Below are 64725 nucleotides of genomic sequence, written 5' to 3' on the forward strand. Positions count from 1 at the left end.
TGGGAAAATTTTAGTTGAGCCACCTTGTGAGACCTAATATTTGAATGCCAGTGTCACTCCATTTTAGATTTTTCTCTAGTGACTCATATGAATAATTATAAAGATGTTCCCAAATCTGAATCATCCAGGTGACATCTAGCTCTATTTGGCATATGACCATGACTAATCAAACAATGACCAATATGGACTCATTATTCTAAGTCTGTGACTACAAATCTCAATTACACACAGTGAACACAGACCTGTAAGATGGAAGGAAATGACTTATAAGTTTAGGAAGAAAACATATTTTGTCAGTTCAACAAACAAGCTGTCCAAATATAAACCACAAGATAAACAAATTTTAACCTCTAGTGAAGAAAGAACTACTATACTTTCTCATCCTTCTCCTTTTATTGAAAATTTAATTGCATAGCCCATAATTAGCCATTTTTAATCTGCACGTATGCAGATAAAAATACACATGAATTTTCAGTAAATTATCTATTTCTGGATTGTAACAAATAACTTAATATTCTCAGAGTCTTTTAAATGGAGACATCATTTTCCATTTGGAAATTTCCATCTATTGCATATATGATGCTGCCCCATCATATATGCAATAATTTATTTTTGCAATATTCTCCTTGTTGGGCATTAAGGATGGTCCAGACCAGTGTTTTTCAAACTTGCCTAGTGATATTGAAAATACAGATGTCCCTGGAGATTTTGATCCAGGAAGCTTGAGGTGGGATCCAAGAGTTTACCTCTAATAAGCAAGCCAAGTGATTTTCGTCATCAAACAAACTTTGAAAATACTAGTCAACATTTTCATTGAAGTTGCTCAAGATCTAAGTATATTCAAAGCTCAGACTTATTGGAACTGTAATTCATCTTAAAACTTGTCACTTTTTAATAATCCATATATTTTTAAATGTGAAAGATAATTTGAAATGTTCATAAAATACATTCATGAATTGTAATATAAAGAATATTCATATGAAATGCTATTTAGTGTGTCCTAATTTTGAATAATATGTATTTGTTACCTTCATTGGTTCATAATTCCATTTAAGATTAGGTGTCTGTATTTTTTCGTAAATTTTTTGATGCCTAATATTTCTACATATTTATGGGGTACATATCATATTTTGTTACATGCATAGAATGTGTAATAATCAAGTCACAGTATTTAGGATATCCGTCACCTTCAGCATTTATTATTTTGTTGTGTTGGGAACATCGCAAGCCCTCTCTTCTAGATATTTTGAAATATATGTTGTTATTAACTGTAGTCACCCTAATGTGCTATTGAACATTAGAACTTATTCTTTCTATCTGCATGTATGTTTGTACCCATTAACACACCTCTCTTTATCTCCCCACAATCCCCCCAAAAGACACGCACCCATCCCAGCCACTAGTAACTATCATTCTACTTTCTACCTCCATGAGATCAACTTTTTCTAACTCCCCCATGAGTGAGAACATGTGATATTTTTGTCTTTCTGTGCCTGGCTTATGGGTACCTGTATTTAAGAAGTATAAATGGATTTGCATCAAGGAGATTAACTAGGAAAACTGAAACCATGAGAAGGAAAGAATTTATAAGAGAAGCAGGGAGGAAAAATAGAAGTGAAGATGAAAAGGTATAACATGGTAAGAGACTTAAGGAAAAATAGAAACACAGGAAAAACAACACTGACATAAATATTAGGGCTCAAGTGAATTTTATTTTATGATACAGTTAATAGAAGAGTGTAGAAAATAGAAGGGAAAGATAGAATAGACGAAAGGAAAACATAGATATAAAGAGATTTCTGTAAAAGGTGTTGACCTTTTACTTAGTAGATAATTTTTTGGGTGAAAACTCTGTTTATCTGGCGATAAAGCATAACTCCAAATGGTCAGCAACATCTCTAATTTGAAGGAAACAGGTCCCAAGGAAGCGTTTTCCAAAACAGATATTCTGGCACAGTACAGTGGCAAGAGCTTCATGAAGAAAGGGGTTCCTTGGTGAAATCAGTTTGGAGAATGCTGCATATTACATTCTTCTTCTTAAAAGATTCCCATGCACAGTAGAGGATTAGAAGAAGACCTGTTAAACTCACTCTTACCTCAGTGTTTTCCAGGCCTGTCTGAACATAGGACTCATTTTCACTCTAAATCATACTGACATCCTATAGAGTTATTGATAAGAGGGTAGATTCAATATCAGGAAACCTGGGTTTGAACCTTCCCTCCAAGATTTACTAGCTATGTGACCTGGGGCAGATTACATAATAATAACCTTAAGCCTCAACTTCTCCCTGTGTGAAATGAGTTTAATAATGTAAAGTTTTGGCACAATGTCAGGTACATGGTAAATGCTGGATTAACTACCAGTTATTAGTACCTTTCAGAAGATATTTTGGGAAACCTATGAACATCCTAAGCTTTCTGCCAAATTATCAATAAAAAGTATTGTTATGCCATCATTCTTAGAACATCTAGAAGAAATATATTTTTCCAATCAAAGAAAATTAGGGAGTTTTTCTTTTATTTTTCTTTCCCCTGCCTCCTCCCCAGACTTTTTTTTCCAGTTAGGAAATTTCAAATCAAACTAAGAAAAAACAGAATTTAGTCACATCAGAGCAAGTCAATGATTTGCAACAAAGAGGTGTCATAAGCAACAGTCTATAGTATAGACAAATAGATCTTGGATCAAAGATAACCATTTCTAAGGTGAAGCTGCCTTAGAAAACCACAACTCTCTCACAGGCCAGTAAGACTGTGTTCATGCCAAACACAACAGTGGAATAGACAAAACGTGGTTTCGTGCCCTTGACTATTCAACTCAGAGAAAAAAAGTTTTCCTTACACAACCTGCCAACCCTGATCATGTACTAAGGGCCCTATGAGTCTGCATTGCTCCCTCTACCCATATGACTTTCAGGAAGAATCTAAAACCTCATTCATGCTATGGGGTTACTGCTCTGAATTATGTGATTTGCATTCTAACATCCTTCAACTTCTTCAGTCTGAGTAAAATTCTAAAAGTGAAATGTCAGGAATTTGCTAATAAAGTGTGGAGTGGGGAGGCCTTCCTAGGCAGGGCTCCTGAAAGTAATTCTGTGGAAAGTAGATTCTCCAACCTCAGTGTCTTCTCTGGTTCTAAAGCCTTATTCCTAAGGGTGCGTGCAGCCTTTGGGCCCTGCTTGGCATTTTCAACACCTTACTTAGGCAGCATCTGGATTTTCTCAGATCCATTCTCACTGTATGTTACACTGGGCAGGGAAACCTCCTGTTTGAAGCCTGAATGAGTTATTACACATTGCTAAGTCTGGGCTTCCAGGTGACAGTGCCAGGAAAGATTGATTCAACCCTCTATCAACATCATGGACTTACTATTATCTCCCAAACAAGATGTCATTAACAACCACTGCCCCATCTTTCATAAAGATCACAGATCTATCCCATAGGTACACACTGCCAAGGAGTGCTGAGAGCACTCTCTCCATAACTGAAAGTCTTTCTCACCATCCTATCCTCAGAGTCTAATGCAGTACTTGGAACACTACTTAACAAAGCACCAGCAAGTGCTTCTTAAATGAGTGAATGATGAATGAACAAATAACGTTTTTCCATTCCAACTTCAAACGTGTGACCCACGGAGCTGGGCCAATCCTAAGTCTATTATTCTAAAGACATGGTTCTGAAACCTGTTCCCTGGCCTAAGAAAACAGAAATAAGTAGGAGGAAAATGTCCCACTCAATCCTCAGCATCCCAACCCCAGAAATCAATTGTTGAAGTGTCCAATTCACAGAAATCAATTGTTGAAGTGTCTGATTCATCAAATGACAATTACTAAATAGTTTTGTAAGACATATTTTATCCCACATTTTAATACACTTATTTCCACTGTATCTCCAAAATTATGGCTTAAACTACATTGAAATAAACCTGTAACATAACCATTTATTACATTCATTTATTGCTTACCCAGCAAAGAATAGAGATAGCTGCTTGGTGTTGATAGGCAGTTGTCAATAATACTATAGAAAGTACGATGTTCATGCTGACACCCAGTAGGCAGTTTTTTAAGAGTAAAATTGTCCCATTGCATTTCATTTTGAAATAAGAAAATTAGCTCCTGCTTTATTTTTAAGGACTCTGCCCATGCTGTATTAAGTAAGGCCAATGCACTTCACTGCTTTGGTATTTAAGTGGCATATACTGAATGTCACTTACCTATAGGGGCTCCTGGGCTCATGTTTCAATGACTTCATGTGGTGTGTAACATTAGTTGCTTAAAAAGCTCCACAGCACCTTGCCTTTAATTATAGGCATGAAATTATTCAAAGCAATACTACTAAGAAATCTTCCACTCAACCCAAACGTTATAGAATGCTATTGGCAGCAATTCACCTCATGAAGGATTTGTGGAGTACTTAAAAGGAAATTAGAATGACCTGCAAATTGCATTTACTTAGGAATACAGCAGGTGGAGCACCCAGCTCTGGTCATGGGAGGTGCAAGAATTGATCTTATGAGCCTGTCCTTCTCCCTACACTCATTTTATTATTAATGATCCTAGGATTATAGGCTTAATAAATCTTTGTTAAAGGACTGAGTAATTCACCTGTGGCTGACATAATTGAGTTACACTCTATTTTGTACTTCATTGTACTATTTTTCTACTATTACTTTTCAAAGTTTTTTATGTACAGGTATTTGCTCCATAAATTCATGTATTTAAATCCTTCAACTGATGTATAACATTTTCTCTTTTAATTTTGCTATACTTTTATTTTATTTATTTCTTCCATCGTATCTGCTCTCTATGACACAAAAATCATCAAGGAATGCAACTGGACATGACATAAAACTCCATAAAAACCAGAGCCTTGTCCACCACTATATCCCTGGAAGTGTATATTATGGGTAGCACAGAGGAGGTATTCAATAAGATTATGAATGAATAAATGAACAATCAATAAATAGAAAAACTGATACTGTATGTCATGAAGAAACAAAAAGAACAGGATAGAATCTCATTCTGAAATAAAAGTCAGTCTTGGAACAAGACTGAATAGTGTATTGGATGAACAGGTTCTTTACATATAAAGTTGACACACTTAGATTGCTGTGGTAAGTGAAATAATGTAAGTGAAAGCTCCACAAAAATGGTAAAACACTACTCAGAGAAAGTGTCTTGAACATGATAATGAGCTGTGAATAAAATATAGCTAGCAATTAAGGCTACAATATGGAATTGCAGCAATCCCATGGTCTTCCTCAGAGCAGAGTGCAGTAAGTATTTCTGAATGAATTTATGGTCCTGGTTTGGGCCACAGACATTGATATGGTTTGGTTCTGTATCCCCATCCAAATCTCATCTCAAATTGTAATCTCCATGTGTCGAGGGAGGGACCTGGTGGGAGGTGACTGGATCATGGGGGCAGTTTCCCCCATGCTGTTCTCGTGATAGTGAGTTCTCACAAGATATGATGGTTTAAAAGTGCTTGGCAGTTCCCTCCTTGCCTCTCTCTCCTGCCACCTTGTGAAGAAGGCACTTGTTTCTCCTTTACCTTATGCCATGACTGTAAGTTTCCTGAGGCTTCCCAGCCGTGTGGCATTATGAGTCAATTAAAAAACCTCTTTCTTTATAAATTACTCAGTCTAAGTAGCTCTTTATAGCAGTGTGAAAATGGATGAATACAGAGATTATAGATGGGTAAAGGACATCATTGAACTTGGGACTGTGGAAGGAAAGCATTTTATTGCAAATAACTAATAGTTACAAAAGCACTTTTTAAATGTTATTATTAGATGTTAAGCCGAAAATAGAAACTAACATTTACCCAGGTTACAAAATAAGAGCTTTTCATTTTTTGAAGTCTCTAAGGGTAAGGTACATCCCCAGATAAAATGAGTATAGGTCAGTCAGTCTCCTTTGGCTCTGTGGATTCTTTCCAAAAATTTTCCAGACTATTTAGCTTTCCTTGTGTAGTTACAGCTCAAATTAGAAACTTAAGAAACAGCAAGTGGCCAGGCAGGGTAGAAAGCAAATAAAGTGAGCTACCTGTGCCTTTTTCCAAGTCAGAATATGTGCTTGGCTCCTGAAAAAAAAATCTGGTATGTAGGCATTCTCATTACTTAGTGAGATATTAGTGAGGACCTTTTAACATATAACACACAGTAACTGTTTCATGGTTTTAATATATACTTGAAATTTCCAGAAATGCGACCACTGTGTAAATCAGGGCAAGACTATAAGTTTTTCTTGTTTAAAACGTCAGCAAGAGTTTCCCACCACTTCAGAAAGTCACATCCAATGACAACACCATGATTTTCTGTTGCCAATACACACATTTTTCTTCATTTGTAGCTGGTGGCTCTACACTCAGGTTCAGCCATCTAATGACTTAATTTTTTCTTCCAGAGTGGTTATACACAAGCTTTTTTATTGAAATAAATTTTATTTTATTAAAAATTGCCTTCTTTTTTCTGCTTTATATTATAGTTAGGGTACTATGTTCATTGCTTAAAATTATATGTGCACAAAAATGATTATATTAACTTTGATTTTCATTTCATATTCAGAATAAAACACTTGTTATAAAAGGGAACATTGAGTCTGTAGGGTTAAGAGAGGCACTAATAGTATCCAACCTCCTCACCCTATGATAAAAACAAGACTCAGAGAAGTGAAGTAACTTGTTCAATGCCACAAAGCAAGCTGATGACCAAGTCATGACTAGTAGTTACCTAGGCAGATAGTGCTCCTTCCAGCACACTGCATTGCTTCAAAGTGATGACTATGTAAATATGCAAAGAGGGCAAAAAATTCAACTCATACTTCAGAATGAGGTGGTGACCATTAGACTCAAGGGGCAGGCACTGAAGAGGCCCCACAAACCTCCAGCACTGGGGTAAGGTGCTTTAGATAAGCTGTTTGTTTTGTTTTCACCTGAAAAGCATCAGGTACTGGTTCTGGCACTGAGCTTATGCAAAACTGAGCTGAGGCCAATTCAATGTCTCTCTCAAAGGTATATGGAGAAAGTAGATGTTTGTGAGGCTTGTGTTTAAGGCTGGCTTAAAAGTGAAAAAAGGCAGAAAGAACATTACTTATTGCAAGAAAGCAGCATTCTATTCTCATTTCGAACGTGAAGTTTCAAAAGTATTTGACAGTGAAGAAGTCAAGGGATATATACTCAATTTAATATCAGTAAATGCTGCCCCTAGTTTGGGCCTTGAGTTTAAATAGTTTTCATCAGATAGAGTTCAACAGGTCTGAATTTTCAAATAACTAGGTAGAACAGATGAAGAGCATGTCCCAAGAAACTTTTATATATAACACACGCATTAAAACAGTTTGAAATATTCCCAGGAGATATGCATGAGGTAATCAACATTTATCTCAATGCTGGCTTCTAATCAAATCACTGTTCTACATTTATGGAACGAGGAAATTTTCTCAACTAAGTAGCTTTGACATTCATTGCTCAACTAAACCAAATTGGGCACTCTCAAAATCAGAACAGAAAAACAAGACAACTAATAAATATAATTAGTGGGCTAATATATAAAGAAAATATATCTTAAATTATCTTGTACACTTAGCCTTAAGTCACTGCTACTAACATGAGCTCCCCAACCTGAGATTAGGGCTCTCTTCCAAACCTTAAAAGGAAACTGAAACACTTAATACTGGTTTTGAGCTAAAGCTGATACCAACAATTACACTTAATGATCCATCTACAAACTAAAATGATTCATCTTTTCTTTTAGCCTCAGCATGGTAAACGCTTTCCACTTCAGTTCACATAGTTCCCATAAAAGAGCCTAGTGTTTTGGGATGGAAATCCTGACCCTTTGTAATGGACTTTGCTTCGAATGAATATGATCCTAAATGCCTATACAATCATTTTTATGAAATTAATGGAATTAGTATCTATAAAATAAAATAGAATGCAATATATCTAAAGTTACACATGTGTCAAGCCAAAACATTTAACTCTCTGTGTGGAGCGATACACAGAATTGTCTTTTGACATTATCTTAAGTGAGGTCTGAGGCAGACACAGAAGGCAGATGGAGGCACCGGAGAAGGCAGCTGTTTCCACACACTGGGTTAAAGGAGCAGGTCTGGTGGTTTTAAAATCCTAGGGAGAAAAATAAACAGTTCATTATTATGGTCACTTTCTTCAATTTTCTTTTGGAAGCACCTAAATGAAAGAGGCAGTTAATCTAGGTTTATGGCAATGAAGCCTCTTGGTTGGAAGCTCCTTCTACATGACCCATGGGTCCTGCCAAGGTACTATCAGCCAGAGGCCCAGACATGAAAGGTGTGAGGAGCAAGAAAATGATGCTCCCTAGGAAGCAAAACATTCATTTTGCTGCTCAGTGCTAAGTACTAGAAGGAGTATTAAAAAGCAGAAAATTTGATCCATCTGAACTAATCCCACTTACTTGGCAATCCACATCTTATTGGAGAAGGACTCCGACTTCGAGACATCTGGAAAATGTAAAAGAATAATGTGAATTACACAGTAGATAGAGCTCAAAAGATTAATTCTTTTGGCATATTTTTTTCCCCTAAAACCAACCAAATAGCTTGCTCTGAGGCACTTTAGCACTATGATTTTTCACCCTAAGGTTGACTATTGTAATTCTTTTTAGACTTCTGAAGTATGTGAACACTCAATTTGGTTTAAATTATATTATTAGTTAAAAGCTGGGTTCATTGGCCTAAGAGCAGCCATACTGAAGTCAAATCTCACAAATTAAAGCTAAAATGATGATATAATCTCTGGAAGATCCTTTATAAAAATTATAAGTCATAAACTCTGCTCTATTAAGAAGGGTCACCAGGCAACCAGAAAATCATCATCTTTCAAATCTCATCTTTACTTTCACTAAGTAGAAGGTACTGCACTGGAACCACAAGTCTCTGACATAGCCGATCAGGAGTAAGTGGCTACAAGCATCATCCTTCCTCTGAGCTTTCAAACACTCTAGATAAATAGATGCTGATAAAGATGGAATCCATTCTGAATGAATCAAGACCCCACATAAGCAAAAATAAACCTGACTAACCAAAAATATTTGCATTTTATTTTTCAGGTATACCCAGTTTTGTTGTGGCAAGGGGATGATGGAAACAGATAGAAAGTTGGCTGCAGTCACACCTTTGAAATTAGATTTTATTCTCATCTAAAGTTTAAATTAATGTGTTCTTTCTGAGCACAACATAAGAAAGAGAAGGTATAAGGGATTCTCACAGAGGACATTGCCTATGAATAAGCCTTTCAATGGGATTTCGGAGTTAGAATTTGCCATGGCTATTGCACAATAAGTATCTAATGGTATTTTCTTCTGATATGCCATTTCCCCTTAGAATGGGGAATTGTGGTTCTCTCAGTATCACGCTCCCAAGGTTTCCTTTTTATTTAACAGTCCACTAACTGCACTATTGTTTTGCTTTTACTTACCATAAATACTTACTCATGAAAAAGGATAATGAAGCTATATGAAATCTCCAAGAGCAAAAGGATTGTGTTAGATGCATGACTTTTCCATTTGCCTATCATTTTTTAGGTCATTTTCTTCACCTGAATATTCCTTCCCAATTTCCTAGCCCATTGAAAGCCATCCATTCTAAAACACCAAATTAAATACTACCTCCCCCATGAATGCCTTCTTCATGATCAAATCTGGGAGGAATCTCTATCTCATCTAATGACTCTAGCCCTTTCTGCTTCTTTTATTGACTATCATATTGTATCATAGTATGGATGTATTGATTTGTTGACTGTATCACATTCAGCTAATCTGTTTAAATCATAATAATCTTTCTCTTTCCTATACTTTATTTTTCTTTTTAAGTTTAGGGGTACATCTGCAGGTTTGTTATATTGGTAAAACCTTGCCATGGGGGATTTTTGGAAAGATTTTCATCACCCAAATATTAAGCCTAGTACTGATTAGTTATTTTTCCCGATCCTCTCCCTCCTCCCACCATCCACTCTCTGGTGAGCCCCAGTGTCTGCTGTTCCCTCTTTGTGTACATGTGTTCTCATCATTTAGTGCCAACTTATAAGTGAGAAAGGTATTTTGTTTTCTGTTCCTGTGTTAGTTTGCTAAAGATAATGACCTCCAGCTCCATCCATGTTCCTGCAAAAGACACAATCTCGTGATCTTCCTATATTAAGGTCTATTCAGAGAAGATAACATGTTTTTGCCATTTTTGTGTCCCTCCCAAATCTAGCATCCATCAGATCCAGAAAGGATGTATAATAAGGAGCATGGGGGAGTCACTACAGATGCTCATTAAAGTCAGTAAGGGGGAGGAGATTCAAGATGGCCAAATAGGAATAACACTGGTCTGCAGCACCCAGCGAGATCAACACAGAAGGCAAGTGATTTCTGCATTTCCAACTGAGGTACCCAGTTCATTTCATTGGGACTGGTTGGACCGAGGGTGTAGCCCGCGGAGGGCGAGCCGAAGCATGGTGGGGCGTCGCCTCACCTGGGAAGTGCAAAAGGCCAGGGAATACTCCCCCTACCCAAGGGAAGCCTCAGGGTCTGAGCCTGAGGAACTCGGGCACAGATACTGCGCTTGTCCCACGGTCTTCGCAACCCGCAAACCAGGCGATTTTCTCCAGTGACTACCTCACCAGGGCCCTGGGTTTCAAGCACAAAACCGGGCAGCCAATTGGGCAGACACCAAACTAGCTGCAGGGGCTTTTGTTTGTTTGTTTGTTTTTCATACTCCAGTGGCGTCTGGCACACCAGGGGGACAGAACCATTTACTCCCCTGGAAAGGGGGCGATGAAGCGAGGGAGCCAAGGGGTCTGGCTCAGCGGGTCCCACCCCCACCGAGCCCAGGAAACTAAGATCCACTAGCTTGAAATTCTGGCTGCCAGCACAGCAGCAATCTGAGATCCACCTGGGACAGTCAAGCTTGGTGGCGGGAGGGGTGTCCGCCATTGCTGAGACTAGAGTAGACGGTTTTATGGACACAGTGTAAACAAAGCTGCTGGGACGTTCAAACTGGGTGGAGCACACTGCAGTTCAGCAAGGCTGCTGTGGTCAGACTGGCAGATTGCTCCTCTTTGGACAGGACATCTCTGTAAAAAAGGCAGCAGCCCTAGTCAGGGGCTTATAGCAGACTTAAGCATCCCTGCCTGATGACTCTGAAGAGAGCAAGGAACCTCCCAGCACAGCATTTGAGCTCTGCTAAGGGTCAGTCTGCCTTCTCAAGTGGAGCCCTGACTCCTGTGTATACTGACTGGGAGACACCTCCCAACTGGGGCCAACAGACACCTCATACAGGAGAGCTATGGCTGGCATCTGGCAGATGCCACTCTAGATCGAAGCTTCTAGAGGAAAGAACAGGCAGCAATCTTTGCTGCTCTGCAACCTCTGCTGGTGATACCCAGGCAAAGAGGGTCAGAAGTGGACCTCCAGCAAACTCCAGCAGGCTGACAGCAGAGGGACCTGAGTGTTAAAAGGCAAAGAAACAAACAGAAAGGATTAGTACGTCCACTCAAAGGCTCCATCCAAAGGTCACCAATATCAAAGACCAAAGGTAGATAAATCCACAAAGATGGAGAAAAACCAGTGCAAAAGGCTGAAAATTCCAAAAACCAGAATGCCTTTCTTCCTCCAAAGGATCACAACTCCTCGCCAGCAAGGGAATAAAACTGGATGGAGAATGAATGTGATGAACTGACAGAAGCAGGCTTCAGAATGTGGGTAATAACAAACAACTCCAAGCTAAAGGAGCACGTTCTAACCCAATGCAAGGAAGCTAAGAATCTTGATAAAAGGTTAGACGAATTGCTAACTAGAATAATCAATGTAGAAAAGAACATAAATGACTTGATGGAGCTGAACACAGCACAAGAACTTCGTGAAGACATGAAACAAGTAAGATCAGAGTAGAACTGAAGGACACAGAGACATGAAAAACTCTTCAAAAAATCAATGAATCCAGGAGCTGTTTTTTTTTAATCAACAAAATAGATATACTGCTAGCCAGACTAATAAAGAAGAAAAGAGAGAAGAATCAAATAGATGCAATAAAAAATGATAAAGGGGATATCATCACTGATCCCACAGAAATACAGACTACCATTAGAGAATACTATAAACTCCTCTTCACAAATAAACTAGAAATTCTAGAAGAAATGGATAAATTCTTGGACACATACACCCTCCCAAGTCTAAGCCAGAAAGAAGTTGAATCCCTAAATAGACCAATAACAAGTTCTGAAAGTGAGGCACTAATTAATAGCCTACCAACCAAAAAAAGTCCAGGACCAGATGGATTCACAGCAGAGGTACAAAGAGGAGCTGGTAGCACTCCTTCTGAAACTATTCCAAACAATAGAAAAAGAGGGAATCCTCCCTAACTCGTTTTATGAGGCCAGCATCATCCTGATACCAAAACCTGAAAGAGACACAACAAAAAAAGAAAATTTCAGGCCAATATGATGAACGTCGATGCGAAAATCCACAATAAAATACTGGCAAACCGAATCCAGCAGCACATCAAAACCTTATCCACCATGATCAAGCTGGCCTCATTCCTGGGATGCAAGGCTGGTTCAACATATGCAAATCAACAAACGTAATCCATCACATAAACAGAACCAATGACAAAACCCACATGATTATCTCAATAGATGCAGAAAAGACCTTCGATAAAATTCAACACCCCTTCATGCTAAAAACTCTCAATAAACTAGGTATCTATGGAACATATCACAAAATAATAAGAGCTATTTATGACAAACCCACAGTCAGTATCATGCTGAATGGTAAAAACTGGAAGCACTCCCTTTGAAAACCGGCACAAGACAAGGATGCCTTCTCTCACCACTACTATTCAACATAGTGTTGGAAGTTCTGGCCAGGGCAATCAGGCAAGAGAAAGAAATAAAGGGTATTCAATTAGGAAAAGAGGAAGTCAAATTGTCTCTGTTTGCAGATGACATGATTGTATATTTAGAAAACCCCATCATCTCAGCCCAAAACCTCCTTAACCTGATAAGCAACTTCAGCAAAGTCTCAGGATACAAAATCAATGAGTAAAAATCACAAGCATTCCTATACACCAATAACAGACAAACAGAGAGCCAAATCATGAGTGAACTCACTTTCACAATTGCTACTAAGAGAATAAAATACCTAGAAATACAACTTACAAGGGATGTGAAAGACCTCTTCAAGAAGAACTACCAACCACTGCTTAAGGAAATCAGAGAGGACACAAACAAATGGAAAAACATTCCATGCTCATGGATAGGAAGAGTCAATATCGTGAAAATGGCCATACTGTCCAAAGTAATTTATAGATTCAATGCTATCCCCATCAAGCTACCACTGACTTTCTTCACATAATTGGAAAAAACTACTTTAAATTTCATATGGAACCAAAAAAGAGCCCTCCTAGCCAAGAAAATCCTGGGCAAGAAGAACAAAGCTGGAGGCATCATGCTACTCAACTTCAAACTGTACTACAAGGCTATAGTAACCAAGCATGGTACTTGTACCAAAACAGATATATAGACCAATGGAACAGAACAAAGGCCTCAGAAATAAAACCTCACAGCTACAACCATCTGATCTTTGACAAACATGACAAAAAAAAAGCAATGGGGAAAAGATTCCCTATTTAATAAATGGTGTCGTGAAAACTGGTTAGCCATATGCAGAAAACCGAAACTGGACCCCTTCCTTATACCTTTTACCAAAATCAACTAAAGATGGACCAAACACTTAAATGTAAGACCTAGGACCACAAAAATCCTAGAAGAAAACCTGGACAATACCCTTCAGGACATAGGCATGGGCAAAGCCAAAATTAACAAATGGGATCTAATAAACTAAAGAGCCTTTGCACAGCAAAAGAAACTATCATTAGAGTGAACAGGCAACCTACAGAATGGGAGGAAATGTTTGCAGTCTCTCCATCTGACAAAGAGCTAATATCCAGGATCTACAAAGAACTTAAACAAATTTACAAGAAAAAAAACAACCCCATCAAAAAGTGGGTGAAGGATATGAACAGACACTTCTCCAAAGAAGACATTTATGCAGCCAACAGACATATGAAAAACAAGCTCATCATCACTGATCATTAGAGAAATGCACATCAAAACCACAATGAGATACCATCTCACGCCAGTTAGAATGGCAATCATTAAAAAGTCAGGAAACAACACATCCTGGAGAGGTTGTGGAAAAATAGGAACGCTTTTACACTGTTGGTGGGAGTATAAATTAGTTCAACCATTGTGGAAGAGATTGTGGCAATTCCTCAAGGATCTGGAACTAGAAATACCATTTGACCCAGCAATCCCATTACTGGGCATACACCTAAATGATCATAAATCATTCTACTGTAAAGACACATGAACCCATACATTTATTGCGGCACTACTCACAAAAACAAAGACTTGAAACCAACCCAAAATATCCATCAATGATAGAATGGATTAAGAAAATGTGGGACATATACACCACAGAATACTATGCAGCCATAAAAAGTATGAGTTTATGTCCTTTGCAGGGACATGGATGAAGCTGGAAACCATCATTCTCAGCAAACTATCACAAGATCAGAAAACCAAACACTGCATGTTCTCACTCATAAGTGGGAGTTGAACAATGAGAACACATGGACACAGCGAGGGGAACATCACACACTGGGGCCTGTCGGGGAGTAGGGGTCTAGGGGAGGGATAACATTAGGAGAAATACCTAATGTAGGCGACGGGTTGATGGGTACAGCAAGCCACCAGGGCACGTGTATACCTATGTAACAAAACTGCATGTTCTTCACATATAACCCAGAACTTAAAAGTATAAAAAAAAGAAAAAAGTCAGTAAGGAAGCTGAGTCTCATCAACTGTGGAGTTTTTGGTTTTGTTTTTGTTTTGCTGAGGAAGTTTTGCAACGTTGGGGCTACAGCTGCATGCTAGAAGCAGTTTCAGAAAAGTATGTGGGGTTGCCGAATGTGATTCTCCTTCTCTACTACTCTCTCTAAAACAAGGTTGAACAAATATTTTAATAATTATTATTTGGGGAACAGCACATTGTTAGCCTTCCTGTTGCCCACATGTCTTGTTCTAACCCTGTATTCAAAAGGCACTGACTAAATATGTGTTGAATAAATTATTAGTGGTGCATCATAATTTTTTAAATTGTTTTGGGGGGGTTGTTTTGTTTTGTTTAAGACAGGGTCTCACTCTCTCACCCAGGCTAGAGTGCAATGTGGTACAATCACAGCTCACTGCAGCCTCGACCTCCCTGGGATCAGGTGATCCTCCCAGCTCAGCCTCCGAAGTAGCTGGGACTACAGGTACATGCCACCATACCTGGCTAATTTGCGGGGGAGTTTTTTGTTATGCCCAGCTAATTTTGGGGAGGATTTTTGTTTTGTTTTGTAGGGACGATGTTTCACCATGTTGCCATAGCTGGTCTCAAACTCCTGGGCTCAAACAATCCTCCCACCTCACCCTGTGAAAGTGCTAGAGTTACAGGTGTGGGCGACCCTACTCAGCCCGTAATCATGTTTTTAGGGATGTTATCTTCATAGTTTTCATGATGTTTTTGCTGTTCTTTTGTTCTTTAACAGAAGTATTAGCAATCTTTCCAAAAACTAATACACACAAAAAACCTTATTTTTTCTAATTTGAAGTTGAAGATATATTAATACCTGCAATGCCATTTATAAGGTATTGAAATCCAGACCATCTGAGCAATTTCTCCAAACTCATACACAAATTTCTAGAGGAACCAGGGACTTGTTCCAAGATCAGTTGACCAAGGTATCCCATTCACTCTTTAGTCCACTATCTGATATCTAATAGCCCATTTCATCCAAAGATAAAAATAAAACTATGAAATACATAAAATCTACTATTCCTTGAACTAAGAAAGAAAGATAAAACTACCTCTACTTCTTTCTAGAATAATAAATTCTTTCACCTACAGTAATATAAAAATCAGTTTGGAGCTAGCATTATTGCAACAGGTTCTCTTTCCACCTGTAGACTTATAATCATCTCTTTTGTACTGCTGAAGCAAAAACAAAACAAAAAAAAATGCCAACCATAGACGAATTTTGTGTAAAAATGATTAGATAGATATGTACCGTGCTTAAACCAATTTGGCTACGGGGGCAAATGGGACTTAAACTCCTGCTTCGACATCGACTTAGAGATCGCACCGAATTCCACTTAAAAAAGAGACAGAAAGAGAGAGACATAGTCAGGAGTTTGTGAAAACTGTCATGGCTTAAAACAACATGCATATCCCACAGAGTAAGAATCTTACTGATATGATTACACTTGCCCATTACTGATCATCTGCACAAGCTACACTCCTTTCACTTCTTATTGCTGCCCAATATGTGGCAGTAACTTCAGGGTACTTTTTAAATAGAATCCCATTACAATGAACCTTGGGATACTCTGGTATTTGATTCCAGTAGAATGTTTTTGTGAGTAAGCTATTAGAAATTACATAGGAGTTTGTTAGTGCTGGAGAATGTAAGCTCCATGTGGGTAGAGATTTGTATATGTTTTATTTATTGCTAAATCTCTAACATATAAATACAGTGTTTGGGTCATAAATAACTACTGAATAAATAAATATCATTGGATGAATGAATGAAACACCACTACTGCCTATCTGCTTTCTAACTAAATGAATAAGGAGAAAGCTATATTCACTAAAATGAGATTTTACTGGTAAAATCCTTAAAATTTCCCTTAGTTCAACCCCTTTCTTTTCCAAATTCTTTGTTTTAGGAAGAACTTCCTATTATTTTGTTTTAGGGTTTAAGCTTGGACAAATGTTCATGATAAGCTTGATGGGAGAGAAGAAGGAAGTTAAAAGACAATTGCTATTTGACGTAAAACATAAGAATAGCGGGTATTTCTTTTCCCTCCTTTCCAAACTGCACTGCAGACAAGATCTTCTTAACAGAAAGTGACTGCTGTAGGAGCAAGAAGTATGTTTTATTGTAGAACATGTGTAGCTGTCAGGTCAATAAAACCCAATATATATTTCTATGGGCTCGACCTTTTTTTTTTTTTTTTTTTTTTTGACGGGATCTCAGGCCAGGTGTTGTGGCTCATGCCTTTGATCCCAGCACTTCACGAGGCTAAGGTGGGTGGATCATGAGGTCAGGAGTTTGAGACCAGCCTGACCAACATGGTGAAACCTCGTCTTTACTAAAAATATGAAAATTAGCTGGGTGTGGTGGTATGCGCCTGTAATCCCAGCTACTTAGGAGGCTGAGGCAGGAGAATCGCTTGAACCCAGGAGGCGGAGGTTGCAGTGAGCTGAGATCATGTCACTGCACTCCAGCCTGGGCAACAGAACGAGATTCCATCTCAAAAAAAAAAAAAAAAAAAAAGACAGGATCTTACTCTGTCACCTAAGCTGGAGTGCAGTGGCACAATCATGGCTCACACAGCCTCAACCTCTCCAGCTCAAAAAATCCTCCCTCCTCGGCCTCCCAAGTAGCTGGTAGTACAGGTATGCACCACCATGCCCAGCTAATTTGTTTATTTTTTGTAGAGATGAGGTCTTGCTATGTTGCCCAGGCTTGTCTCAAACTCCTCAAACAATCCTCCTGCCTTGGCTTCCCAAAGTGCTAGGATTACAGGTGTGGGCCACTGCGCCCAGCTAAGGGCTCAACATTTATGGAACAAAACATTTTAAGATAGTATTCACTGTAATGGGATTTTTAAGCTACAAAAACCCTTTTCTTAAGTTCTTTTAAAATAAAATATTCCCCTTCTCCACTGTATGTATGAAAGCTGCTGTAAAGCACTTCCCCTATTTTTCAGTTCAAGGAGAACAGGAACAGAGATCAGCCAGCTGTGCGATGGTACATCATTCTGGACTAAGGGGCTTCACTTAACTCTTTCTAGGAAAGGCAGGAGTAAAACTACATAACATAAACTATGCAGAATATCCAAGCACCACCAGTTCCATCACCCAATCCCCACTACAACACGTACACACCCACAGGCTCACATATGGAACCTAAGACTCCATTTTAAAGGCTGTGCAAGTATTTAATATTCTGTAGGTTCAAAACGTTCTATAGCCAGTGGATATAGGAAGCAACCTTCTCAAACTGATTCATTCCTCTCTCCCACCTCCTCTGCTCTCTTTGTCTCCATCCCCCCGCTCCATACACATCATACCAAGGAGAGAAAAACAGGGCACATTAACAGTTTCTCAAAATAGAGAATTGTCACTAAAAATTTGGCAAATCACTTCCTGAAAGTTAATTGATTTTAAATGCTTAGGATTATGGAAATCCTCCTACAAGATAACTTCAAAGGGCTTTGTTTTTAAAATATCATAGTAATTCTAAGATGGAGGAGGTAAACATGACTGATTCCATCTTCTAAATAAAACAAGAAGTAAAGAAATTACTTCTAGGAAATTATGCAGAATTATGGAAAAATCAAAGAAAAGAATCAGTTCTTTTCGAGATCATCTCCATCCTCTCCTTTGTATGAAATCTTATCAACTTTTTATAAACTTCTTTTATAGAATCTCTGGGTTTATAAATGTTCTCGAACTTGTGAATCAAACACTTGGGATGAACTGTCACTATGCAAGGCCACCGTACAAAAGCCCCTCTCCTGGTGACAGCTTCTCCCTTCATGATGACACAGTCATTCTCCATGAGAGCAGGCCACACGTGATAGAGGACTAAGGGAGCCGTGAAATCCGAGTCGTAGCTGCGGCGGTATCTGTTTTCAATACACAAAACAAGAAAGAGAAGTTAAGCAATTATGGAGCATATCTAGGGGAAAACATCAGTGTGAATTTTCATTTTGTATTATGCTCAGATCCGAGTAAATATAGAACAAATTCTGTTATTAAAGAATGTTTGTGGCCTCTTAGAACAGGAAGTAATGATAACTGGGACCCAGCATGGATGCACTAAGACCAAATCATGTCAAACTAATTGTTTTCCTTCTCTTCTCAGGATTACAAGAGTTGCAATTCAGGGGACTTACTGAAGTCCCATCAGGCTTCCCATAGAATTTTTCATGTTGTCTTTCTGGACAAAATAAAAGAAATATAGGAGGATGATTAACTTAAGTAGGTGGATTGGAAACTAATTAAATGATCATATCCAAAGAGGAGTAACTAATGGATTAACAGAAACCCGAAGGAAGATGCTGAGGGCTCTCTCTCAATATTGTGATAAGTTATCATGTTTATGAATAAGTTGTATGAAATATAGAAAACATGCTCAAAGATGCAGGTGGTTAGCTAAAAAAAAAAAAAAAAAAAAAAGATGACATTAAAAACAGCTCAGCAAGCTGGAACAATAAGCTGAATTTAATAAGATAAAATAAAATGTAAATACATATGAGGTCCTATAATTGAGTCTAAAAAGTATTTGCACAAATAGAGGAGACATATGGTTTAGTCACAGTACAAGTAAAAATACAGCAGATTTCAGTAGTACTCAAAATGAATAAACACTGTCAGAAAGCTAAAAAAAGAAAGAAAGAGAAAACTACTGCAAGTTAGCTGAATTAATGGAGAATAAGAATAAAAAGGGTGTTAGTCCCTCTAGGCTGGTCAGTTCACTTTCTTTAAAAGGTGCACAGACCAAGACAATGAATCTATTTGTCAAGAAGTCCTAAACCTACTTCATATGAAGAAAACCTGAAGTCCTGAGGCCAGAAGGAGGAGGATTTGAGTAATTGCTTTCAAATGCACAAAAGGCTGCCAGGGTGAAAAAGGGTTAGCCTTGTTCTGTGAAGTTCTAGAAGTAGAACCAAATCCAATCATTGTTAGAAAATCCAATTCCAGCTGCACAGATGTCCAGGCACACAGGCCAGAGAATGCCCTAGAAGCTGCACATTCCCTCTGGTTAAAGGCATGTCAGCAAGAGACCCTACAGAAGTCTTTGACATGTGCAGAATCCTTAAACTAAAAAGTTGAATGGTTCTGAGTGGAATTATCAATCCTCTAAAGGAGAAAGGAATAAAGGAGACAAATGAAGATAATGTGCCCTGTAAGGGAACCAAAAAGACCCAACTGCAGTGTAATGTCCTAATATCAACTCTTCCATGAGTTGATCCATGTTGGAGAAACTAGAAGCAGGGCAATGGCAAGAAAATATGACATGCAAAAGGCAATTGGAAAGTTCATTATTGTTGTGATTTGCATAAGTGAAAGAAAGTGAATGATTCTGAGTGGTACTATCCATCCTCCCTCATCAGCAAACTTGCAGGAATGCTGGGCATAACTTTACAACCTGAACAAAAACCCAGAGTGAATATTTCCTGGGCACTCACTTCATGCTTCATGCACAGCATCCTAAGAGCTTTGTCTGAATTATCTCAACTAACCTTCTATGACCCTAGGAAGTAGGCATCATTATTTCCCCCATTGGATAGAGAAGAAAGTAAGAAATAGAAAAATTAGGTGGCATGCCTAACATTATACAGCTAATAGGTGGTGGAGCTGAAATTTGAACCTAAGCAGCTTGAGGCCAGAGCCTGTGTTCTTAACCACTAGCTTGATTTCTTCCCAGATAATCTCCAGCTACATCCTGTGATCTCAAGAAATCACAATACAATGTTTTAAATTAGTTTAATGTCTTTTAATTTATAAGGGAATATTTCTCTTGTAAAAGCTGGTAGCAATCTATTGGTCCTAGACAATGGAGTCAAGAGCATTAATTTTCAAACATTAGTGTGCATACGGAACACCTGGGTGGTTGTTAAATTGCAGATTCCTGAGCCCCATCTTAGACCTACTGCATAAAACATCAGGATATGTAATCCAGGAATGTGTATTTTTAACAAGTACCTTGAGTAATTCTGATGCAGGTGATCCACACATCATACTTTGAGAATCCTGGGCTGAGTAATGCAATAAAAACCAATAGAAAGTAATGCATATTTGTATTTATAGAGCTTCTTTTAAAAAATGTTCTAGATAGGCTCCAAGTCCTCACTAGTTCTCCCCCAAAGACCAATACGTTATGTTCAATGGAAAATAACTCCAGGAGTGGGTCCTGCCCTGGAATACAGAGAAGTATATGGTAGGGCCTGGAAATCAGGTAGTGTCTGTTAATTTCTCCACCCAGAGTTCTTTTCCCTAAATTGTTCTCAGGAAAGAGACAAGACAGTGTACTCATGATGAATCCCTTAGCTTCTGCTCCTCTGTCTCTTACTTGCAATCATTAAAAACTTCTCCATCTGCCCCATATGCAATATCTAGGGGTGGTTCTAAGGCCTGCATTGCAAAGGCAATGCAACATATCTCCTGGATGAAGTCACTGAGAAGGCAAAAGTCGACGACAGGAGGGAATGAAATCTTGGGATTGACATTCATGGCTCGGATCACATCCTGAAAAACAAAAGATGGCATCACTTTGTTATCAGCTCATGACAAAAACACTCTAACATCCTAAGAATATTAGGACTGATGGGAGGTGGGAAAAGAGAATGTGAGCCAAAACAAGTTAAAGCAGAGAAACAGTGCATGTGCTAAAAGGAGAAAGATGTTGCCACCCATTCACAGGGAAGGAGGAAAGAGGACACAGAGTAGAAACGACACAGTAAAAGCCAAGAGAGTCCTAAAAAAGCAAGGAAGAAAACCTTCTGTGGCTTTTATTTATCATTGCCTTATTTTTCTATTCTGGGCAAGGGTATGATGTGCCAACACAGAACTCTGAATTGTTCATAATCCGTAACAATCATTATAATAGTTTGCTTTTACTGAGTGTTAACTATGTGCCAAGTCTTGTGCTAAGCAAATTGCCTACTTTCTTTCATTTAATGTTCTCAGTGACTCTAGGGGTAATGAACATTTTTACTCCCATTGAAAGATTAGAAAACTAAAGCACACAGAGATTAAGTAAATGTGTAAGATCACACAGCTAGTAAGTGTCACAGTCAGGAAGCAAATCCATACTTACTTTTCCCAAAATCCTTGCTCTTAAGTATTATGATATTCCATCTCCTGACCATAACAGCCTATCTAAAGAAACTCAGACAATTTTTCCCCATAATATTTTTAAGGAAGAAACAGTCAATAATGGCAGGTGCTACCAAGTAAATTGAATGTTGTTCCTTTCTTCTTTGTCATTACATAGAATATGTAATATTGGATGGATTTCTGAGTTATTAGTACTCAATATAAATAGCAGCAGCAGAAGTAACCCAGTCCTAATAAGAGACCCAACACTTACATTGACACTGCTTTGAGAATCATACAGATCAAGATGACAAATGACATAATCCGAGACAGCATTCTCAAAGTCATTCGACCCCACGTAAGATGGTGTCAATGATTTTCTCACACGGATCTTGAAATGTCTGAATGCCATTTTTGCTACATGGAATGCCTCCTGCACATAAAAATGCAGCAAATTTTTTGGTGAAAAGAGGTAAATGAAGAGATCCAAAGCAAGGAATTAGAAAGAATCCAAGCTTCAACATCATATTGATCTTCTGATAACTAAACACAGTTGATCAAAAACATTTTTAATCTGGAAGAAAATACATCTCTAATTTTGAAAAGTACATAAACATATAATAATCCATGCTCACTAACATCAAGACAGTTGACCATTGTTCTAGAAATTCTGAGTACAGGAAACAGGACAGTGTGGAAATTGAAGGAAATAAATCCCCTGCTATGAGCCCATGCCAATATCACATTACTGGTCAAGAAATAAGAGAAAATTATCAGTCTAGTGTTCATGTTATAAACACATACCCAGACTCAGACATGTTTCCTGACATATTTTAATTCAACAAATATTTATTAAATGCCTATGGTGTGGTAAGCATTGGGAAAACTCAGTTATGCACAGAAGACGTGGCCTGTACATTGATAGAGCTTTAACTAACTTAGTAAGTGGTTCTTAATTATATAAACCAGGGGATGGCAAACATTTTTCTATAAGGAGCCAGATAGCAAATATTGTATGCATGTTGAACTACATACAGTTTCTGTCTTTTTTTTACAACCATTTAAAAATCTAAAAACATTCTTACATTCTTACAGTAGCATTTCTCTTAGAAATATGAGCCAGGTCCAGATATGGTCCATAGATCATGGTTTGCTAACCCCTGATTTAAATGAATAAACACAGGATAAAATTCAGTATTTCTGATAATTCTGTTCTCATACTAATGTTTTGTTTTGTTTCTTAATATTTAACAATTCTCCTCATGAACTCTCAGTATCTTTGTATGGCATTAACCCATAAAACAAACATTTGTTTTGGAAGAATACATGTATGCACTTTTAAAATTTGCCATACTCAAATAGCTGATATGTTAGCAGTTTTAATAACTACTCTTAATTAAATAAACAGAAGTGTTAACGCAATCACAACCTTCTAATTTTTTTTAAGAACTAAAGGAAACCAAATGACAGCCATTAGCAATAATATATCCACTGTGTCTAATATGCCCATATTAGACAAAAGGTACAGTGCAAATCAACTTTTTATAAACCCATTTGAGATAGTCCGGCATTTATGGATACTTCTTAAACAAATGCCCGGTCAATATAACTAACTAAATAAATATTATATAACTATTCGTATATATATGTATAGTTATCGATTGTGAAAATGATTCACCCCCCAACTATTTGTAATGAAAGGGAAGGAAGGAAGGAAGGAAGGAAGGAAGGAAGGAAGGAAGGAAGGAAGGAAGGAAGGAAGGAAGGAAGGAAGGAAGGAAGGAAGGAGAGGAAGGAAACAATGGAGGAAGAAGGGAGAAAGGAAGGAAAGAAGGAGGAAGAGATGGAGAGAGGGAGGGAAAGAAGGGAGAGAAGGAAGGAGAGAGGGAGAGAGATGGGAAGAGAGAAAGAGGAAGGAAAGAAAGGAGGGAGGGAGGAAGGAAGGAAAGAGGGAGGGAGGAAGGAAAGAGGGAGGGAGGAAGGAAGGAAAGAGGGAGGGAGGGAAGGAAGGAAGGAAGGAAGGAAGGAAGGAAGGAAGGAAGGAAGGAAGGAAAGAAAGAAAGGAAGGAAAGGAGGAAGAAAGGGAAGGAGGATGAAAAAGAAGGAAGGAGACAGATTTGGGGACTGGAATCTCCCCCGCTTCTGTGACCTCAGGATCCACTAGTCTTTGTATGTTGTTCCATTCACGTTACCAAACTTGTCTCCGCGCTGCCCCAAGGAGCCGGGGGTCCCGCAGGCGTCACATACCACTGTGGCGATGTAGATGATCCGCTGAACGGTCTCAGCCTTGTCGATGCAGCGCCGCAGCAGGCACTGCGCGTCCAGGCGGGCCTGGGAATAAGAATCGCTGAAGCGGGACAAGAGGGCAGCCTTGCGCGCCACATTAGACAGCTTGGAGCGGTTTGGGGACGGGCTCCTGACCTTGACAGCCGTGGAGGGGCTGGCAGATCGGCTGCGGCTGCAGCTACGGCTGCGAGGGGCAGGGCTGGGAGACCGGCTCCTGGAGGACCTGTTGGTGAGCCAGAATCAGCCAGGGAAACCCTTTGATTTACTTCTTGAGTAAAGCAAAGATCACCTGGTGGCCAATCAATCCGACCATCGGAAGGCAAAACTCCTTATCTGAGTAATTCAGAAGTGATTAGACTTCCCTATCATCTGACTCCAGCATCTGGTACCAGACTTCTTTCCCCAAAATTTATAAGTAACTAGAATTTCTATACATCTTCAGAATGCATGCATTCTTAAAAATCAGTCCCATTTTGACCTATAAACTCTCAAAAAGAAGCATATAATTTTCTTTTGTAGTCCCTAATAAATCTAATTGACCTATTAATGGAACTTTGCATCACAATATTATTTTACATCTAGACTCATTTTACCAGAACCTCAAAAGGGATTCAGAGGTCCCATATGTTCAGGTCTTTCTGGCTTTATCCAAAACCTCAAAATTACATAAAAATTTTCATGTATCCTTTCAAGGAACTTCCTCCCTCCTTGATTCTGGTGTCTGACCCTTTTGCCTATCACGCTGTCCTCAGCCTGCTCATGCTTCGCCTATACTCTCCCCATCTGCTCCATCCCCTAATCAATCACCCCCATGTCCAGATACTTTATCCCTCTCAGATACTCACACAGGAGTTACATATAACACTGGTACAGAGTCCTCGGAAAATCTCAAAATGTTTTGCCTGTCTGTGAGGTGGCTAATGGAGATTTAGGAGCAATCCAAGTTCATGTCCCTTTTCCAATGTCTGATCTTTCACAAATTTAATCCAAGTTTGGGTTCATTTAGCCAGGATCCCTCTAAGTTCATTCAAGAATTTCAGGTTTTGACTATTGCCTTTGATTGAACCTAGCAAGACATATTTGTGGTATTAACTACTTGCTGTTCCCATGAAGAAAGGTCACGCATATGGTCAAGCTTGGGCAGATGAAGCTCATGTTCATAATCCTAACAATGCTAAAGCTGGGGCAGAAGCTGTCCCCAACACAGAACCCAATTGGCAATACCAGGCCACTGATGCCGGCCCAAACAGAGGCAAGGGCAGATGAGATTATATGATCTCTTTTTTGTTGGAAGAAATGAAAAAGGCAGTAGTAAAACCTGTTAATTTTTCTAAATTACAAGAAATCACCCAGGAGCCATCTGAGAGTCCCATCCTTTTCCAGGCTACACTGGTGGAGGACATGCATAAATATACAAGTTTTGACCCCCCAATCCCTAAGGGCCTATCCATTCTGGCCATATATTTTTTAAGTCAGACCTCCCCAGACATCAGACAAAAACTCTAAAACTTAGAACAAGGCCCACAAACTCCCTTTCTTACTTTATTAAACATAGCCTTTAAGATTTTCAATAATCAGGAGGAAATATCTAAAATAAAAACAGTTCCATTTGAGGAGGAAAAGTGCCAGCACCACACTCATTACATGGTGACAGCATTGGCACATTCTTTTTCATTAGCCAATAATCCCAAGGCTCGTCCCCATAACACTACCAGAACAGGGGTCTGTCATCGCTGCAGAAATCCAGGACACTAGAGTAGAAAATGTCCAAAGCCTCCAGGTTACAAGCCACCTCCAGGTTACAATGAGGACCCTATTCTCCTTGCAAACAAGAGCATCATTAGAAAAGTGAGTGTCCCTCCCTTCCTCGTGACAGAGGGGCACTTCTTTCTCCTAAGCCATAATAGCCACAACCTCACCAACATACCTGACAAGGGGATTCTGCAGAACAAGGACAAGGGGAAGGACATGCACCTCTAACTCTATTCCTGGATTATAATCAAGCCTCTGAAAGTCATCCTCTAGATGACTGGTGGGGCCTTCAGTTCTTCCAGGCCCCTATCTTTTCCATTTCTGTGGATGAGCTTTGGGTAAATCTAATTGTGGCTGAGTAAGATTTTTAACACACCTTCCTACCCTAACCATTTCTCTCTATGCTGGTAAAATGGGAAACATCTCCACCTTTGTGTAATCTTATTACTTCCCCCACCATCCATACTTACAATATCATTGGAACTTCTTTAATTGTAATGCTACTTTGGGATGTACACCCTGGGATACTCCTGTGGGTAACATTAACCCATTTGAGGCCTTAGGCTCTTACAACAAAACTCTGAATCTATCTCATCACTGCCCATTTTTAAGCCTTTCAAACAAACGAATATAGTAAGGCCTCCAGTATACACCATCCCTTGCACTCCTAATACCACTCATGTATGTTACTAGAATGATAAAACCAATGTGGGAAATAACCATCATGTCACTTATATCCTATCCATTGCACATACACTTCCCTGGTTTTGAACACCACCGCTGCGCCCCCCACCCACCCAACCAGTTGGGACATTAACATGACTTTTCCTCTCCTGTGGAGCCTCTCAAAAACTGTCAAGAGGTCCCTTTCCTTTGTTTCCAACATTTTAATGAAACCAACCACACCATATTACCTGGCTGCCCCTCCTGGGCTCTTATGGCTTTGTGGCACTGCTAAAAATTATTTAAACTCTTTTTAATCTTTGGCTTTATTCCATCCTCATGATTCTTTTCATTATGGTGTTTGTACTCTGGGTACAATAGCTCCCACCCAAATCATTGTCTTGAACATAATTTCCAATCTAGAATCCCATTCTAGAAGAAAAAGGGCCCTAGGATTTACTGTGGCCAGAGTTGTGGGAACTATCACAACTCTTGCCCCTTGGGGAAGTTTTACTTACCATGAAATCACATCACGGAAACTTACCACCTCCCTTGAAATACTGGCAAATACTGGCCTTAGCAAATACTGGTGCAAGTCTATCGCTGCTAGAAAGGTCTTTAGGCTCACTAGCAGGAATGGTTTTTGAAATAGACGAGCTCTAGATTATCTCCTAGCTGAGCAAGGTGCTGTCATCAGTAAAACCTGTTGATCTACATTAATGTGTCTAGAAAAGTGGAAACTCATGTCCAAGAAATTTTTGAACAAGCCAAATGGTTAAACACACTCTCCCAAAGTAACCAAAACTGGGCCAAAACCTTTACTGATTGGTTTCCAAAAATCCCTTAGCTCAATCATAGCTCACTGCAGCTTTGAACTCCTGGGCTAAAGAGTTCCTCCTGCCTCAGCCTCCAGAGGATCTAGGACCACAGGCATACCCAGCTAATTTATTTATTTTTTAACTCTTTTTAGAGATGAGTTCTTGCCACATTGCCCAGGCTTGTCTAGAATTCCTGGGCTCAAGCAATCTTCCCCATGACAACCTCCTATGTAGCTGGAATTCCCAGTTTTCAGATACATAACTTTTGCCCTATTTTAGGGTGGAGGTGGGGATTAGAAGGTCAGATGAGCAAATACATGTGGAAGTACTAGGTATATTATAAACTACTGTATCTATAAAAAGTTATATTGCCCTCAAGTATGAAGTAAATTATCAGACTAGCTAGCCCGAAGTAAATGGGTCTCCAAAAAGGGAGGTTTTACAGAAGAAACTATCTGGCAAAAGGTAATGCAAAACTGAGTACAACAGCCAGGGAGGTTGGGTTGGGTAGGGTGAGACTCACTTATGGTGTTTGCCAATTCCCGTGGTGTAAATACTACCACCATGTCAAACAGGCACATAATTCATTCTTGGGAGTCAATACAAGTTGGCACAAACACAACACTGACAGAATGATTCCTCAAAATTAAAGACTGTGGTGACATTTAGAGAATGGGAATAGGGACTTTCACAGCCTGGAGCAGAACACATTAGGTGCTTGAGGGGGGTTGTTAAAAAGAATAAGGAAAATGCAGAGACTCCAGAGGAACATCTCCTTTGTCCTTACTTAACACTATCTTGATGGCCTGTCTTAACATCTGTCCATAAGTAGAAAGGGATTTCACAAGAACACTTCACCTACACATCCCATCAAAGTCAGATACAAAAGGGAAATACCCTGCAGTAAAATGGACAGTATCCCTGGAGGGAGGACTCCCAGGCCTCAGAGAAAATGACCCTCATATTACAGAACAGTTTTTCCATGAGGGTACCACCTCTTGCACCATAGGCCCGCACAATTCTGGTTTCAAGTCAAAGAACTTTCCTTACAACCGGGCATGGTGGTTCACGCCTGTAATCCCAGCACTTTGGGAGGTGGAGGCAGGCAGATCACCTGAGGCCAAGAGTTCGAGACCAACCTGGCCAACATGGTGAACCCCCATCTCTACTAAAAGTAAGAACAAAATTAACCGAGCATGGTGGTGTGTGTCTGTAATCTCAGCTACTCGGGAGGTTGAGGCAGGAGAATCACTTGAACCCAGGAGGCAAAGGTTGCAGTGAGCCGAGATCATGCCACTGCACTCCAGCCTGGTCGACAGAGCAGGACTCTGTCTCAAAAAAAAAAAAAAAAAAAGAATTTTCCTTCTCCATATCTCTCAGCCCAAAGTTAATTAGTGTCCAAATGCTGGCAACTCAGGAGGTATTTTCTCTCTCTGGAAGGGGAGCAGTTAAGAAAACAATCCCTTTACAATTGAAAGCTTGCCAGATTGCTGAGGTTTTGATTCAGGGTATCATTTTATCATTTTACTTATTTTCCCCTCCCCGATCCCTTAACTTAGCAAAAAGAGCCTAAATTAGATATTTGAGAGTTTGTCTGACCTTCCTTGGAGTGCACTTTTCTCAGCAGACAGAACAGCTATTTCCTCCTTCAGGTTTCGGAGCTGTTTCTTATAATCGGATGTGACTTCTGTGTCCCGCTGGTCTGCATTCCGCTTGAGTGAACTCCACTGCTCACACCTCCGCTCCTCAGAGCTCCGAGGCTCTGACCGCCTATTCTCTGAGCTCCTCTGATCTGTGTGTCTGTGGCGGGCATCCTCCTGAGCTTGAAGAGTTTTAAGCCTGAACAGCAAAGAGAGAGGGCAGAGGAAGGGAAGAGAGGAGAGGGGAGGGAGTGAAGGAAGGAAGGAAAGGTAATAAGCAGCAATTGGCATGCTTACCAACAGAGGCTATTCTACTCAGCCTGCCATTATTGCATTGGGAAACTGTTGGAAATACATGTGAATGAACAAATTAGCAAGGAGCAGAACTCCCAGGGTCAGGATGCCACTCTATGTCTGCAGCTTGCATGGGGAAAAATTCCTAAAGAAAGGACACTCATACAGATCCTGTAGCAAAAACACTGGACTTATAGTCATACTGTCCCATGTTGGACAGTATGGGACAGATCTTAACTGCACGCTGAAAACATTTGACCTCCAAAAGCTACGCAGGAAGCAGTTCTACAATATAATCTCCTACCCTCACTAGTTCTCTGATTCTCTGAATAGTCTCAATTATATTTGTAACACATTAATTGGAATATTTAATATTAATTAGAATCTTTGATTCTCTGAATAGTTGGAATATGAGAGAAAACTATAATGGGAACTGAATAACATCCACAAAACTAGCTAGAAGTATGAACCTATGAAAATAATGTAGCAAACAAAAAAAAATCTTTAGAAATAAAATTGGCATCCTCATCAAGCTACAAAGAGGCGTGGCCACCATAAAACAAAAGCAAAAGCCGGAAGAAGAGAACATGCTGTGATGAAAATGACAAGGGTGTATGATGAAAAGGTAAGATTAAGAAGATAAGAAAGTAGGATTAAGAAGGATGCAAAGAAGCTAAAGATGTAATGGAATGAAAAGCTGCAATACAAACAGTAAAGAAAAGAATTGGTGCTATAGGTAATTGATGAGTAATATGATCGATGGATTTGAGAAGGTTTAACAAATAGGAAATTAGAGATTAAAATGATGAGGAAGGGGAAGACAGAAGTAGAAATTAGAACAGTGTTCCTAGCTAAGATTTATGGGTGTTCCTGATGAAATCAGAACCACTGGAACACGTGTGAAGATAATCAAAAGGGGGGTGTGTGTGTGTGTGTAAAATACACCTCCCACTTATTCTTTTGGGAGGGGGGGATCAAAATTAAGATCCAGGAAGATATAACCCTAAAAGATCAATGTTTATTTTCCCCTTCTAGAATTTTATCTATAAGGAATAATCAGATGGCTCAACTGAGATTTTTCCACAAAAATTATCCCAATATTATTTTCAATGTTGAAAATTAGTATACAAGTAAATATTCAATCCCCAAATGATGGAACATAATGAACCTATTTAAAACTAACTTCTGCAGTATTTTTTCTTAGTGACAGAGGAAAACAATGTCAGGTGAAAAGTTAGGATCCAAAATTGTATACTTATATACTTTATTCTGTAGTCTTAACTCTATTATTAATATATTAATAGGAAGGAATGCAAAATGTTAACAGTCACTGGCTCTGGAGTTATGAAAGGGTTTCTGTATTCCTTTATACTATGTTGTACTTTGGAAGTTTTCTATAGTAGATAAGTAATATTTTTGTAGTAAATATATATGTATAATTAATAAAAATATTTCTGCATTTTCTCTCTGGTGGTGAACAGATTCTTTCATGTTGTAATGGAGCACCAAAAAAGCTAAATTCAATGATTTAGGCTGCAATAATCCTGTCATTTTTTTCTTACTGCTTTTTTAGCTGATTTATTTCCTCCTCTGCAGCCAACAGGGATATGGCCGATCTGTTCTTGGTTTCTTCAAGATTCTTTTCAGTTTCAGCCAGACTGTAAGAGAAATCAGTAACTAAAGACAGATTTTTCAAAATTGGCAGACTTTCTAAATCAAGGCAGAGGCTCACTTAGGAACTTCTGGTATATGACATAGTTCAACATAAACAAGATCAAGTTAAAAGATATCTGCATTCAATCAGGTAATATTGCAAAAATTGTGGTGGACTTGTATGCTAAAACATGGTAACATCCTTTGCTCAATGTCAAACACTGGGAAATTACAGAGCTACTACCCCCAAAAGACTATTAGTATTAGAATATAAAGGACAAAGAAACTTGTTCAATTTCTCCTTCTCACCCTCCTAATTCATCTGCTCTAATTACATCAAAGCCCCAGGTTGGCTTTCTCTACAAAACCTCCATTTTTCTACAATATACCAACATCAATTTTTATTGCTTTGCACTGTGGAGCTGCAGACTTCCTCAATATTTAAAAAAATTATGTGCCCACCTATAAAGTCCTCACAATCACCCTTGACAATCAGGTACTTCATGTCTTCCTGCCTCTGACTTCTACTACTTATTGAACACAAATTCTCTGAGTTTTCACTGTATCTCTGTCATTACCAGTTTCAAATCCTCTTCATGGTAGACAAATCATAATAAATCGTATTATTTAGGTCTATCTAATTTAAAAAATAAGTGGGTCTGGGTGCAGTAGCTCATGTCTGTAATTCCAACACTTTGGGAAGCCAAGGCAGGAGAATCTCTTGAACTCAGGAGTTCAAGACCAGCCTGTGCAACACAGTGAGACCCTGTCTCCATAAAAAAATAAATAAATAAATAAAGCCAGGTGTGGTGGTGTGTGCCTGTAGTCCCAGCTACTCAGGAGGCTGAGGTGGGAGAATCTCTTCAGACTAGGAGTTTGAAACTGCAGTGAGCTTTGATTGTGCTACTGCACTCCAGCCTGGGTGGCAAAGTAAGAGCATGTCTCCAAAAAAAAAATGGAAGTGAGATAGATGATGCTGAATAAAGACCAATGGTCCTCAATGAGGTTACCCCAGAACAGTGAGACTTGAGTTGACAAAGTCTTCTTGACTTCTCTGACTCTGCCAGAGAGATCATAGCACTTGTCCTGAGGCTAAGGTAGTGCAGTTGCCTTCCAAACTCACATCAGCCTTTATCCTTCCCTCTAGATGGAAGAACAGTGGAGGGCAAAACACTGGGATTTTCACTTTGAGAGTGGAGCAGCCTGAGAAATAATGTGCTAACAGCATCCCTGTCAATCCCACAGATCTTAACCAGACATCCAAAATTCCATCCCCTACCTGCTTCCTCCTCTAATAAATGCGCATTCAGCAAGAGTCTTCCACATACTATCCCCAACTCTCCCAAGCAAAGTTTGTTTCCCCTTCTCGGCGCTCCACTCACATTTACCTCATTGCATTCACACTATAAACTATTTGAGAGCAATAATTTTATTTTATTCATCTCTACCCCCAGCACCTAAACAGTGCCTGTCACAAGGTATATTTTTTTAATGAGAAAGGAATGAATGAATGAAATATCTAAAGATGAAAAGAAAGCAAAAAATAGCATTAACTTCATAATATGACTATTGGAGATTGAAAGGAAACTAGTATGATCTAATTCAAATATAAAGAGATAACAAGTTTTTAAAAGTAAATATGTGAAAACGAGCATTTTTATCAAGAGAAAAGAAACTGTAGAAAATGGATCAAGAAAAGGAGGAAAATACAAGCAAGAATTAAGAACTTGGGTATTTTTCTCCTAACACACATAAGCGGATGCACATACAAGCAAACATACATGCTAATTTCATGTGTTTGGATATCATACAAAGAGAAGAAAGAAAAGTACATTCATATGCTAAGAATTGTTTTAATCAGGCTGACATTCTATTTAAATATTTTGTTGTGTATCCATTCATTGAGCAGATTATTGAGTACTTACTGTGAGCTAGGCATGATGCTCAGTACTGGAGATACAACAGTGTCAAGAAAGCAATGCAAGACAGTAACCCTTTGGATCTTCCAGGTTAGTTGGGGAGATAGATCATATATATACAAGCAAGTTTATTTTTTTAAGTTCCCAGTTGTGACTTCACTCTCTAACTTTTCTCATAAGTGCTATTATGAGAAAAGCAGATCACCGTGAAAGAGAATTAGAGAGAAGAAAGACCTTTCAATGTATGGTGGTCACAGAAGGACTCTGAGAAAGGCACATTTAAGCTGAGACTTGTAAGATAATAAAGACCAGGCATGCAAAGAGCCAGTGGAAGACTGGAAAGTTCTTTCAGGCAATGGAAGAGCACAGGCAAAGGCCTCAAGGTGAGGAAGTAGACAGTAGACTGGGTCAGGAGAAAGTGACAGATGACACTGGGGCAGAAATACAGCCAGATCAGTAGGGCTGCTATGAGAGCCCTGGTGAGAAATTTAGAATTTTTTCTAAGTATAAAGAGAAGAGACCACTTAAACAAACTTATAAGAGAAAAACAAACAACCCCATCAAAAAGTGGGCAAAGAACATGAACAGACACTTCTCAAGACATTTATGCGACCAACAAACATATAAAAATAAGCTCAACATCACTGATTATTAGAGAAATGCAAATCAAACCACAATGAGATACCATCTCATGCCAGTCAGAATGGCAATTATTAAAAAGTCAAGAAACAACAGATGCTGGCGAGGCTGCAGAGAAATAGGAAATTTTTCACACTGTTAGTGGAAATGTAAATTAGTTCAACCATTGTGGAAGACAGTGTGGTGATTCCTCAAGGATCTAGAACCGAAATACCATTTGACCCAGCAATCCCATTACTGGGTATATACCCAAAGGAATATAAATAATTATATTATAGATACATGCTTATGTATGTTTATTGCAGCACTGTTCACAATAGCAAAGACATGGAATCAGCCCAAATGCCCATCAATGATAGACCAAATAAAGAAAATGTGGTACATACGCACCATGGAATACTATATAGCCAAAAAAAGAATAAGATTATGTCCTTTGCATGGAAATAGATGAAACTAGAAGCCATTATCTTTGGTAAACTAACGCAGAAACAGAAAACCAAACACTACATGTTCTCACTCATAAGTGGGAGCTGAACAATGAGAACACAAGGACACAGGGAGGGGAACTATATATACTGGGGCCTGTTGGGGGCTGGGAGAAGGGAGAGCATCAGTATAAATAGCTAATGCATGTGGGGCTTAATACCTAGGTGATGAGTTAATCTGTGCAGCAAACCACCGTGGTACATATTTACCCATATAAGAAACCTGCACATCCTGCACGTGTATCCGGGAACTTAAAATAAAATATAATATTTGAAAAAGGAGCAGACTAACAGCTTTTAATCAGAAGGATGATTTGATATGACTGGGTGCCGTGGCTCACGCCTGTAATCCCAGCACTTTGGGAAGCCAAGGCGGGCGGATCATGAGGCCAGGAGTTCGAGACCATCCTGGCTAACACGGTGAAATGCCATCTCTACTAAAAATACAAAAAACTAGCCAGGTGTGGTGGCGGGCACCTGTAGTCCCAGCTATTCAGAAGGCTAAGGCAGGAGAATGGCATGAACCTGGAAGGCAGAGCTTGCAGTGAGCCGAGATCGCACCACTGCACCCCAGCCTGGGTGACAGAGCGAGACTCTGTCTCAAAACAAAAACAGAAAAAAAAAAAAGAATGATATATATATATATGTATGTATATATATATTTGCTAAGTGGAAAATGGATGGTGGTTGACCAAGAATGGAAGTGGGGAAGCCAGTTAGAAGGAAGCAATTGGTTCAGGAAAAAGATATCAGAGGATTGAACCATGGCAAAGGTGGTGGAATAGAAAAGGGCAGGTGTGAAAGTATAGGAGATAGATTCAATTGGACATTCTGATACTTTAGATATAGGAGAGTAGGAAAAGCAAGATTCCTAACCAAAATCCAGGCATAAAATCTAGAAGTCTTCCCTTGCCTGAGGGTTCATCAAACCTGTGCAGACGTGTGGCCATTTGTCCATAATTATTGGAATTTGCATTTTGGGACTAAATCAGAACCAATCCAGTCTCCACAGGTTAGACATAGGGAACCACTTTGGGTGGCCCATTCATTCCATAGAGGGGCAGCACCCTGGCTTAAGAGACAAGTAGGCACAGTAAGGGAGGGAAGAGAGAATTGGCTACCACAGAATGTGGAGAACAAATTCTTTTAGTGATACTTTAAATTTAAAAACAGAATAAGAATCACAGGTGGGTTAAAACTAAACAAAGTGGAGAAAAGACACCCTATTCAACAAATGGAGTTTGGAAAACTGGCAAACCACATGTAGAAGAATGAAACTGGATCCTCACCTCTCACCTTATGCAAAAATCAACTCAAGATGGATCAAAGACTTATATCTAAGAGCTGAAACCACAAACGTTCTAGAAGATAACATCAGAAACTCTTTTAGATATTGGTTTAGGCAAAGAATTCATGCCTAAAAACCCAAAAGCAAATGCAACAAAAAACAAAATAAATAAAATGAGACCTAATTAAACTAAGAAACTTCTGCACAGCAGAAGAAACAAAGAAACAAAAACAAATTTCTGCTTAGCAGAGTAAACAGACAACCCACATAATGGGAGAAAATATTCACAAACTATGCATTCGACAAAGGGCTAATATCCAGTATCTACAATGAAGTCAAAAAAAGTCAGCAAGAAAAAAAAAACAATTAATCCCATTAAAAAGTGGGCAAAGGACATGAATAGACAATTCTCAAAAGAAGATATACAAACAGCCAATATACATATGAAAAAAATGCTCAACATCACTAATTACCAGGGAAACGCAAGTTAAAATCATAATGCGATATCATCTTACTCCTGCAAGAATTGTCGTAATTACAAAATCAAAACACAATAGCTGTTGGAGTAAATGTGGAGAAAAGGGAAAACTTTTATGCTGCTGGTGGGAATGTAAACTAGTACAACCACTATTGAAAGCAGTGTGGAGATTTCTTAAAGAACTAAAAGTAGAACTACAATTTGATACAGCCATCCCACTACTGCATACCTACCCAAAGAAAAAGAAGCCATCTTATGAAAAAGACACGTGCACATGTATGTTTATAGCAGTACAATGCACAGTTGCAGAGATATGGAACCAACGTAAGTGCCCATCAACCAATGGGGGGATAAAGAAAATGTGGTATATATATACCATGAAGTACTAGTCAGCCATACAATGAAATGAAATAATGGCCTTTGCAGCAACTTGGATGGAGCTGGAGGCCATTATTCTAAGTGAAGTAACTCAGGAATGGAAAACCAAATGTCATATATTCTCACTTATAAGTGGGAGTTAAGCTATGAGGATGCAAAGGCATAAGAATGATATAATGGACTTTGGGGACTTGGAGGGAAAGAAAGGAGGAGGGTGAGGGATAAAAGACTACACAATGGCTGTACTGTATACCGCTCAGGTGACAGGTGCACCAAAATCTCAGAAATCACCACCAAAGAATTTATCCATGTAACCAAATACCACTTGTTCTCCAAAATCTATTGAAATAACATAAAAATAAAAATAAAGGGTTCCAAGATGGCTGAATAGGAACAGCTCCAGCCTCCAGCTCCCAGCGTGAGCAACACAGAAGATGGGTGATTTCTGCATTTCCAACTGAGGTTTGAAGAGAGTAGTGGTTCTCCCAGCACTGAGTTTGAGATCTGAGAACAGACAGACTGCCTGCTCAAGTGGGTCCCTGACCCCCGAGTAGCCTAACTGGGAGACCCCACAGAAGTACAAACTACCATCAGAGAATACTATAAACACTTCTATGCAAATAAACTAGAAAACCTAGAAGAAATGCATAAATTCCTGGACACATACACTCTCCCAAGACTAAACCAGGAAGTAGTTGAATCCCTGAATAGACCAATAGCAGGCTCTGAAAGTGAGGCAATAATTAATAGCCTACCAACCAAAAAAAGTCCAGGACCAGACGGATTCACAGCCGAATTCTACCAGAGGTACAAGGAGGAGCTGGTACCATTCCTTCTGAAACCATTCCAATCAATAGAAAAAGAGGGAATCCTCCCTAACTCATTTCATGAGGCCAACATCATCCTGATACCAAAGCCTGGCAGAGACACAACAAAAAAAGAGAATTTTAGACCAATATCCCTGATGAACATCGATGCAAAAATCCTCAATAAAGTACTGGCAAACTGAATCCAGCAGCACCTCAAAAAGCTTATCCACCATGATCAAGTGGGCTTCATCCCTGGGATGCAAAGCTGTGTGAATATATGCAAATCAATAAACGTAATCCAGCATATAAGCAGAACCAAAGACAAAAACCACATGATTATCTCAATAGATGCAGAAAAGGCCTTTGACAAAATTCAACAGCCCTTCATGCTAAAAACTCTCAATAAATTTGGTATTGATGGAATGTATCTCAAAATAATAAAAACTATTTATGACAAACCCACAGCCAATATCATACTGAATGGGCAAAAACTGGAAGCATTGCCCTTGAAAACTGGCACAAGACAGGGATGCCCTTCCTCACCACTCCTATTTAACATAATTTGGAAGTTCTGGCCAGGACAATCAGGCAAGAGAAAGAAATAAAGGATATTCAATTAGGAAAAGAGGAAGTCAAATTGTCCCTGTTTGCAGATGACATGATTGTATATTTAGAAAACCCCATCATCTCAGACCCAAATCTCCTTAAGCTGATAAGCAACTTCAACAAGGTCTCAGGATACAAAATCAATGTACAAAAATCACAAGCATTCTTATACACCAATAACAGACAGAGAGCCAAATCATGAATGAACTCCCATTCACAATTACTTCCAAGAGAATAAAACACCTAGGAATCCAACTTACAAGAAAAAAAAAAACCATCAAAAAATGGGCAAAAGATATGAACAGACACTTCTCAAAAGAAGACATTTATGCAGCCAACAGACACATGAAAAAATGCTCATCATCACTAGCGATGCAAATCAAAACCACAATGAGATACCAGAGAAATGCAAATCAAAACCACAATGAGATACCATCTCACAACAGTTAGAATGGCAATCAATAAAAAGTCAGGAAACAACAGGTGCTGGAGAGGATGTGGAGAAATGGGAACACTTTTTACTGTTGGTGGGACTGTAAACTAGTTCATCCATTGTAGAAGACAGTGTGGCGATTCCTCAAGGATCTAGAACTAGAAATACCATTTGACTCAGCCATCCCATTACTGCGTATATATCCAAAGAACTATAAATCATGCTGTTATAAAGACACATGCACACATATGTTTATTGCGGCATTATTCACAATGGCAAAGACTTGGAACTAACCCAAATGTCCATCAACGACAGACTGGATTAAGAAAATGTGGCACATATACACCATGGAATACTATGCAGCCATAAAAAAGGATGAGTTCATGTCCTTTGTAGGGACATGGATGCAGCTGGAAACCATCATTCTCAGCAAACTATCGCAAGAACAGAAAACCAAACACTGCAGTGGGAATTGAACAATGAGAACACTTGGACACAGAATGGGGAACATCACACACCGGGGCCTGTCATGGGGTATGGGGAGTGGGGAGGGATAGCATTAGAAGATATACCTAATGTAAATGATGAGTTAGTGGGTACAGCACACCAACATGGTACATGTATACATATGTAACAAATCTGCACGTTGAAAAAGTATAATAAAAAATTAAAAACAAAAATAAAAACTAAGAAATCCAGGGAAAAGCAGCAAGCATCTTCATGTATGCAACTTTCTAATGGTTGGTAGAGAAAATATATATAGAGAGAGAGAAGGAACACACACGTGATAAAGCAAATAGGGCAAAAGGCATATGAAAGGGCATACGGAAATTTTTAGTGCTATTCTAGCGGATTTGCTGTGTTTGAAATTATTTTCAAATGAAAAGTTTTTTTAAAGCATGCATTAAATTTCTTGATCCATGGTGCCCCTTGTAGGTAACAACAGTGTCACTGAAACAAGAAAGAAAAGTGGGAAACCCTGGCCCCTACTAGTGCTGACAGCCATCAAGAACCAGTAAAGTTTTGATGCCCTGCCTCACAACTAGAGGAAAACGTAGGGTCATCTGCAGCAATTGCTAGCTAATGTCCCAGGAGACCTTCCCAGACAAGACATGCACAACTCAGGACCCATCAGCACGAGACACTAGTGCCTACAAGAAATTAAGGCCAGCAAGAACCCAGAGGGCAGTACAAGACCAAAAACTCTTCTTGTCCGTCACCAGGAGAGTATACAAGCATCCCTTCCCTAGAAAGGATGAGGGGAAGGGAGACCCCATGAGAGGGTACACAGCTCTTAATGCATGTTTGCATTTGGAATGAGCTGAATGTTTACAGAAAATGGACTACGATAAACCAAAAATGACTGTGTGACCTTGAAGTGGCTTATTGAAGGATCCTTCAAAATAAGCTCACATTAGTTGAAATAAATTACAGATTGTATGCTTTTTGCATATTACAATTATAAATGTTGACTGCTTCAGGTATATAACTGCTCATTGATTATGATTCCAGTTGGAAATATGAATCGGTGTGTGTGGAGGTGCAGGCACAAAGAAAAAATGTCTGGAGTAAAATATACCAAAATGTTAATGGGGACAAGAAAACAGGTGATTTTCATCAATTTTTATTTGTTGTATGCATTTTGAAAAAGAAAATTGTATTATTTTTATAATCAGGCAAAACTAAATCAATACAGATATTTTTCCTTAGAAAAATGTAAATGTCATCAGAGAACAAGGCAGAGTACCACACATTATTCCATCCCAAGCCTTAACTAGTTATTAATTAAAGGGAAAAAAAAGACTTCCTTTCTGTCCCATTGATGTCAGCAATGAAGCAATGCTGTAGTAGGAGAAATTCCCATTGATGGATTTTTGTTAGGTATGTCAAACACAGTTTCATACATATTTGTCTACCCGCCTCAAGTACAAACTCAAAGTCTACAATTTGTTTTGTGGTGATTCCCTAAGTTTGCTACCCTGGCTCTGTCCACAGCATGCATCTGACATCTATTGTTGCCTGGAATTGCTTAACTTTTTAAAAATACATTCTTATACCTAATAATTATTGCAAAATCTTGAATTCTTCCTTTCTTAAAAGACTCTGACTCTTTGGGATTCAGAGAGGCACACATACACCCTTAAATGAGTATAATGGACAGATAGATGCAGCCTGCTTCATTTGACTTTTGCTGTCTTTCTCTTAATTTTCCTCTTTGCCTGATTGTTCACTCTATTTTATTCTTTCCCTTTTGCATCTCTTTTAAAATTTTTCTCCCAAAAGGTAGATTTTTGTCTAACAATCTTTACCTGTTTGTCAATATGGGCTGATGATGTGCTTATGAAGAAGGAACTCCAAAGAAGGAACCAGGGGACCAGGTATCATAATATATCCTGTCCCCAAATCCACAGACACTGACTCTAAACTCTCTCTCTCTCTCTCTCTCACTGTCATACACACATGCACACAGACACACACACAATCATATTACTTATTTACAAATGCCCACATTTTACATGAGCTATTATTCTCCTTTCGAATTTAAAACTTAATTGAAAACAATTCTTTTTGGAAAAAGATAACTTGCATTCCTCTTACTCGTCTTGAACCTGGTTGAGTTGACTCCGGGTTGAGTTCAAATTAGAGTCTAACTGTTGCATGTCCCGATCCCGAGGACTGGGATCTTTACGTCTCTCCCTGTCAAACGTGTTCTGGAAAGGCACACCAAAAAAACAAAAAACAGTCTGAATATATAAAATGACATTGATGAATTTAAAAAAAAAAAAAAAACAGTCCATCTCAAAAGAGTGCACATGAAGTTCTAGTGCAGGCAAAATTAATCTAGAGTGATAAAAATCAGAAGATGGTTGCCCTGGGGAAGGTGCAAGAAATGCTCTGGAGTGATGGAGATGTCTGATATTCCAATAGAGATGTGAATTTACACAGGTATACGTATTTGTCAAAACAGCAATCTATGGATTTCACTGAATATAAATTATACCTCAATTTCCAAAAAGACTTTGAAACATCATTCTACATCTTTATACCTAGAATAATGCCCACACAGAGGATAAAAATCTGAGAAGCATCCAAACATTGTCAGGGAAAAAAATTACTTAATGATAACTGAAGTCTATAAAGTACTTAACACATGTCAGACCCTATGCAGCTTGTTTACTGTGCTTATCACATTTAATTCTCACAAATGACCCTATTAGATCAGCAAAACCATTGTCTCCATTCAGCAAATAAGAAAATTGAGACATAAATGTTTAGATACCTACTCCAGGGCCATAAAAGAGGAACTGGTTTTCTGCTCAGTGATCTCCAAGCAGGGATCCTTCAGCCACTGTCTTATAAGGTTCTTGCTCAGAACGGACTAAATGCTTTCTTTTTGTTATTATTACTATTTTTTATTTTTTTACTTTAGGTTCTGGGACACACATGCAGAATGTGCAGGATTTTTACATAGATATATGTGTGCCATGGTGGTTTGCTGCACCTATCAACCTGTCACCTAGGTTTTAAGCCCCACATGCATTAGATGTTTGTCCTAATGCTTTCTCTCCCCTCACCCCTGCAATTCCCCGACAGGCCCTGCTGTGTTGTTCCCCTCCCCGTGTCCATGTATTCTCATTGTTCAACTCTCACTTATGAGTGAGAACATGTGATGTTTGGTTTTCTCAGAACAGACTAAATGTTTTCTAAATGCTTCTGTTTTAGAAAGGGTTATAGGTAAATCCATATAAATGTTTAAAAGTAAAGTAACTAATGTTTTGGTTGCCCAGATGTAATGATGTGGATGCCTTAAGCAAGGTATGTGCTCTCTTTCTAGTCTGATCTCCACCTGTTCAAAAACTAACACCGTCCCCATGAAAACCACCAATAACTCTCACAAATTGTGACACTCTGTCAGTCTACCAGAATTAAGTCCTCTTCTTCTCTTGGAGGTTTCTGATTTGTTTTATCTCACTGTTCAGAAAGTCAAGGGTTATCCTTCAGCATCCCTACCTGCAGAGAGGGGACCTTGCTGTCAACAGGTTTTCCCATGGAAGCAGCAGTAAAGGAAGCCTCCAGCCAAGGCAAAAGGCGTGACTTGATTGTTTCCACACCATCGTTATGTCCTCCTAAAAGAATACACACATCAGGCCAGGGAGAGAAACACAACTGCATCAAGAGTCAATGAACACAAAAAAGCACCAAGAAAGGAGAGAAAGGCAGGCAGAACTGGATGGGAAATTACCAGGCCATTCTCACCTTCTTGGGCTGCTGTTGTGAGGATCCCGAAGAGTTGTCCCTGCACCTTGGCAACTTGCTCAATGAGTTCAAGGCAGTGGTTTAGATTTTGATCACATGTGTTTGTCTGCAAGGACAAAACAGTAGATAACCAGGGTAATTTCTTCACTCTGGGACCCACTGCAGGCAGACCAGGGTCTCACTTGACCCAAGAGCTGTCTGGCTCTGGTATGCTCTGGTAGCAGGACTGCTGTGTGGTCATCGAAACTTATCTCCCGTAGACCACATTTCCCAGTTTCCCTAGCAGTTCGTGTGGCCATGTAACTGAATTCTGGTTAACTGGATGGGAAGTGATATATGCCCGGGGCCTGGCCCAGAAGGGAACCTCTTGAATGATTTTTTTTTCTTTTCCCCTTTGTCAACTGAATGCAGAAGAGCCAAGAGAGGATGCTGAGGGCATAAGGGATGGTGGAGCCACAAGATTTGCAAGGTTGCTGACTGAATGCTTGCATTGAATTATCACATAGTTGAGAAAGTTGGTTTGTGTGTGTTAAGCCACTGAGATTTGGAGGTTGTTTTTTATAGCAATAATCCTACTCAGTAAAACCCTACAAAAATACATTTAAAAGCTAAATGGACCTGTTGTCAGACAATACAAATCACTGCCTAATTTACCTGCTTTATTGGTTCCTGTCCTCTACATAAATTCAATTCGTATATACTGTATGTGCATAGAGAACATGACTTCTTAACAGCAAGAAGGTATTGCTGGGTTTAGGATATAAGGGACTTGGCACTTGCAGACTTGTGGGGCAGACAGATGAATAGCCAGTTACTTTGCAGCAGAATAATAAGTCTAACTACACAGATGAGTGCAAGCTCTACCCAATAGTCCACTGTCTTGGAAAGTCTGGGAAGGCTTCCAAAGGAAGTGAAACCTAGTCCAAGATGAAATTAGCCAGACTTGGAAAAGGAGGTGGTTCCAGTGGTTGTGGAACATTCTAAGCAATGAGAACAGAACACAAGGAGGCAAAGAAGTGAACCTTTTGGCTATTAATCTGCTTTCCTCACTTCTTTGAAAGATTCTACCATTTCCATTTCATCATAAGCCAAACCTCTAACTGACTCCAGCATTAGAAGAAGGAATACAACTACAAGCAACAAACATCACGTGGTTGTAAAAATGCATCGATTTATGTGTCACCTCAGGGCGCAATAAGGCATTGGTCCTTGGTGCCTCCTGGACACAACAAATCCCAGAACAGAAAGCAGGGTATAAGGAGGATAGAAATTAGGAGTAAGAGAAAAGTTGAGATAATCTCTAGGCAAAAGTTTACAAGTCAAATGCACATCTGCATCAACCAAGGAAATGGTTCAGACAGGCAGGAAGCTCCTTGAGGACAGGCCTGTCCTGTTGGTTGTTGTATTCCCAACCCTGGATTCTACAGTGTCCCTGTATTCAGACTCATTATACGTTGGATGGATGCATGTAAATGAGATGATTAACTCACTTTGTATTTATCATATCTCTCCTATATGCCAGGCTCTATTAGCGCTTTACATAAACTCAGCTAATTTTTGCACTAGTACACTAGGAGTTAGAAGAACTATTATCATTCCCATTTCAGATGAGAAAGCTGAGGCACAGAGAGGTTAAGTAACTGGTTCATGGCTACCCAGCTAGTAAATTATCAGAGCTGAGATTGGACCCCAGCAGCCCAGCTTCCACAGCCCATGCTCTTAACTAGTAAACTATCTATACTGACTTTTAGATTATGCTTCATGCTGGGAGTAGAGGGAGGATTGGATGATGAGACCAAGAGTGAATGGGGAGGGCATCCAGGGAAGGCTTCTCTGTGGAGGGGACCCTTGAGTATTCCTGGGTTATAAGATTCAGGGAAGCACAGCACTAGGGAAGGAGCATGCCAGGCAGTGGGAACAGCAAGGACAAAGGTTCTGTGGCAGGAACAAGTTTAGCAACCTTGAATATGTCAATGTGGCAGAGGCACAGAAAGTCAGAGAGTTTGGCAGGGTAGGTTGACCTGGAGAGCCTTTCACCCCTGGCATGGAGTTTGGATGGGATGGACTTGTAACTGAGAGGGCAGCTGGTTTACTTTCCATGCTTGGTAAATGGTACCTGGTAACTAATTCTGTTGTAGCACTGATTTCTCCTGTAGTCATTTTTTCTCCATCTCGTCCATCTAATCTCTCCTCCCAAAAAGATCATGAGTTCTTTTTTTCTTTTTTCTTTTTCTTTTTTTTTTTTTTTTGAGATGGAGTCTCGCTCTGTCGCCCAGGCTGGAGTGCAGTGGCGGGATCTCAGCTCACTGCAAGCTCCGCCTCCCGGGTTTACGCCATTCTCCTGCCTCAGCCTCCCGAGTAGCTGGGACTACAGGCGCCCACCACCTCGCCCGGCTAGTTTTTTGTATTTTTTAGTAGAGACGGGGTTTCACCGTGTTAGCCAGGATGGTCTCGATCTCCTGACCTCGTGATCCACCTGTCTTGGCCTCCCAAAGTGCTGGGATTACAGGCTTGAGCCACCGCGCCCGGCCTGAGTTCTTTTTAAAAACGATCTTGCTTTGCTCATGTTTGTATCTGTTGCCACTAGTATCCTAGCAAATTGAAGGGTCCGAACAGCAGTTGATGAAGGAATGATTTAACAGCGTAATGTTGACATGATAGAGCATTTAAAACCCATAGCCTGAACAGCTATCTCCATTTCTTCCTCATTAATTCAGCACTCCTTGCCGTGGCCATTTTATACCTGCACTTATTACACTGAACTTCAATTACCTACTTACAAGCCTTTTGCCCTCTGGCAAGATCATTCCATGTGTTAAGTGGATGGAGAATGAGCTTGGGAGTCAAGCAAACCTGCGTATCTCAGCTCTGCTGCGCTACAGTTCTGTGTGACCCTGCACAAGTTACTTAACCTCTCTGAGCCCATTCTTCTCCCATGCAATGGGGATAATAATGCCTTGCGGAGCATTAGAATTAAATCAAAATAATATATGTTCAGCATCTCAGACACAGAAGGTGTTTATCAATTGGCATCTATGAGGTGGCATGCAGTACTGAAAGGAGTCAGTGGCTTAGGAATAAGGTAGACCTTTCTTCAAACCTGGTTCTCAACTTATCAGCTGCATTCCCTTAGAAAAGACATTTAAATATGAGGCTCTGTTTCCTCCCGTTTAGGAGGTAGTTGATCACATGAGCAGAGTCCAGTGTAAAAGAGGTACACAATAATTAGAAGTATTATTGTGGTATCATTACTATCTGTTCCTATGCCTTGCCTAGAGCCTGGTACATACTGGGTACCCAGAGGAATGCTGGTCAAATGAGTTTTTAAACACAACTTAAATAACAGGAGAGAATATCCTGTGTCACACAGTTCCGCTTCCGAAGACATGTTACAACATGCTGCAACTTCTAAACACAAAGCATTGCACAAGATAATCAAGTTGCAATAGGGTCACATTATTCAAGTAAACACATACCCACATACTCACACAAGACAAACAGAGCAAAGATATGGACTAATTATACTGTCTCCAAAGCACAGACTCTCCAGATTTATCCATTCATAAATCATTGAGTTCCTATTATATGTAAGGCCCTGGAAACAAAGCTCAGGAAACAAAGCTATATTTAAAAAAAAAAAAAAAAGTTGTCTTCAGTCAGTGAACTAATTAGACAGGGAAGTGAGATGGAGGACAAGAGGCACATAGGGGATAAATAATTACCTTAGAGTTTATGTTAAGTGCTCTGTGTGGATAACAAGCTATAGGAGTAGCAAAATAACCTCTAGTGAGGGGTGAAGGGTAAGAGGGAAGGGCAATTGAAGAGGAGAAACAGAAGGTACCAAGGCATATCAGGGGAAAGTGAGCACAGGGTCCAGAGTTGAAAGACTTGACTGGCCACATTAAGGGTCTTGGGCTTCATTCCATCATCAAAATGTTTAAGGATGCAACAGAGGAAGGCGGGTATGACATGCTCATATTTCCTTTGCATGTTACAAAAATCTCTCTGGCAAAAGCAGACCAGATAGAGTTTGGGTTAGAGAGTGAGTCTGGTGGGGAGGTAGATGGATATAACCATCTAGCTGAGAGATGCTGGAGGCTGTAGACATAAGGGTCTCCCAAAGGTCTTTCCTAGCCCCAAATTACACCTGTGCCAGTAAAGTTCCTGCTGATTTCAGCATTACCTAAGAAGGTCAGGGAGTTTTGAAATGAGTAAGAGGTATGAGAGGGATGATCCTGAGTTTGGGTTTGAACAAGTGAGGGGGACTGCAGGACCTTCAGATGGAATGTCCAGTAGTAGTACCTAATAATTACTGATCTAATTACCTACTCTATGCCAGCCAGACCCTGTGCTAAGAGCTTTATATACGTGGCTCCATTTAATCCTCAGAACAATCCTACAAATGGGATGCCATCATCATCCAAAATTCATCACTAAGGAAAAACAAATTAAGTAATTTGAAGAGACAATAGTGCAGACCCATTCCTGCAGCCTCCAGCACTGCAGCTGAGCTCTCAACAACAATGCTTTCCCCAAAGCAGATGGAAAGTAAGTCTGGAGCTTAGAAGAGAGACAGGACTGGGAGGAGTGGCTTTGGAAGGCTTCAGCAAGTGGGAGGGCGCAGAAGCCACATGCACAGATGAGATTACTAGGGAGAGAAAAGAGTGAGGAGAGGGCTGAGGGCAGAGCGAGGGGCAATTTTGCTGTGTCAGAAGTGCTCTAAGTAAGAAGAGCCACTGGATAAAAAACAAAATAAGAGCAGTCAGAAATAAGAGGACACCCAGGAAGCAAGATGAAGAAGAAAAAGGAGGCCGAAGAAGGAGATGGTTTCAAGAAGCAGAAGGGCATGGCTTATTCATGCATTTATACTCTGAAGAAATTTTATGGAGAGGCCACTATGCACTGGATGCTAGGGACACAATGTCTCCTGCCCTGGAGGAATTTATAGTCTAAGATAAACATGAAAATAAATGCAAAAACACATGCTATTTACTATAAGAAAATTCGTCCAGATTTCAGAGGTAAAACTCAAAAGAGAAATTGGTAAGGGCCATGAAGTTTCAGGAAAGCCTTTGCTTGAGGAGCTTTGTGGGCTCCCACTCCTAGAAATGGATTTAATTGCTCTTGTGTGGGACCTGGTTTTTGGAAATATAAAAGCTTTCTGGATAATTCCCATGTGCAATGAAGATTGATAACCACAGCATTAGTGGGTAACAAAATCAATTTAGTGAGTCTCAAACAGCAAATAATACTAAAAAGAAAATAGAAAAACACACCATAATGAGTAAAGGTAATTATTAGTGGAACTTGAGTTTATATGTATAAGAGTTTATGTGTGCTATATTGTGAAGTAAAATGCATTGAGTCCTATAGGTAAGTTTTAAAAACAATGTTCTAGGGGACAATGCCTTGCCTGTGTTGAGAATCACTAGTATTGGCAATGAGAGCCATAAAAATGATGCCTCAAACAGCTGAATCAAAGTTGGATTGGAAGTGGGCATGAATGAAGGCAGGGAAATGAATAAGAACCTTCCATGTTATAAGTGTAAAACTGAAATAAGTAAACTTCAAACACATTCTAATGGCTTTGCGCAGATAGGAAATCAAGAGTTAACAGAAAAGAATAAAATATTCAGGAATATAACCACCAACATTATTAACATAAAGACATGTTCTTTTAAAGCTACTAACCCCTGTGACACAGATATGGGCTAAGAGCCTCCTTTTGTTACCATGATTGCTGTAATAATACTGCTAGTTCTGTTAGAGGCAACATTTTCTGGACTGCATGAAGCTACTGTTAAAATAGAGATCTTAAGACTAATGTAACAGACTCTTTGTGGCAATAAGATAAAGACCTAAGGCCATGCCAGGCAAGCATTAAGTCACATACCCCTACACATAAAGAATCAACTATGTTCTAACTGTCAAAAGGTTTTTTCTTTTTATCCAGCAGCTAAGCAAGCACTGGCCTTGAGATAAACAATGTTAAAACAATTGCAACTCACTGACTACCAGACTCTGACTAACTGATCCCCTCCCCTGTTCCACAGTCCATAACTGCAACTTCGACTGGATAAGTTACTGATTTCAGTAACTTTCTGCTGATAAGAGACCATGGACAATAGGCTGGTTCTGGTCGATCCGCAGAGGCTGCACACTAAGTTCCTTCATGTCCCTGCCTCCACCTTTGATGTATAGGGCCTAATTGTAATACATTTAAATGTTAAGCCTCTACCCCAAAATGAATATAGGATGAATGTAACATGCGTGTTTGCTTACTGTGCATGTGAGAGTTCCCCCTTCATGAATATTCATAGCTCCTCCTATAACCTGTTGAATATGTATACACATGGCCAACCCATTCAGCATTAATTCCTGTCTACGTCGCATCCTGCAGGTTGTTACCCTTTCTAAGAAATAAAGCTCTCCAAAGAAAATGAGGATGTTCCTATCTCACTCAAATATCAACAGGGGAAAAGTTTTCCAGGCAGAGAAAACAATGAGTGCAAAATGCCCTGAAGCAGAAGCATGTCTGGCATCTCTAGAACTGTGCTTTCTGAGACAGTAGCCATGAGCTACATGTGGCTATCTGAATTTAAATTGGACTTAAGTCAAATTAAAAATTATGTTCTTCAGTGTGCACTTGCCACATTTCAAGTGCCCAATAGTTACCATATTGGACAATGAAGATATAGAACCTGTCCATCATCATAGAAAGTTCTATTGGACAGCACTGCTCTAGGACAAGCAAGAAGGCTGGTACTGCTGGAGCGGGCTGAGCAAGGGAGAAAGTAACAGATAAGGTTAAAGAGCTTAAAGGGGCACAATTGTGTAGGACTTTGAAGGTCATTGTAAGAGCTTTGGCTTCTTCTGACTGAAATAGGAAATTTGGAGTATCTTGCAAAAAGAGTAACTTGATCTGACTTGACATTTAGAAGAGTCTCTTTGGGTTGTTACTTTTGTAATAATCCAGGTGAAAGATGATCAAGGATGGAGAAGGGTGGTAGCAGTGGGGTTGGTGAAAAGTGTTTAGATTCTGTATGAACTTTGAAGTTAGAACCAACAGACTATGATGGTGAAAAGGGAGTGGAGTACATAATGATGAAGACTACTTAGAAAGGAGGCCTGTAGTTGGGGCATGGAAAGGCTAAATTCCATTTTGAACAGATTTGACTTTGAGCATTTTGAGCATTTCAATAGCATTCACTATTGAAAGATGACCAATGGGCAGCTGGAGAAGTGAGAGCTCAGATGGGAACATATCCTATAGAAATAAGATTCATCAGTATACTTGTAAGAGATGAAGCAGGAGTGGAGGGGGAAGAATACAGGTGTCAACATTCCAATGTGATAAAGATGCCTGCAAACTCAAGAGAAATGATGGAACCTGGGGAGTGGCCACAAGGTATAAAAAAAACTCGTGGTTGTGAGTACAGTCTCTACTGTGGAGAGATGAAGGGAACAGCTGGATGGAAATGGTTTTAATGACAGCAGAGAATGGGATGTTATCAAGACAGGAAAATGTAATAAACGAAGGCACTTCTCATTACTTACAGGGAGTTTCTAAAGTAATTGTTTATTAGTTCCAGACAAATACTAGTGCTATTTGTAATAAACATTGTGACAAACAACATGTTTTTTAAAATTCAGAGTTCGGTTAGGCCACTGGGCAAAAAAAAAAAGGGGGTAAATACTGTATACATGTTAGGATTTCTTATTCTCAACCTCCTGAGACTAGGTAGTAGGTACTTTTAAAATTAGTTGGGGGGAACCCAAGTCTTTTATGATAAAGAGGTCATTTTAACTTTCCAGAATTCTTAATGGAGAAGGAATGGTCAGTGCTGGTTCTTTAAAAGGGAGCAAAGAGATTGAACAGGAAACACTAGAAAGGAAGGCTAAGGAGAAAGCTGTAGCTGCCCTTTGAGCTCCCCTCCACTTCAGGAGCACTGGTTAAAGGGTGAATGGGGAAGCCTAAGGACCTCATAACAGGCAGGATCTCAGAAACAAGCTAATCTAGGCTCAAAAAATTAAAATCTGAACAGGAAATTTACATACCATCTAGACCAATCTCTGCTATTCCATAGATGAGGTACTAAGACCCAGAGAAGTAAACTAATTTGACACCGTCATTCAGCTAGTTCTATGCAGAGCCAAATGTAGAAACAAGGGGGGGAGGGGGCTAATTTCCGGTCCACAGTTCTTTTTGCCGACCCCTCCATTTACTATGTAAGAGGGGAAATCCCTATTTATATTAAGACGGACCGACCGAATGTAAAGCAAATTCAACACTGAAGAGTTCTGTTTGGGGGGAAGAGGGAATTATGGGGAGCCAGGGTGCGGGTAGGGATTAATGAGATTTGAAAAGTGCTCATGGGTTTGGTGACAGAATACTGGCTTCTCACAAATGCCTGGAAAAAGGCCTGAATCCGCCCTGGTGTTGGAACTGTGCCTCAATTGCCAGGCCCACCAGCATGCAAGTGAAACCCGCAACGTTAACAAGTGTCCGTTTCGCGTATTTCTGGGTAAATAACTACTGGGTGTGTGTTTATACAAATCCATTCTGATACAAACCCTGGGCAGGAGAGGGTTGTAGTAAAAAGTAATTCGGGGTTGGGGAAGGAGGCGGTGTGGATTGCGCTGGCGAGGGGGATTGGAAAGAGTGGCCGGCGTGACCAGACCAGTCGCAGACCACAGGGCTTCCCTGTTGCTAGGTCGCCGGCGTCCTTAGTTACCACAGATTGGACGCACTCTCCAATCTCTCCGCAGCCTAGTGCCGCGCTCCGCAGGCCGCGCCACCCGCGCGCCGCCTAGCTAAGCTGGGAGACAAGGGCACGTACACACATGTCCTTCCTTCCCCAGCGATCCCGGTCGAAGGCTGAGGTCCTGGTTAGGAATCACAACCGCGGAGGCTTTGCAAAGTGGCCACCAACTCCAGCCCTAAGAAATCCCCGACGAGGGCTGTGCTGGAACCTACGGGAGGGCGAGCCCCGGGGGTTTTTCACCCAGACTCACGTTGTACTCCTTCAGCCAGGAGTCTAGCTTTTCCTGCAACGTTCGTAAAGCTTCGTTTGAGACCAGTCTTTTCAGATTTTCCGCCATCGCTCACTATACTGCACGGCCCCACGCTGCGTGATGGAGACGTGGGGGGACCAGGCGGTGGCCTCCGCAGGACCGTGGGGTGATATGGCGGGAAGGGTGTTCTCTTGTGGGTGGCTCAGAGCGCGGCAGGTGTTTCCATCCTCCCCCTCGGGTCGGACCGGGCCGGGTTCGGGAAGCCGGGGGGGAGGTGCTCTGGGCCGCAGCCACAGCCCCTCATCCGCCGCCCCGCGCAGTCTCCTGGCTCCCCAGCAGCCGCCTGAGCCCGGCCATAAATACCCTGGCGATTATTAAACAAACCTTGACGTGGACGCGTTGGCTGCCAGGGACGCGCGCGGCCCGCATCGTGGCAACGCCCGCGCCGCCCCGCCCTGGGTGACAGCCGCGCGCCCCCCCGCCCGGGCTGGACTGAGACGCGCCGTCGCACGGGCTGGAGGGCAGCAGGGCACCTAGAGCATTCCTCCCCATTCGGGGGTTCTGGGTGCCCACGCGTGTCCAGAAAAGCAGCAGTTAAGTCGTCATAGAAGTTTGGGGCAAGGCTGTCTCAGGAGATCATCTCTTTGGCTCCTTTATTCTTTCTCCTTTCATTCCTTTAATTATTCATTTGTAGCGCCTTGGGTTTACCTGTATGAAACTTGTAACTAAAATTTCAGTACTTCCTACTTCTAGCTTTTGCTTTGTTCCTTGACCCACTGGGTACCCAAGTCAATAGAGTTTAGGTCCAGGATGTTCACAAATTAAAGTTAATCCCTCAGGTTTGGATAATAATACTAAAAGTGTATATTTTCGTATTATTATTATTTTTTTAAAGAGTCATTGAGCACTCTAAAGCTTCATTTCATGCCGAATTCTCTAATTGGGACTTTCTTGACCTAGTTTGGCAGTATTTCAAAAGTGTGTATTCTGCTACAGAAATGGATTCAACTACTTAGGAAACCATTTCGACCATCTTTAAGCGCTTTCGAAGCAAGCTCTTTTATATACCATCAAAAAATGTGCTGATTGTAAACCATTCCTATCCATTCTTTAAAACAGCGGTGGGGAGCAGAGCCTCAGCTGGTTAGCTAGCTAGTTTAACTTAGTTTCATCTCTGTAGGTACTTGAAAATCTGTGAACACTGCATATATTCAAGTATTGTAAAATCAAGAATTTTCACCACCTCTTGTTTTTTATTTCTCTTGATTACAGTGGTTTTACTATCTGCTAATGGAAATGAAAGGCTCAGTTTTGGAGCCTGTGTTCCTACTATTTTCTGTAGACCACAAAATAAGGACTATAACGGTATAGTAAGGGTATATGTTATAAGGGTAACATGTTATTTGATCGGAGTAGAATAATAATTTCTAATGTTAAAAATGCCCCCTCAACAAAACAACTAAATATTCATTAAACAACTTCATATATGTATATAACATACATATACACATATATGTATATAATGAATTGAGAAAAGCCTCAAATTTCTCAATTTGGACCTAATAATTACATATTTCAATAGGCATTTGGAATCTTTGAACAGTCCCATTTACTTATTCATAAAAAAATCATATTGGAACATTTATGTCAGATAAATTAGACGTAAAGTATTTTTTCTTGCTGTGAGCACCTTAATTCGCCTGTAATCCTTGGTTTCATCATCTGTAAAAGGAAAATAATTCTTTCATAGGATTATTATGAAACTTAGTAAGATAATTCATGTAAAGTATTTAGTACAATGCTGGGCCTATGCTGTAGAAATTGCTGTAGTAATTGCTGTTTATTAAATATAAACTAATACTGACCTATGTTCGCTATTATTAGGAATGTAGATTAGTATTAGTTTATATTTAATAAAGAAAACTAGTTGTAAACAATCTAAACCTCCAACAATAGGGCAATGGTTGAGCACATCATTCAATGAAATGTTGCACAATAAAAATCTTGTTATTGTAGAATATATACTATCTAGAAATTTTCACTATAACAAAAAAGGCAGAACACTAAATTGTATATACTGTGTTAAACTGCACAATGTGAACCCAAGGTACAATTGTGGGTTATTTTAATTGCTCTTTTATATTTTTCTGATTTTTTTCAAGTTTCTACCATGAACATGAATTGTTTCTATGATAGCTTATTCAGAAAAAAGTTACACAAAACAGTTACTAATATAGTTTGGCTGAGTCCTTGTCAAAATCTCATCTGGGATTCCTACGTGTTGTAGGAGGGGTCCAGCGAGAGGTTATTGAATCATGGAGTCAGGTCTTTCCTGTACTGTTCTTGTGATAGTGAGTAAGTCTCACAAGATCTGGTGGTTTCGAAAAAGGGAATGTTCCCTGCACAAGCTAGCTGCCACCCATATAAGATGTGACTTGCTCCTCCTTGCCTCCTGCCGTGATTGTGAGGTCTCCCTAGCTGGGTGGAACTGTAAGTCCATTAAACCTCTTTCTTTTGTGAATTGCCCAGTCTCGTGCATGTCTTTATCAGCAGCACGTAAACCAACTAATACAGTAAATTCTTATGGGGACTTGGACTCCACTGAAAAGATACCCAAAAATGTGGAAGTATTTTTGGAACTGAGTAACATTTTGGAACTGAGTAACAGGCAGAGGTTGGAACAGTTAGGAGGACTCCGAAGAAGACAAGAAAATGTGGGAAAGTTTGGAACTCCCTAGAGTCTTGTCAAATGGCTTTGACCAAAATGCTGATAATGATATGGACAATGAAATCCAGGCTGAGGTGGGTGGAGATGAGGAGCTTGTTGGGAACTGGAGCAAAGGTTACTCCTTTTATGTTTTAGCAAAGAGACTGGCAGCATTTTGCCCCTGATCTAGAGATTTGTGGAACTTTGAACTTGAGAGAGATAATTTAGGGTATCTGGCAGAAGAAATTTGTAAGTCAGCAAAGCATTCAAGAGGTAACTTGGGTGCTATTAAAGGCATTCCGTTTTGTCAGGGAAGCAGAGCATAAAAGTTCAGAAAATTTGCAGCCTGACAACGCAATAGAAAAGAAAATCCCATTTTCATAGGAGAAATTCAAGCGGGCCACAGAAATTTGCATAAGTAACAAGGAGCCAAATGTTAACCCCCAAGACAATGGGGAAAATATCTCCAGGGCATGTCTCCAGTGCAGCCTAGGGACTTGATGCCCTGCATCCCAGCCACTCCAGCCATGGCTGAAAGGGGCCAATGTAGAGCTCTGGCCATGGCTTCAGAGAGTATAAGCCTCAAGCCTTCAGAGCTTTCATGTGGTATTGAGCCTGTGAGTGCACAGAAGTCAAGGGTTGAGGTTTGGGAACCTCTGCCTAGATATCAGAAGATGTATGGAAACACCTGGATGCCCAGGCAAAAGTTTGCTGTAGGGGTGGGGCCCTCATGGAGAACCTCTGCTAGGGCAGTGCAGAAGGGTAATGTGGGGGCGAACCCCCACAAAGAGTCCCTACTGTGGCACTGCCTAGTGGAGCTGTGAGAAGCCTCCGTCGTCCAGACCCTAGAATGGTATATCCACTGAAAGCTTGTACTGTGTGCCTGGAAAAGCCACAGACACTCAACACTGGCCTGTAAAGGCAGCCCGGAGGGAGGCTGTACCCTACAAAGCCACAGGGGCAGAGCTGCCCAAGACCATGGGAACCCACCTCTTGCATCAGCATGACCTGGATGTGAGACATGGGGTCAAAGGAGATCATTTTGGAGCTTTAAGATTTGACTGGCAGGATGCAGTGGCTCACACCTGTAATCCAGCACTTTGGGAGGCCGAGGCAGGCAGGTCACCTGAGGTCAGGAGTTTGGAACCACCCTGGCCAACATGGCAAAACCCTGTCTTTACTAAAAATACAAAAATTAGCTGAGTGTGGTGGTGGGTGCCTGTAATCCCAGCTACTTGGGAGGCTGAGGCAGGAGAATCACTTGAACCAGGGAGATGGAGGTTGCAGTGAGCCGAGATCACATCACTGCATTCCAGCCTGGGCAACAGAGCAAGACTCTGTCTCAAAAAGAAAAAAAAATTTGTTTAAATTAAAAAAATTTAAAAAAATTTGACTATCTGACTGGATTTCAGACTTGTATGAGGCCTGTAGCCCCTTTGTTTTGGCCAATTTCTTCCATTTGGAATGCCTGTATTTACCCAATGCCTGTACCCCCTTTGTACTTAGGAAGTAAATAACTTGCTTTTGATTTTATTTTTTAATTTTATTTTTTATTATACTTTAAGTTCTAGGGTACATGTGCACAACGTGTAACTTGCTTTTGATTTTAAAGGCTCATAGGTAGAAGTGACTTGCCTTCTCTAGTCCTTCTTTGGACTGTGGACTTTTGAGTTAATGCTGAAATGAGTTAAGACTTTGGGTGACTGTTGGGAAGACATGATTGCTTTTGAAATGTGAGAACATGAGATTTAGGAGGGGTCAGGGGCGCAATGAAATGGTTTGGCTGTGTCCCTGCCCAAATCTCATCTTGAATTTCCATGTGCTATGGGAGGGACCCGGTGGGAGGTAATTGAACCATGGATGCAGGTCTTTCCCATGCTGTTCTCATGATAGTGAATAAGTCTCCCAAGATCTGGTGGTTTTTAAAAAAGGGGAATTTTCCTGCACAAGCTCTCTCTGCCTGCTGCCATCCATGTAAGATGTGACTTGCTCCTCCTTGCCTTCTGCCAGGATTGCGAGGCCTCCCCAGCCATGTGGAACTGTAAGTCCATTAAACCTCTTTCTTTTTAAAATTGCCTAGTCTTGGATATATCTTTATCAGCAGCATGAAAATGGACTAATACAGTTACCCCAAAATTTTACCACCCTCAGAAAGAAAAATGTCGGCTAAAATATCAATATTTAAGCAGCTGCCTCAAAACAGAACATGCTTTGACTAAATGTCTGTATTGCTCATTTAATAATTAGACTTACAGTGTCTTAAGATAGAACGGATCTTTGAAATCACCTTAGCATATGCTCCCTGATATTTATCTCTACATATGCCCCAGCTTCACAATTAGATTCAAGACCTTTAAGGCTTGCAGTCATTTAATGTACATCCTGGCTTCACTAGAATTCAAGAGATGTGTTGTGTATAGCAGGAACTTGTGTTTATGATAAGAAGCATTGGTCTTTCTCCTGATGATCAAAATACAGGAAATGTTTCACATGTTTATTCATTATTTACTCTCCCTACCCCAGTACTTCCAAAAAAAGTGTCTGAGATGGCTGATAGCAAGACACTTGAAAATACTGTCAGATTAGTAATATTTTTTAGAGGAAAAAGCAAATATGCCCAAAATGTATGCCCATGTACTAAAAGCCACATTTCATATTTCTTTCTGGGCTTAGTGGAAGGCAAAGCAGAAAGGAAAATGAGTTTTATGATAATGATTGATGTTTAAAGTATATATACGAGCTCTTTCAATGAAAACACATTTTCTTGGTACCAATGTAAAATGTATTTGCTCATTTCCAAAGAGTATTGGACAACCTAGATGAAAGATATCTTAATAAACCTTTTTTAAAAATATATAGAAAAAATCTTGATATTATTGTTTTGTGAAACCATCTTTGATCAATGCTGAAGGAGTAATGCTAGAAAGAGCATTACTAGAAATGCTAGAGAGCATTACTAGAGAGAAATGCTAGAAAGCATTACTAGAGTAATGCTAGAAAGAGCATCAAAGAGCAGGCCAAGTAATTGACACCCCATTTTTAGTTCTCAGGTGATGTCATCTGATACAAGCTTAGAATTTGCATACCTGTTGGAATAAGTGGATGTCTTCATAAGTGCCCTTAATGATGGTCCCCTCTGCAGAGCTTTTGATGGGTGGGTGCTAAATAGCAATCAATTTAAGACAGAGCAAAAGCCTGGAGTGCAAATAGCTTATATTTCTGATTAAAGAGTCCATGTGTTTTAAATTATAAGCATGTAGTCAATATGACTGCGATTCTATTTTAAAAGTTGATAAGCCTTGGCCGGGAGTGGTGGCTCATGCCTGTAATCTCAGCACTTTGGGAGGGTAAGGCAGGCAGATTACTTGAGGCCAGCAGCTTGAAACCAGCCTGGCCAACGTGGCAAAACCCTGTCTCTACTAAAAATGTAAAAATTAGGTGGTGCACATCTGTAGTCCCAGCTACTCGGGAGACTGAGGTATGAGAATCACTTGAACCCAGGAGGCAGAGGTTATAGTAAGCCAAGATGGCGCCATTGCACTCTGGCCTGGGTGACAGAGCGAGACTTTGTCTCAAATAAATGAATAAATAAATAAATAAATAAATAAATAAATAAATAAATAAATGTTGATAAGTCTCCTTTTTTTCACATATGACAGAAAATACCAGATAAGTAATGATTCTCTTTGGGGAATATTTTGATGCTCAAATTTTGTCCCAATTTGATTATTTTAGGATATTGCTAATTAAGCAATTTTAGGAGAAGTTGAAAGAACAGCAAACTCAAAACATGAACACTGTTGGTTTATCTCACACTCTGCCAATTAGTGAATTCTTATGACTTTATATAAATCTTTAATCACTAGGAGACATTTTTTTTCATCTATAAAATGAGTAATATGGACTAGATGAGCTGCAAGATCCCCTGCAGTTCTAACAGTCTTTAATACTGTTTTGCCATACTGATTAGGTTCATGATTGAGCAAATCTTGCTCTTTGTTTCAATTTTTGGTTGACAGTTCACTTTAGGTCAAGCCTTGATTTTGAGCGCATTAGACAATCACCAAAAGCTGGGCACCCTTTTTTAGTAAAATTTATTCTGCAAGCTTGCTAGAATAACTACTATTTCTAACCTCCAGTCAATAAACAAGGAATTTCTCTATAGTTGCATTTTTAATAAATTTAAACCCAACTTAAACTGATAAACCTTTCCTAATTACCTCAAACCCTCAGAGCTCATCACTTTCTCCTTTATGCTTTCTCTCTTTAACTTTTGGACATGTTAATATTCTTGTAATTATCATGCTATATTATATTTATTTACTTCCTATCTAAGCTTTTGAGTTTCATGAAGAAAAGGAGAGAAGCTTATTTAGCTTTATATCCTCAGCACAGCAACTGGCACATAAGAAAGAAGAAACAAGTTGGGGGCCAGGAGGAGGAAAGGAGGAAGGAAAAGGAAACGGAATGGAAAGGAAAGGATGCGATTGGCTGCTTTGTATCTGATGTCATAATCCACTGAGATAGAAGGCAATTTTAACAGCCAATTGGTGTTTCTTACGGTGTCATAATTCTACTATTTAGCCAGGAGTGATTTGTTCTAGAAAGGGTAATGTGTTGAGTATCTAGATGGAACAGGGTTTTTGTTTGTTTGTTTGTTTGTTTTTGAGACAGAGTTTCACTCTTGTTGCCCAGGCTGGGGTGCAATGGCATCATCTTGGCTCACTTCAACCTCCACCTCCTGGGTTCATGCGATTCTCCTGCCTCAGCCTCCCGAGTAGCTGGGATTACAGGCATGCACCATCACGCCCGGCTAACTACATTTTTAGTAGAAATGGGGTTTCTTCATGTCGGTCAGGCTGGTCTCAAACTCATGACCTCAAGTGATTGGCCCGCCTCAGCCTCCCAAAGTGCTGGGATTACAGGCGTAAGCCACCATGCCCAGCCTTGGAATAGATTTTAATTTTGTCTACCCTGGATTTTTACCTACATCAGCCAGCTTAAAAGATTTTTAACTGGGTATTTTAAGAAGCCAACAAAAGATAAGCTGAATCCACTGCCTGAACTGAGCTGAAGTGAGAGCTATGTATATTTAGTTCACACTACACCAAACATAAATATATGCAATAAATTACAGGGGATTATATTATGCAGTAGGATTTTCATCTTAATTTCTAGTCTTCCTAAGGACAGTTGCTAACCCTTAGCCAAGGGACTGATAAGAACAACCTATGTTTGGCTTGGATGCTCTTGTAAGCACTCCTCATCCTTTCCTGGCTGAGCCATGGTATTCTTGTCCTTTTGCTGTCTGTGTTTGGATTTTGTGTCTTTGGATCAGGGCCTGTATTACTATTTGAAGAAAATCTTTTAGTCTTTGCTGACCCACTTGCATAAAGTTGCCTTTAAATGCAATGTTTATCCAAGGTAATGCTTAGGCCCTTCGTGCTCAGAGGCACTTCGTTCTTGTAGGTAGCAAAACACTTCTTTGTCCACTAAGTGTTTTCTAACCTGAGTGCTCTGTGTTCTCCTTTCAGGAGTTCTGTTTTGTCCTTTTCTCTGACACATTAAGGGAAAGGAAAATATTTTCTAAAAAACACCCCTTGGAGAACAGATGAATTTATTGGGAACCGAGCGGGAGGCAGGTTACCCCACTGACAGAAGCAAGAATGCTGTTTCCTGTGTCATATCAAGCACTACCCACTCAGAGCAGCAGTTCAGAATTTTTTTGTACAATTATTTCATGTGCACTATTGATTAAACTATAAAAACAAGAGGAAATTTTAAATATATCACAAGTGTATCACCTTAGCACCTAAATAAACTATAAAACATTTGCAACAAATACAGATTAGAAGGAGAAAAAACCCAAGGTAGATGTAGTGTGATTTTAGAGAGCTGAAAACTATTTTTCCTATCGCAACCCAGGTTTACATCACAGGTTTTTCAGAAAAGAAGGCGTCCTCACCCTCCATCTTTTCAGCTCTGCTAGCTAAATGCAATGGCAAGGTCATGGTTCTGTGAAAATCCCCAGAGGAGGAGCTCAGGACACATTAAGCTATTGCAGAGACACAGTGGATATGGTCTACCTTGCAAGATGTCCTTAAGCACATCGGGAGAGGGATATGGGATAGCATGAGACAATCCCTAGGATGAGTAATGTTAAAATAGATCCTTTTCAGCACTTTTAATAAACATTTACTGGATTTCTAGTGTGACACAACCATCTGCCTTAAGCATGGGTAGAATTAAGCTCAGTCTCTGCTCCCTAGGATCTCATAATCTATTCAAGAGAGAGAAAAACAACCATAGTTCAATGTGATCAGTTAGAGTAGATAAATGTTCTGCGGAAACAATGACTCCTCCTTTGCCTCCTTTCCCATCTTCTGAAAAAGGATCAGGGAAAGTCATAGAAAGGTGATGTTTAGATCCTGTTTTGGAAAGATGGAGAGACGTTCACCAAGAAGAGAAGAGCAAATTGAAACAGGAGGAATCATAGCAAAGGGGCATGAAATTGAATGGAGGGGCAGAAAATGACAAATAGTAGTCCAATGTAACTACAGAGTAGTCAGGGAATCAGAGACAAGACTGCAAAGATAGTCCTGGTTTCAACTTATATATCAGGCTAAAGGAATTGATCTTTATTTCATAGGCAGTGGGGAGGCAGCAAAGGGCTGTAAACAGAAAAACTGTATGATTGGGTCTCTTTTATATCACATTGGAGGTCACAGAGGTTAAGTATGGAAGGGGCAGAACTGGACCCAGAAAGAGCACATAGAAGACAAAGAGAGGAGAGTTAGTCTAGTGGCCTTCTCTGGGGTACGGTATGGTGAGTATTAGATACCGACATCAGAAATACTTAGATGCTAGTAATATTTTTTACCCAGTAGAAAAAAATTAATTTAATATTCATCAGAGTTATTAAGTATGTATTATGTACTTGGTTCTTAATGTGTTCAGGACTTAGAGCAATATGGAAAATAATAACACATTGCCTCTGCTTTGTAAGGAACTCAGTCTAATCAGAAGCAAACTGTATATCATGAAAAGTAAAGTAATGAGATACTGCATTAAGTATTAAATGGGGTGTTACAGCAAATTAGTGAAAAGTTAAAAGGAAAGAGCAATAAGGACAGGCTGTGATTGTCAGGAGGAGATAGGACTGAGGTTCGTCCTGAAAAATGGGAAGAATCTGGAGAGGCATGAATTCATAGATAAGTAAAACAGATGGACAAATACATAAATTTCAGTATAGTGTGATGTGACAATAGCAGCATGCTTGGGGATCACAGAGAGGGGCACACAAATCAGAAATGTATGACTGGGAGAAGGTTTAAGAAAGGCTTTTCAGAAGAGATATCCCTTGATCTGAGTTTTAGTGGACAAGTAGAGAACAGCTAGATTAAAAGGAGAAAGAGCCACATAAGAAAAGGAACTGAGCCATTAAGAACTTGATGAGCTCAGGCAACTAGATGGGGGCTGCAAATATTGCACATGGATAAAGGGATAGATTACTTTGTCTCTGATTCTCTGACTCCTCTGTAGTTGGATGTATTTGTGGGACGTGCAGGAAACAAGGCTAACAAGGGGCAGAAGGACCAAAAGGTTCTATACTTTTGGTGAAGGGCCTTATGCACTAATATAAGGAGCTTAAATTTTATTTGGAGTATGATAAGCTTGAGGGTGAGGAGTGACATGATCAGATTTGTATTTTAGAAAGATCATTCTAGAAATAGTGTAGAACTACTTTGAGGTGTCTGACTAGATGGTGATATCATTCACTAAGGGAACATAGGGGGACTAGACTGGGAAGAAAGATTTTGAGTTCTTGGGCTTGAAGTGTGTATTTGTAACACACAAACTTGGTGGCTTTAAACAACAGATATTTGTTGTCTTACAGTTCCGGAGGTTAGAAGGAAGAAATCAGAGCCTTCTGGAGGCTCTAAGGGTATATCTGCTCCATCCCTCTTTCTTAGCTTCTGGTAGCAGTTGGCAATTATTGGTATTCCTTGCCTAGTACAGTGATCACTCCAATCTTTGCTTCTATGTTCATATCACCTTTGTGTATGTTGCCGTCCTGCCCTCTTATAAGGATAAGGATAAGGGCTCATCCTAAATTCACAGTGATCTCAAGATCCTTAATAACATCTGACTTAGTCCATTTGGGCTGCTATAACAGAATATGGACTAGGTGGCTTATAAACAACAGAGATTTATTTCTCACAGCTTTGGAGGTTGGGACCTCCAAGATCAACATGCTTAGAGATTTAGTGTCTGGTGAAGGCCTGTTTCCTGATTCATAGATGTCACTGTGTCCTCACATCGTGGAAGGAACAAACCCATCCTCTTGGATCTATTTTATAAAGGCACTAATCCCATTCATGAGAACATAGCTAATCACCTATCACTTCCTTCTATAATGTGAATGTGTCCCCAAAAATTCATGTTTGGAAATTTAATCTCCAATGCAACAGCATTGGGAGGTGTTGCCTTCTGGGAAGTGTTTAGGTCATGGGGGCTTGGCCCTCATGAATAGATTAATGCCATTACAAAAGGGCTTGATGGAGTTTTGTCTTTTTTCACCCATTATCTCCCTTCTGCCATGTGAGGACATGGCATTCCTCCCCTCAGGATGACAAGGTGTTCAAGGTAACATCCTGGAAACAGAGACCAGATCCTTGTCAGACAACTGAACCTGCTTGTACTTCTCAGCCTCCAGAACTGTGAGAAAATAAATTTTTGTGCTTTATAAATTACTCATTCTCAGATAGTCTGTTATAGAAGCACAAAATGAACTAAGTCAGCGTCTAAAGGTCCTATCTCCTAATATCATCACATTAGGGGCTAAGATTTCAACATATGAAATATTCAGGGGAGACACAAACATTCATTCTATAACAATCTGCAAAGACTTTGTTTCAAAGTAACACCACATTCACAGATACTGGAGGTTAGGACTTGGATATGTCTTTTTGCAGGGCACTATTCAAACCACTGAAAAGTGAACAAAGGTGTAAGTGTCTTCATAATCTGACTCATACTCCAGCCCTGGGGAGCTCTGTTTTGTGCTTCCAAATGCTAATATCATGCAAAAGGCAAAAAAAAAAAAAAAAAAAAAGCGCAAAATTAAAGGCCGTGATGTATGGCAGAAAGAGCAAAGACTAAAGACTAGTCAGATGAACCTAGATTCAATACTGGCTCCTTAGTAGTTGAAAATATGGTCAGCCATTTAACCTCTACAAGTCTTGATTTCTTCATTTGTAAAAGAGGCATTGCCAGGCACATAGTTGACTTTAAATGTCATTATTTCAGGGAGAAAAAAAGCTGACAATAGTACATTTGAAAATAACCCACATTAAAATGTGGTCATGTGAGTAAATTGGATCTCTTTAAAAGAGAATAGAAATTGGCATTAAGAATAGTGGGATGTCCTGTCAGAGACGGACATCAGCAATGAGGAAAGAATCCAAGAGAAGGGGATGTTCAGATAGCCAAAGGGGCATTTGGTTTCAGGAAAATTGGCTACCAGGTGTCTTACCACCTAAGTGGGAGGGAGGTTGGCAAAATCAAGTCAGGGCTTAGAAATTGGGATACTGGGCAGATTTCTAAGACATTTATTAAGTTTAATTACTGTGCCAGACATTGGAGATTGAACGATGAGTAAGACACCTACCTTCCAGATAGAACACACCATCTTTTGAATGAAGTCAGCAGGTAGACAAGATAAAAATAGAATGCAATCTGAAGTGCTACAAAAGGCTAGGCACAGAGTTAAGGAATAAATCTGTGGGAGCCTCTGAAGCCTTTACAGAAAATACGATGTTTAATAGATTCTTGAAGGATGAATAAGAGTGTGCGAGCCAGGAAAGAAGAACTTTCCCAGCAGAGAGAAAAATGCAAAGCGTAGGAATTAAGGACTAGGAGACAGGAACTCAGAATCAGTTAAGAGCCTAGTTGTGCAAATTGATCAATGAGACCACAGGCAGAATAATAACACAGAGCCTTACTGCTGACTCCTGCATCATTGGGCTTTAACTTAAGAGTTTTCCTGCCTAAAATGCAGATTTGTCCCACAGACTCAGAGAGGAGTGAGTCTAGAAATATGAGTCAAGTGGTTCCAGCATTCGGGACAAAAGAAATGCAGAGAGACTGATGACCAGCTAGGTACTGACTCCTACTGAATTAGACAGTACTAGGGCCCAAAGATGCTTATTAGAAGTGATTCAGCTACATGAGGAACAGTTGCTATTGACTTCACTGCATTTTTTTTTTCAGCTAAAATAATTATTGAATTATATCTGCAACAGGGAACAATGAATATCTACCCAAGTAACTCGTACATCTGAGTGGCTTCCCAGTGTTCGGTAAATGTCCGTTCAATTAGGTTCCCAAGGATATACATGGTAACACTATCTCCAACACTAAATGAAAACTGCATCCCCAGTATCGCAGGATAAAAACATCAGACTTCACAGGCCTCCAAAGTTAAGCAGCCCTAAGTGATTCAACTTCCTCCTTGAGGACTCTGTCTTCAAGACTCCAGCTGCCTAAGTGACCACTTGTTCACTTCTGCCCACGCAGTCACCACGCCGGTCCGCGTCCACTTGTGGTCTTGATATCGGCCCCTCCCACCTTAGCCCAGGAGACCTTGGTCCG

The 64725-nt window shown here is 39.9% G+C and overlaps 1 protein-coding gene across 2 annotated transcripts; it reads right to left on the reverse strand.

Moving 5' to 3' along the window:
* Window positions 1-5726: 5726 nt before the first annotated feature.
* On the reverse strand, window positions 5727-51698 carry SPATA18 (spermatogenesis associated 18). Of its 2 annotated transcripts, XM_005555305.5 has the most exons (13): window positions 51366-51698; window positions 42351-42456; window positions 42105-42220; window positions 40692-40804; window positions 30968-31063; window positions 29071-29310; window positions 24200-24461; window positions 22227-22385; window positions 21207-21382; window positions 18633-18756; window positions 16131-16214; window positions 8435-8480; window positions 5727-8127 (listed from the first exon to the last, which is right to left on the reverse strand). In XM_005555305.5, the coding sequence occupies exons 1-13, from the start codon at window positions 51450-51452 to the stop codon at window positions 8120-8122; spliced, it is 1617 nt and encodes a 538-aa protein (XP_005555362.3). In that variant the 5' UTR covers window positions 51453-51698; the 3' UTR covers window positions 5727-8119. The 2 variants fall into 2 exon arrangements, with proteins under 2 accessions (XP_005555362.3, XP_045248559.2); XM_045392624.3 differs by lacking the exons at window positions 5727-8127; window positions 8435-8480; window positions 16131-16214 and having other exon boundaries at window positions 18052-18756.
* Window positions 51699-64725: the final 13027 nt, after the last annotated feature.

This window comes from Macaca fascicularis, chromosome 5 (genome assembly GCF_037993035.2).
Source record: "Macaca fascicularis isolate 582-1 chromosome 5, T2T-MFA8v1.1".
Taxonomy (NCBI): domain Eukaryota; kingdom Metazoa; phylum Chordata; class Mammalia; order Primates; family Cercopithecidae; genus Macaca; species Macaca fascicularis.

Excerpts from the sequence above, each read along its gene's own strand:
- SPATA18 (XM_045392624.3), bottom strand. The coding sequence starts at position 51,452 with ATGGCGGAAAATCTGAAAAGACTGGTCTCAAACGAAGCTTTACGAACG. Across the intron at positions 42,221-42,350 it reads CACAACAGCAGCCCAAGAAG|GAGGACATAACGATGGTGTG; the intron begins GTGAGAATGGCC and ends GTATTCTTTTAG. Across the intron at positions 31,064-40,691 it reads CTCAACCAGGTTCAAGACGA|TCTGGCTGAAACTGAAAAGA; the intron begins GTAAGAGGAATG and ends TTTCTCTTACAG.